This window comes from Gobio gobio (genome assembly GCF_949357685.1).
Source record: "Gobio gobio genome assembly, chromosome: 6".
Taxonomy (NCBI): domain Eukaryota; kingdom Metazoa; phylum Chordata; class Actinopteri; order Cypriniformes; family Gobionidae; genus Gobio; species Gobio gobio.
The window spans coordinates 51711430-51783518 of record NC_137102.1 but is presented as its reverse complement, the minus strand read 5'-3'; the positions used below and the strand labels follow the sequence as shown (position 1 = coordinate 51783518).

The 72089-nt window shown below is 39.4% G+C and overlaps 3 protein-coding genes and 1 long non-coding RNA gene across 4 annotated transcripts; 3 read left to right on the top strand and 1 right to left on the bottom strand.

The window, feature by feature from the left end:
• Nucleotides 1–22604: 22604 nt before the first annotated feature.
• LOC307127687 lies at nt 22605–26458 on the top strand. The gene is made up of 5 exons (XR_013816675.1): nt 22605–22855; nt 23659–23711; nt 24361–24527; nt 25084–25319; nt 25905–26458. It is a non-coding gene; the product is annotated as an uncharacterized lncRNA (long non-coding RNA).
• Nucleotides 26459–29209: 2751 nt separating this feature from the next.
• LOC307128185 (uncharacterized protein) lies at nt 29210–32201 on the top strand. Its single transcript, XM_079819864.1, has 4 exons — nt 29210–29409; nt 30093–30287; nt 30366–30445; nt 30918–32201. The coding sequence occupies exons 1-4, from the start codon at nt 29404–29406 to the stop codon at nt 31885–31887; spliced, it is 1251 nt and encodes a 416-aa protein (XP_079675990.1). The 5' UTR covers nt 29210–29403; the 3' UTR covers nt 31888–32201.
• Nucleotides 32202–32264: 63 nt separating this feature from the next.
• LOC307128186 (putative nuclease HARBI1) lies at nt 32265–34820 on the bottom strand. Its single transcript, XM_079819865.1, has 3 exons — nt 34435–34820; nt 33491–33608; nt 32265–33398 (listed from the first exon to the last, which is right to left on the bottom strand). The coding sequence occupies exons 1-3, from the start codon at nt 34614–34616 to the stop codon at nt 32637–32639; spliced, it is 1062 nt and encodes a 353-aa protein (XP_079675991.1). The 5' UTR covers nt 34617–34820; the 3' UTR covers nt 32265–32636.
• Nucleotides 34821–36496: 1676 nt separating this feature from the next.
• LOC307128263 (macrophage mannose receptor 1-like) lies at nt 36497–51934 on the top strand. The gene is made up of 9 exons (XM_079819988.1): nt 36497–36759; nt 37062–37564; nt 37844–37955; nt 39205–39268; nt 49755–49838; nt 49912–50274; nt 50367–50702; nt 50850–50944; nt 51203–51934. Exons 5-9 carry the CDS (start codon nt 49802–49804, stop codon nt 51338–51340), a joined length of 969 nt encoding a protein of 322 aa, XP_079676114.1. The 5' UTR covers nt 36497–36759; nt 37062–37564; nt 37844–37955; nt 39205–39268; nt 49755–49801; the 3' UTR covers nt 51341–51934.
• Nucleotides 51935–72089: the final 20155 nt, after the last annotated feature.

Below are 72089 nucleotides of genomic sequence, written 5' to 3'. Positions count from 1 at the left end.
ATGGCCAATTTGAAATCAATTCACTATCTAAATAACAAATCATTATTACTATAAATCTTACCAAAAGCAAATTTGGCACATTTTCTACATTGTTGCTCATTTCGCTGTCACATGTATTGTCCTAGATATGCAAAAGTGCAAAGATTAGGAAGATGACATGAAAGAAAAATGTTGTCACTGCTAACAAACTCCATAATTGCAAATGCTTATGGTGTGCAATTTTACTGTGGGGTCTTTGTAGTTCATAATCCTCACTAGGGCTGACAAAGTGGCTGAAAAGCTAAATTGGAAATTATTTCTGAAATATTAGCAAATTTTGAATTATATTCTAATTCTAAAGGCAATACTTCATGTAAGAGGAAAAAGTACTGTATTGTCTCATATGCTCACAAGAGGGTGCAAGCAGGCCCAATAAGCAAATAGAAACCAAATCAAGCATCGCATCTTTTATTGAAATGAAATGACATTCACTTTTTAAAGTGCATACTTTTTCAAACAACTGTTCTTTCATAAATGATAATGTCCTTAATGTGCATGTGTAACCCTAGTACGGGTAAGTACACACTAGGTTAGTTTGAATGAATATACAAAAACAAAAAACTAACTGGGAAACTGTCTGGCCGTCAAACATCCGTCTTCTGTACAGGAGTTCGTTCTTCAACTGGAAACGATCCCACTCCCATAAACATCAACTGGACTGTTAACCTTAATACTGGTGGGCACTCTTTCCTCAGACTCTAAAAGCTTTATAACATGACTAATGATAGGATCCTCTCTTTGTAGATTCTTGAGGTCTGCTTGACTATACTTTTGAAGAACTGACATCCCACACTCAATGTCCTGTTCCTCAAAACTAGCTGGAACCGCTGATGACTGCATTTTTAAGGATTCTACAAAACCAAGGACAGGAAGGTGCTCAATGTTCCGGCTAACAATATGTCTTTGACATGTTGCTTCAACTGTCTCTCTAGAGATATCTCTCAGTTGACTAGAAGATGTTAAGAGATGTGAGGTAAATCACTGGATCCTTTGACTCTCACTTCCAGAAATAGCATCATCCTCTAACACATCATGAGGTCTTCTGGATAATCCGTCCGCATCCAGGTTGTGCTTACCAGCCCTGTACATGATGTTAAAGTCAAAGATGGACAAAGCCGCCAGCCAACGATAACTTGCTGCATCCAACTTGTAGTGTAGTGTGTAAGTAAGTCAGTGGATTATTATCCGTAACTACCGTGAATTGACTCCCATAAAGATAGTCATGGAACTTTTCCAGTATAAAATTCGAGCTTATGGGATGGGTATCTTGATTCACTGCGACTTAGCCCTCTGCTTGCATAAGCAATCACACAGGGTTGACCGTCCTGTTCTTGGTACAATGTCACACCTAAACCAGTAGTGCTAGCATCTGTATGCAGGGTGTGTGACAGTTTTGAGTCAGCAAAACCCAGTACTGGTGCAGAAGTTAACTTGTCAATAAGGGTCTCAAATGCTTCCTGACACTCTTGACTCCAACGCTCTTCGAAAGTCTCCTTGGCATTGAAATACAGACCATTGGTAACCACTTTACTTCCCTTCCACTGAGGCGGGTAACCTACTGTGAGATTAGTCAGTGGTTTGGCTATCTTGGAGTAGTCTTTTATGAAACGCCTGTAATATCCTGAAAATCCAAGGAATGACCTAAGTTCCTTGAGATTCTGGGATCTCGGCCAGGTCTTTAGAGCTCAAACTTTTTCAGGATCTGTTTTCACTCCCTCCCTAGACACAATGTGTCCCAAGTAGCGAACCTCAGTCTGAAAGAATTTACATTTATCAGGAGACAATTTGAGTCCATAGTCTCTAAGGCGTCCTAACACATTGATGAGCCTACTCTCATGCGCTTCCAATGTATCGGAATAAACAATTAAATCATCCAAGAAAACTAAGACTTAAAAAGCAGAATGTCATGATCAGTTTCGTTCCTTAAAGAGACAGGTACTTTGAAGGGACTGCTCCTCAGTAAGGTAATAAGACAATTGTCCACAAACACTCCGCCAGGAAGAACAGATTCCAATGGCTGTTCAAGTACAGCCCATATCTCATCTCCCATGGAAATAGACTGAACCATGTACCCCTCAAGCAAAATCTTTTGCCCTGTGGGAAGGACTTAATTTTTTTTCTCCGAGGCTTCACTAAGCCTAACCTTCCACTCGATACCTGTTTTTGCCTCTTGTTTAGTACTCTCCAGACTTGATCATAACCATGACGAGAAGAATTTCTTTGAACGGGTGGCTGATTTCTACTTTGCTCATAAATGGCATCCAGCGTGTTGGTGGCAATTAACAATGGAACTTCACTGCTGGAACTGACATTCGGCACAACCAAAGCGAGGGTAAGTATCTCAGGTTCTGAATGGATAAAATCTTTTGGAAACTTTATGCGGACCTCTACATACCCCAAATAAGGCACTAGTTGACCGTTGGCTCCCTCCACAGCAAGCAATTGATCAAGAGATTGTATGGGTTGGTCAAAAAGACAATTGTTGTAGAATGACTGTGCAACAGTTGTTACCTGAGTTGTTCCGATGCAGTGAGAGTTTCCTCGAAAGGGAACTGCTCAGGTTATGTATATAACCCATGTTCCCTGAGAAGGGAACGAGCACTGCGTCGGAACGACACTTTGGGGATGCTCCCTTAGCATCAGCGAATCTGAAGTCAGAACTAGGCCAATCCGATTGGCGTGCGTGATGACGTAACTGTGACGGCATACCCGGAAGTATAAAAGGGGAGCCGGAGCGTAATGTCGGCAGTAATTGCTCTGAAGCATGCGCTCCAGGCGTGCCGAGGTGTGGCGACGAGACGCAGTGCTCGTTCCCTTCTCAGGGAACATGGGTTATATACATAACCTGAGCAGTTCCCTTTCGAGGAAACTCTCACTGCGTCGGAACGACACTTTGGGGAACGAGTACCCACTAGGCCACACCGAGGGTAGCGCCTGCCCTAGTGTGAAGCCGGAGACCGGGCACAACTAGGACTGGAGCACCCTAGCACCAGGCGTCGTAGGGAGATCCAGGCTATAAAACCTGATAAAGGTGTGTGGGGTGGCCCCAGAAAGAAGGGCCACCGAAGAGGCCATGCCTCTGGTGGAATGAGCCCTCACGGCCACAGGTGAAGGCAAACTGCGCACCTGGTAGGCCATGGTAATTGCCTGGACAATCCAATTGCTGATTGTCTGAGTAGACGCAGGCAATCCTTTCCTGGGTGAGCCAAAACACACCAAAAGTTATTGAGCTCTAACCGGGAAGAGTAGGTGAAGTCTCCCCTCTTCCGCCGTCACGTGAGGCGGAGGATGGAATGCCTGCAGAACCAATGACCTGACCACCCTTGATGGCACCTTAGGCACGTAGCCCGGCCTAGGGTGTAAGATGGCTTTTACTCCGCCCGGGGCAAACTCCAGGCAGGTTGGCGTTACCGCCAAGGCCTGGAGATCTCCCACTCTCCTAAGAGAGGTAATGGCGAGGAGAAAAGCCACCTTAAAGGGTTAGTTCACCCAAAAATGAAAATTCTGTCATTAATTACTTACCCTCATGGCGTTCGACACCCGTAAGACCTCCGGAACACAAATTAAGATATTTTAGTTGAAATCTGATGGCTCTGAAAGGCCTCCATTGGCACAATGCATGGTTCACTCTCAAGACCCTTAAAAGGTACTAAAGACGTCGTTACAAAGTCCATCTCACTACAGTGGTTCTACAATAACTTTATGAATTGGCGAGAATAGTTTTTGTGCGCAAAAAAACATAGTGATGACGATTTCAAAACATGGAATCATGAAGCTTCGAAGCGTTATGAATCAGTGAGTCGAATCATGCTAGAGGCGGCTGGTGCAGCGCACGTGCGAAAACTCCACAGGGGAGGCGACCTCGATCGCTCCTACCCGGGAGAGGGAGCTGGCCAGCAGGGGCCTCATCTAAGGGAGCAGCTCAACAGGGCCGCAACACTAGGGCAGACACTGCGATTAACAATTGCCTGAAACTGACGTGTCCCGCAGGCCACAAGGCGGCGAGAACGACATCAACTTCAGGAGGGCTCCATCTTAGATGAATATCCATTTCACAAGTTAAACACGCCTGGGTGACAGAATTAAAGTATCTAACTTATCAAAGTTGGATAACATGACACTCAATTCCTCGGAATTAAATGCCATCATAATCACCAAACCCGTGCAACCTGATCTGAATGACAGGCTGAATAAAAAATACATCTAAGTCCTCAAAGTCAGATTATATTTTATTTAATTCCTTAGAATTAAATGTAGCCGTAATCATCAGACGACACTGTTTTATTTGTATTTATACGGACTCTTAAACCCTGCGTTGCCTCAGCAACGTGGTTCAAGTCATAATACAATTGGCTTTCATCCCTCGAGAAAAAAGCCAAACAGTATCACACAATACGGTGAAACATGGTCTGAATGACAGGCTGAATATCTAACTCCTCAGATTCAGATCATATTTCATTTAAATCCTCAGACTTAAATGCAGCCATAATCATCAGACGATACTGTTTTATCGTACTATACGGACTCGAAACCCACACGTTGCCTAAGCAACGTGGCTCAAGCCATTAAGCCAAACAGTATCCCATGCACACCAATCGCGTGTGTTCACTTTAATTGCAGACCCATAACCTGCGCGCTGCCTCTGCAATCGCGAGCTTGAATCTTGCATATATATAGAAGTGCTTATAACTTTGACTGCTTCGATGCTGAGCACGTCTAATTCCTCAGAATCAGACCGCTCAAGCATCGGGTCCTCCGCCCCGGGGGAAGAAGCCGCAGCGCGGGCTTCCACACGGGGAAGGAGAACATCTGAACTGTCAGACAAAGACTGGGAAGATGCCTCAGCAGTCCCAAGTCCCGCTGATAGTCCATCCGTGAGCCCATGACCGGCCTCGCCGCACCGCCTCGGCAGATGCGGGACCGATCCACGGGGCTCACGAGGCTGGCCGGCCTCATCGAACACGGCCAGCCGAGAGCGGAGCAGCCTGAGTGTCAGCTTCTCATAATGCTCACAAGCGGCTCCCTCGAGAGCCGCCCGAGCATGCTGAACACCCAGACACTGCACACACAGCAGGTGTGCATCCGAGCCCGACATGTAACGGGGACACGGATGCACACACTGCTTAAACTCTCTTATCTTTCTTTTCCATCATTCACACACTTTTGCTTTCACTCTGACAGAACAACAGTAAATAGACAGACAATTGTTTTCAACAGAGAGCGCTATGCTGAAGAGCAATAACTGCCGACATTACGCTCCGGCTCCCCTTTTATACTTCCGGGTATGCCGTCACACACTGCATGAAAAGTGGGATTTTCGTCAGTATGTGGCACTGTAGATTGCCGTGGAACTTCAGGTTTACGACTGTGCACGGCAATTTGCAGGCAACACAGAAAACAGCCGTAAATTGACGGAAATTGACGTGGGCCTTGCTTGGCAGTTGTCCCCCCATGACCCCCCCTCCCCTTAATTCTAGGGGAGGCTTTATCATGTAAATGAACATGCTGTGAGCTACACAAATGCAAATCAGAGTAGCAGCAGGGGGAGTTTTATCTAGGTTCTGAATTTTTAACTAAATTTTTAACTAAAACAAGTTTAAAGTTTAAGTTAAAATGTTAACTTAAATTTAAGTTAAAATGTTAACTTAAATTTAAGTTAAATTTACTCGTTTTAGTTCACATTACTACATTTTTAGGGCAACCAGTTTGCTCCAATTTAAGTAGATTCAACTTGTCCGGGCTCACAGTGTAGATTAATTACTCTGTATGTCATTAGCAATAACCAATGTTATGTAAAAAAAATACAGGACAGCAGTTCATGTCTTCAACCTTTAGAGAGGTTATGTGATTCAACAAGACAATGAACCAAAGCACACAAATAAATCAAGTAAAGCATACAGTTTACATACCAAAATTAATTTTTCCACCCTGCACTGTGAATGATTTCTAAATGGCTATTAATCATAAATGTGAAAAGTACAAGTTTGTGTGTTAATAGTTAAGTCAGATTGGGTTTTTCTGTAATTGTCATTTAAATTGAGCTCACACCACATTTTATGAATTATCAATGCAGATTTTCAAGAGGTGGTTTCCTGGACAGGGTTTAAATTATGCCAAGAGTAGGCCTTAATCTAGTTAACATTATATCTAGCAATATCTAGCACATTTTGTATGTCTCCCATATTTGACACACCCACTTCAGGTCTTGCGGTCTCTAATAATGAGCTCATGAGTTGAATCAGGTGTGTTAGATGCAGGGCCGGCTCTGTAAATCTGGGGGCCCTAAGCAGGATAATTTTGGGGCCCTGCCTTGCAGTGAATAATGGAGTATTGCACTGCAAACCAGCAACTGTATACAATCTAACACTTACATATTTCATCTGTATATCTTTTAACATGATTGCCTACAATTATTTTACTGCTTATTAAAGTACACTCACTGAAACAGTAAAAGTAAAGATTATAGATTTGCAAATTTAAGGTCAATTTGTTGTAAACAAATAAATATTAATAATTTAGCAATATATAGTTTAATTAATTATTATTTAATTAACAATATATAGCTAACTTACAACATTAGCCATAGTGGTATGCGGCAGTAGAGTCACCTCCTCCAGCTGTTGAGATTACAATATAATTAATAATAAATACAGTATGCAGAGTAGATAAAACACATTAATTTTAAATTAATATTAAAGTACAATTAGACAACATAGTGAATTATGATTATAAAACTAAATTTTTTATTGGCAAGAGGAAAATCAGCTATGTTGAAGTTGCGCACAAAACTATTCAAAAGAAAGGCAGTGGGAAATATTTACTTGTGTCAGCCTCATGAAATTTTTCTCCACGACCACCAAAATATTTAAGAATGGCTCCTCCTGAGAAAGTGACATTTAGTTTTTTACAATTATGTTAAGGGTAAATTAAAAGAAATCCAATGTTAAATTATATTATTTAATTATTGGATGATTAACTCTTACATACTGTTCATATTTTAAACCTTCACAGCATGGAGTGAGATATTTTTTACCTTTTATGATTACATACAGTAATACATTCACTGTAAAAAAAAAATCAGGTGCCCAATTGAAAATTTTCTAGTGAGCGATCACATCTAAAATTTTCAGTTGGCCAAATTTAATTTCTTGAATTTTAATTGAATTAAAATGCATCAATTCACATTAATTCAATTTGGCCAACTGAAAAATTTAGATGTGATCGCTCACTAGAAAATTTTCAATTGGGGACCTGATTTTTTTTACAGTGTTCTTTACTAAAATTTACCACAAATCCATTTTGCTTTTAGGTGTCTTGTATCGATCATCATTCAATAATGTTTCAGAGAGGACACTGTGTTTTCTTTAGGTTTAAATGGTCTGGGCGATTTAGCTTAACAATATATAAAATATTTCATAATAGTAGGCTATATAGATTAATATTTATTAATAATCTTTAATTGCCTATTCAATTAAGACCATTAGAAAAAGCTTGTATTTAACCGCTTTATTTTAAACTTCATTTTGATTTTGACTGTCAAATGATTGCTCTTTCTCTTCCTATTACTTTCTTTCTCTCGAATGTTCTTAAACTATTTTTTTATTGTAATAAGCGTCTATTGAGACAAAGATTTTTCGTTTTTTTTCTTTCCCAGAACTAGTGTAGGTCATGTAACGTTAACTGTTAAAAAGAAAATACATTCAAAGGAGGTGGGTCTGTCTCTACGCGTTCTGTAGCCCAGAGCTGGGGCCGACGGCTGGACCATAGCGCAAGCAATGTTGATTCAGCATAATCGACGGACAGCTAACGCTATGCTGCGTTCACACCAAACGCAAATAGAGTGTCTGGCGCGAGTGATTTGATTTCAATGTTAAGTCAATGGAAAGGCGCGTTGACGCGCGTCTAGAGGTCCCGCGGCGCGGAAGGCGCTTTTCGCACGGTGCGAATGACGCGAATTGAACGTCTTGCGTGATAAACTGCGGCGACGCTGGCGAGTGAAATCTGTAGTTAGGGGGCCCCCTAGTGGCGGCGGGGCCCTAAGCAGCCGCTTAGTTCGCTTATAGGGAGAGCCGGCTCTGGTTAGATGAGGGAGACATACAAAATGTGCAGTGCTGGGGGTCCTCCAGGACAGGTTTGAAAACCACTGGCCTAGGCTACATCTAAAGGTAAGTCTGCTTTAAAAAAAATATATATATTACACTTCCACATGTACAGAATGTGCGCGTTAAGAAACACGTTCAAATGTGTCTTCTTAACATGTTAAAACTGTGCGTCGACTGTGCGTGTATGCCTGTTACACGACCAGAATGTGCATATGTAATGATACAGAAGCAGAAACTATAGAATGTTGTCTTAACCCTTAATCGTCCCTTGGGGTCCAGCTGACCCCACTGGACTTTTCCTCCATTTTTTAAAAGTGTTCCCTTCATCTCAGGGCCATGAGACTTGGTGACTTTTCCTAAATAATCTATCTAAACATGCACAAAAAATCTGGGCTTGATTTGGTTGTTCTAAAGGTGTGTAAAAAAAAATTTACCGTTTAAGTCCCTCTGGGTCAGATTGACCCCACATTGAAAATGAATGGGAAAGTGTAAAAAATAAAAAAAATTCACTTTCTTTGTCAAATTTTTTTTTTACTAAATCCAGTATAAATCTGAAAATTTTCACATTTATATCAAGGTCTGGTCCTAGAGCATAAACACAAAGTAGAACGAACTTTCTGTCTCATGCACACACACCCGTGTGTGTGACTGCAACAGAGAGCATTTTTATAGAAACTGGCAAATAAAATCAACAAAACTGGCATAAATCTGAAAGATTTTCATACATAAATGAAGTACTAATACTAGAGCACAAATGCAATATGGAACAAGCATGTTCACTCACACGCACACACACACACAAACACAGGTGTCTGGAGCATTTTTTTGTATTTTGGCAATGAATGGGAAAATGTAAAAAATGCTTTTTTTTTTCACTTTGTTTGTAAAAAAAAATCAACTAAATCCAGTACAAATCTGAAAATGTCTACATTTATATCAAAATCTGGTCCTAGAGCATAAACACAAAGTGGAACGAACTTTCTGTCTCATGCACACACACACACATGTGTGTGACTGCAACAGAGAGCATTTTATAGAAACTGGCAAATAAAATCAACAAAACTGGCATAAATCTGAAATAATTCCATAAATAAATGAAGGACAAATACTAGAGCACAAATGCAACATGGAACAATCATGAGAAAGAGAGGGAAAAGGACAAATAAAAGAAAGATGAAAGGCAGATGACCCCCAGGGGATTGGAAGTAGTATTGCTGGGTAAAGTCTTACAGCGTATCTACACATACCGGTACAAAAGAAACACGTAAAAAATTGCTGCGTTGACGCGGACAAACAGTGCGTGTTGACACGGTCATAAGTCACGCGTTTCGTATAAAGAGATTTGGCCCCGGGCGCGTTCCATAGTAGAGCCCTAGTCCAATCACGTGCGAGGTCGAGGTCATGGCCATGACGCGTAGAAGACGAGCTTTAAACTTTTTTTTGTTTTTTTTACATTTCCTATGTTTTTTGCTGCTTTCCTTTTTCGTGATCAACAATGACAGGACGCCGTCTTCAACTCCTCTGCATGGACGCGACCAACTTTTTGGACTCATTTTCAGGAGGCTGTCTTCGTCTTCACAACTCTGAAGCAAACTGCAGGCGCTATGAACCACAGCATGGGTAATGTAACGTTACGATTTAAAGAATATACTTTTATTCAGCTGTATAATGAAATGGATGCGTTAATAGATCCGAGCTTAAAACTGCACATTTTGTTTACACAGACTATCCTCGCCTCATAACGAAGCCGTGAGCTCTTATCTGCTTGGAGCGATTTCCACGAGTCCAGATTTAACCGCTGACCATGACGACATTGTGTGTAAGTATAACTTCCAATGTTTTTCTCATTCCTTGTTTAATTTTACCGTGACTGTTTTTATTAATACCAGTCTCATGTAATTGTTTTCCAGCTGCCTGTAAGATGTATTATGAATCGACACGCCGGAGCTTCAGATACAAACAACCTGAACTTACATAGCAGGCGGAAACTGCGAAGTTTAGCTCGGAGTCGATCAAGAAGAAAAAGGGTAAGATTTATTATATTAGATCCGTTTTTTGTCAATGTGAATATTTTTCAGGTTACTTATTGTCTTTATGGATTGTATTACAGTTGCTGGAAGCGAGACAAAATGTGCTGGCTGCAGGATGAGATGGACTGGAAGTGCGCGACCATTGAACTCATATCTGACGAGGAAGACGGCATTGTTGACGGGGTGTCTGGATGGATTTTGCGGCCACCGCCATATACGCCTGTGTTTCCCGAATGTTTTGGGCGCTTCTTTTTGACGTTTTTGGAGGACAACATAAGAGACATTACTGCTGCACTGTACATATTTGTGTGTTTGACAATAAAGCTCTTTCTTTGAATAAACAGCTGTGTGTTTATAAGCTCTTTCTTTGAATAAACAGCACGGTCCGGGCAAATTTTCCCATATATTCCTTGATGGTATGAATAGTGTAGTTCATAGCACAATAACATTACTATAAAACATAAATTATTACAACATAAATTATATATTTATTATTATTATTGGGGTTTACATTTATAATGAGCCAGGGTGACCAATAATGATTGGTTTGCAGTGATCTGCCAACCAATCACGAGGGATTTTTCTTGTTTAAATGTAGTGGCTTCAGCCAATACTGAGTGAGTAAATTCAAGTCTGGCCATTGACTCTCTGGTTTCGCTGCTATTCATATGCAAATTAGAGGCGTCGCACCTCCGTGCGGTCTCTCAGCGGGGGGCTCTCCACCTACGTCATGGTTCGTTTACGTCAATTTGTGGCACAGACGAACGCGACGTTCGCTGCCTCTAAATTGTCGAAAACTGCCGAAAATTAGGGAGATTTCCGGGAGTCTACAGGCGTTTACGGGGTCGAAAATCCCACTTTTCATGCAGTGTCACCTCCTTAGACTCCTGAATCCTTGCTGAGTCCAGTGATACCAAACATGCCAGGTTTCACCTTATGGTTTGCGAATGTCTTCAAGACAATTAGTCCGATCAAAACAAAACCACAACAGGAAATTCGGAAACATAGGTCAATAGCTAAACAATAATGACCAAAAGCCAACATTTTGGAAGGAAGTGGCAAAAAATCAATGCAGCCTGTATTAATGGAGGGAACTAGTTAGACACAGGTGGAATTGATAAACTAATCAGGGATAAACAAGAACAGGTGAAGACAAGACAAACGTAATTGTAACAATTGTTTAAGTATTATTGTTTAAGAATTCATTTTCCGCCATATTTTGTGGTCTCAGTATGCATTTTAAGTTGACATAGGGTTGACAAAACTCGGTATGGGTCATCACCACGATGCCCTGAGGTAGCCTGAGTAGTTTTGAAACAGCACCACCTAGTGGAGAATTTTTTCCCCAAATGCTTATAACTTTGGGTGTGATTGACTTGTTTTCATAGGAGTACATTTTTTTGTGGTCTCCTGAATCCTTGCCAAGTCCAACGATACCAGACTTGCCAGGTTTCGCTCATGGTTTGCGCAGCGTGGTAACTTAGCGCTAAAAAAACGTTAGCAGATATCTTCAAAACTGCTAGTCTGACCAAGACGAAACCAGCATCAGGAGTTCTGAAACATAGGTCGATAGCCAAGTGTTAATACCCAAATGTCAAAATATTGACAGTAAGGGGTAGTAAAATCCAATCAAAGTCAAGTGTCAGTTATTTTTTACTTGTTTTTTTCATATAAATGTCTACGACTCCAAAATGAATCAAGATATTTTCACCAAAACTGACGCACATGTATGGTCTCACTCCGAGGACACACAAAAAAATGGTAGGATTGTGCCTCTAGGTGGCGCTATAATAGAACAAAAACATGAAATTCATATAGACTACAATGCATTTTTCAGCCTTTTTGCCTAAAATAATTAAAAAATGTGTTTAGTTGCTCATTGCTGCAGTTGATCTGACACCCCCAGCCATTTTGGCATGTCTTGTCTTCTTCTTGGTGCTTGGCCTCGATAATGGCTTCTTGCAGCTATATTTAATTTTTTGCATTGTTTAGGTATTTTATTTCTTTGTTAGGCAATACAATTTTTGGTAACATTTTACAATGAGGTCTCATTTATAAATGTATTAACTAACATAACCTTTGTTAAAGGTCCCATGGCATGGCATTTTTCTATTATTTTATAATGTTTCCTGAGGTGTACTTGTATTGTTAGTATGATTTTTACATCATAAAATGTCATAATTTAGAAATAAAAGGCATTTTTTCTATACTGATGTTTGCCCTGTGGCTGAATGCCCTGTTTCAAGAGGCGTGTCTGCTGTGAGACTTCAGTAAAAACGCCCACTGTTGTGATTGGCTGATATCTTTGCATTTTAAATGAGTATCAGATCTTGTAGCGGAGGGGGCGTGGTTTAACGAGGTCTACCAGGCACGAGCCTGCTGCCAGAGAGACGGATTGACCGGAGTTCACTTCTCATCAGTTCTCAGCACGTCTCAGTTCAGTGAACTGTTGTAGTTACTATATTATACTTCAGGTTATTAGTTTATTTCAAGTCGGAGGGACTATCACTCATGTCAGAAAGTTATTAACTTTAGTAAATTATGGATCAGCGCTGACTGGAGACGTGAACCATTTAGAACGATTCAGTCCGATTTGGTGAACTGATTCGGTTCACTAAAAAGAACCAGTTCAAAAGAATGATTAGTTTGCGAACCGGACATCACTAATGTACCAGAGATGGAGCGATTGCTAACAAAGTTATTTATAGTAACTACAGAGTTGTGAGAGTGCTGTCAGCACAAGTTTATTTTGTTTGTATCTGAGAGTTCTGAATAAACACGAGTCCCAGTCAAAGACAAAGACACACAACAGTGCAGTAATCGAATGTAATCCAGTTTATTGTGGGGCAAGGCTGGCTAGCCCGGATATGCTCACGCTTACCCCCCTTCTGCTTAATCTCACGCCGCGTTTGGTGCCTCCGCTGTGGGCCAGATGCAGTACTGGGGGTCGTGATGTTGAAGGCCGACCGGCCAGTGCAGCCCGAGCTTCGGCGTGCGTGAGGTTTATCTCTAAAGATGTGACTCTGCCGATGTTGAGCAGAAACTCACGACTGGATGCACATTTTAGAACAGATAGAGGCGACGAGGACGTACAAAAACATGGACTCACAAGATAGAAAACACGAAAACATCATTCTGTCGGGAGAGAGAGAGAAGCCGCAGCGTGTGCACGAATAATAAATAATTAGCTATACATCAGAAATCACAGATCACAGATCAGAAGGAACTGAAAAAAGACTTCTGTTTTCATTTGTACATCCAAACACTGAGAAACTGCCAGCATTCACTCGTTCACAAGCCATGATTTCTTGAGGACAAATATAGTGCTTGCATGGGCATGCCAAATTCTCTGGACGGAGGAAAGGGAGGTCACCGGTCCTGTTATGACTTCATAACAGGAAAATTCCAGATCAGCTCGTCTGGGCTTAATACGACGTCATCCTGACATTGAGTAATGAGTATCTACCAGTGTTAAGGCCGGTTATTGTGTCTTGTTGATTGCACGCGAATGTGCTGATTGTGTTTAATAATAACTTGAAATTCGTATAATATACATTGCCACTAGTTTTTGGTTTGAATGCATGCTATTTCAAGTAAATGAACACAATGTTTCTAATTACGTGCTTTCAGTTAAATAACGTCATAACTAGTTTCAGTTTTGAGCGTTTTACCGTTTCTGACCACTAAGTGGCTGTATTGGTTTAGAATTTCATTGCTCTGACTTTCAGCTCCCTCCAAAGATTTTCTATTGGGTTCAGGTCTGGAGACTGGCTAGGCCACTCCAGGACCTTGAGATGCTTCTTACGTAGTCACTCCTTAGTTGCCCTGGCAGTGTGTTTCGGGTCGTTGTCATGCTGGAAGACCCAGCCACGACCCATCTTCAATGCTCCTACTGAGGGAAGAAGGTTGTTGGCCCTCATGATCATTGATGCCCCACGAGGTGTATTCTCCTGTAGACCATCCCAGCCTTGGGCAGGTTTACAATTTTATCCCTGATGTCCTTGCACAGCTCTCTGGTCTTGGCCATTGTTGGAGAGGTTGGAGTCTGTTTGATTGAGTGTGTGGACAGGTGTCTTTTCTACAGGTAACAAGTTCAAACAGGTGCAGTTAATACAGGTAATGAGTGGAGAACAAGAGGGCTTCTTAACCCTTAAATGCATACCTCGGGTCTTTAGCGACCCGAGACGTCATTCACTACCCTCCTCCTCATTCATTTTTTAAAGTTAGACCTTCTTAGTATTCCTCAATCAATCCATTTTAAACAATATAACAAGAAAAATATATATATAATTAAATGCCTGTTTTTACACTAGTTTTTTGTCAAAATTGTATAGGGTCGCTAACGACCCGAGGTGTGTAAGATTATATGCATTTTTTGATCTGCACAATAATAAATAAATCTATAATGACGAAATGAGTGCAATTCACCTTTATTCCACAAGGTGGACATGTCTTATACACAATGATGAAGTGATGTTTCACTCATGTTTTCCTCAGACAGAAAACGAAACAATAATATATATATATTATTACTGCAAAACTTGAAATGGCTCAGCGATTTACTGCAGAGACAGTACTGAACGCAATCAAATATTAGTGTCACTGTCACTTGATGATGGATCTGGTGAAGGAAGCTGTCAGTGATCAAAATATTTATTTTGAAGACGTTGAAAATGAGTTTTGAGGATATGCGTGAGATCGCAAATATGAGGGAAATGCTGAATGTACTGGGAAATGAGTTCTGACGAGGACAGTGATGATGGTATAAAACATCTGCTCAAATTGAACCCTTCCAAGCTCCAAAAGGTAACAAAATATGTTTTATTTTATTCTTCTGTAATTGTTACTCAAATATCAGGAGTTTTATATATTATCGTGACAGGTATAGATCTATCCATGTTAGATATAGATCCAAGTCGCTAAAGACCCGAATATGTAAGAATGTTTGGCAAAACAGTCATGCATTAAAGGGTTAAAGAAAAACTAACAGGTCTGTGAGAGCAAGAATTCTTTACTGGTTGGTAGGTGATCAATGCTTATTGATCAATACATAATCATACTTATGTCATGCAATAAAATGCAAATTAATTATTTAAAAATCATACAGTGTGATTATCTGCATTAAAATTATCTGATTAAATTACACACCTCTACATGCTTTGTAAGTAGGAAAACCTGCAAAATCGGCAGTGTATCAAATACTTGTTCTCCCCACTGTAGGTGGCGCTGTGACCATTTGCATTGGTAGCACTGAAACCTCTGGGCTCTGGTCTGGGGCTGGAGCCCTCTCTGGGCTCTGGTCTGGGGCTGGAGCCCTCTCTGGGCTCTGGTCTGGGGCTGGAGCCCTCTCTGGGTCTCTCTGGGTCTGGGGCTGGAGCCGTCACTGGACACTTGACTTGGACAGAAGCTGTCGCAGGATTCTTGACGGGGACTGGAGACATCACAGGACACTGGCCCTCATTTATCAATCTTGCGTAGAAACGGGTGTATATGTTGGCGTAAGATTATGCTTACAATCCTCTCACCGCCTGATTTATGAAGCTGTGCGCACCTCTGAAATCCATGCGTACGCAAAACCTGCCCTTGATAAATGCCGCGGCTGAAAACGTTCGTCATTAGAATAACACGCCCCTATATATTCAAGTCTCTGCCTCCCCCACGCCCTCATTTTACGCCATGGACATACGGAAGACGGCAAAGAAGCGAAACTTCTCTGACGTGGAGATCGAGACCATCACCAGGGAAGTGGAAAAAAAACAAAATTGTTTTATTTGGGAGTTTAAAGAGTGGGATTAAAGGCGCCCACAAAAATGTGTACGGTGGAAATCCAGTTTAAATAGCTGTTTGGATGCAGTCCGTGCGCAGCTGCCGGGCCTAACCAACGTCCAGTAAAGCGCACAGGCTCGCAACTGGAGGGATACATATGCCTACAAATCAAATGCTTTGGTAAAGTCACACAAATTAAACATTGAAGTCCATGTTGTACAAAAATAAACACTGAAGTTTATAATTACTATATCCCTATTCGCATGGGATTAGTAGCCTATTATCTGGGGACCTCTGGTGATTTGTAATAATTGCAGAGAATGTCTGTGATCTTAATCCCGTGCGAATCGGCCATGTCTGTAATATGTAATGTAAATATTCCCCCGCAAATTACCTACCATATTTCGCCAAACACAGAGGTCCTGTGATAACAGTCCCGTGCGAATCGGCATCTCTGTGATTTGGCCGGGATTAGGCGGATCGTATATAATTTTTGCAAGGTTTTTGTGTCCTGTGCGCATTTCTTCGCATCTTTCATGAAGAATGGATAGGCTGTATATAATGCGCACCGTTATGACTTCCTGTGCGGCCGTGCGGATTATAGCCTACTTTCACTTTAGAATGATCACCAATTTGGGAGTAATTGCTTGAATGGTGTGTTTAATATTATTCTTAATGAAAAACACAAAAACAGAACAGTACAATGACAACTCGCTTAAATGGGCACTTTTTTTTTAAACTGAATCTTCCGTCGTAGCCTAGCTATATTGTTATATTGCTCAGTTACGTTTTTAATTGCGTCTGTTCTCTAACTGAACGAAATTATTTTTATTACTATAAAACAATCAAAATGATATCGATACGACTGTTTATAATTTCATACAGCTATATCTATAACGAAAAAACATTTTCAAGTCTTTACATCATATCCGGGAGATAAGTCAGTAAATTCGAGTAAAATCACAACTTATCCCGTGCGAATGCGCCACGCAAAACTCAGATGTGGGGGAGTAATTTCTAAATCACACGAGGTCCCCAGATAATAGCGTACTTATCCCGTGTGAATAGGGCTTTAGTTGTTGTTGTTGTTGTTGTTGTTGTTGTTTTACAGTGGGTCATAATATAGCATATCTTTGTCAGTGCATTTTGTGGTGTTAGGAATTGTTTTTCTGCATTTTCGCACTAACTCAAAACGTGCGTACACCACCTCCTGAGCTGGTGTAGGATTTGAGCGTGCTGTACGCCAACGTCCATATTGATAGATCTCAAAGTCACTGTAGTTTTGGGTGTATGCCAGGTGTACGCTGGAATTTTGATAAATAAGGGCCACTGGACGGAGACAGGAGACGTCGTAGGACACTCGACAGGGACGGGAGACGGGTCTGTTCAAAAATCAATAAGCCAGTGGTCCTCCAACGGGCTCTGGACAGAGACAAGGGACGTCACTGGGCTCTGGACGGAGACAGGAAATGGTTCTGTCCAGATTTCAATAAGCCAGTTGTCAGGCTCTGGCGTTGATGGAGTCACAGTGGGACTGGTGAGCTTGTCCTCGGCGAGGCTGATGGCGTAAGGGGAATCACAGCTCTCCAGTACCCATGCGACAAACTCTGTAAAATCCCCTCGAGGTCTCACACTGGGCAGGCGTGCCCCTAGTCTTGTCACTCAAGCTGGCTAAGTAAAAGGTGTACAGCGAATGGTCTGGAAAGTTGGTGAGGCACGGCAGGTTGATGAACTCACAGGTGTGAGCCTCGAGGGAAAAAAGTCCCTTGCTCTAAACAGAGCATCTGCACTGCTGCAGCGACGTTTTGTGGTCTGGTCATCTGTCACGGTTGTGTGTAGTAACAGGCAGGGAACTCAGGAGATGCAATCCAAACTTGTTTTAATCAGAAGTAAATAAACTCAAGGCAGTCAGACAGGCAACAGCACAACTTAGTATAACGGTGACCAGACAAAGAGTGAGGAACAGGGAAGAACTTAAGTAGCAAACTGAAATGAGATAATAAACTGAACACAGCTGAAACGAACATAACTAACGAGGGTAACTATGGTAACAAAGGTGTAACGGTGACGGCCCGATAAATAAAATAAAAAAAAATAATTTTACATTTAGATTTTGGTCAATTAATTTGGGTGCCAGACAGGCAATCCTGTCATATTTTAAACAAATAACCCAGATAGCATGAAAGGGCACTCGTTACATAAATCAACATGTCCGTTCATCGTGATCATGGAAACGGGCCGGGTCGCACTGGCAGCAACAACAGCACCACAGTAACGGACGGACACGCTCTCACTGTTGTTTTCTCTGCTTTCAGGTGAGTTTAGTCCCTAAAATCACACACACACATAATATAAAACTGTTCCTGACACGTTTCTTACCTGTAATTGACACGCTTCTGTCGAATATTTACTTTATTGAAATAGTTCAGTATCTTTGAAAAAGTCTGTTAGCATCTCACAACAGGTTTGCTAATAGGCTAACGTTATAACTTACTTAACGTTAACTCTTATGAAAGTTTGCGTTCCTAATCACGTCTTTATGTGCAGAAGAGAGGCTTTGAGAGTTTTGTTAGGTTTTGCTGGCAATCTGTCAATGGGTAACGTTAATTGGATGTGAGCTAATTTATTTAACGTTAAACTAACTTACTGTTAACGGCATCCCTTACAGGAAGCGTGAAAATCAAATGAAACGAAATTATCTTTCATGGTAAATAAATTACATCGATTACATTTAATGTTTAATTATTTAATAACATTACATTCAATAATTTTTTTTTCTGTAATTTCAGGATAAAAATATAATTCTACAACAACGGAGGTAAAGGAGGACCCATGGGCTGCTGACAGAGAAGTAGGAAACTCAGGTGAAGGAGCTCATTAAATAACTTCATTCGTATTGTACATAAGTAACACTTTAATAAGGGGAACAATTCTTAGCTTGCATATTTGCTGTTTATTAGTATTATAAAGCACATATTAATTCCTGACCTGCATGACCTTATTCTGCAACATCCCTAAATCCTACCTGATACCTAAACAACTAATGTTACCTTACTATCTATTAAGCAGTAAATTAAGAATTTGAGGCAAAGTTAAAGGGATAGTTCACCCAAAAATGAATATTCTGTCATTTACTCACCCTCACGTTGTTCCAAACCTGTATGAGTTTCTTTGTTCTGCTGAACACAAAAGAAGATATTTAGAAGAATGTTTGTAATAAGCAGCTAGAGCAACCATTAACTACCATAGTATTTTTTTCCCTACTATGGTAGTCAATATGTTTCCCATACTAAAGTGTTACCCCACAAAATATTTTATCTATTTCACCATGCATGTTATTTTCTTTTACAATTTGCAAGGTTCTGACATCCAAACGTAAGTAACACTGAGCAATGTAAAATGAAGTAAGCCTTAAACAAATTCTGTTAAGAAATGATTCTATGTATACTCTGTATATTCTACTTTTGCTTATCTGCATTTCACCTCTGCTCTAGCTTGTTTCCTTCTAATAAACCTGACATTATATAGGCTCTGTGGTAAATTGTTTATGTTTCTAGATTCTTCCATGCTGATGGGCTGCACTCCGGTCGAAGAAAATCTTCAGATGTCTAGTAAGCAAAACCTCAAACATACACTCCTGTTCAAAAGTTTAATATATTAGTCATTCATATATTTTCTCTAGGTCTGTTTTGAGTTACGTTTCTCAGAAATATTATTCTGCAGTGCTCCACTCAAAGTTATTTATTTGTGTGTATTTTTTTTACTGATAAATTCTTAAATACTTTTTACTAAATACTTTAAATTCTAACTTTTTTCACTTAAATCTGGTCAGCTTACTCACTGCTCATACTCTTAGCCTATAAAATGTTTGAAGTATATCACCAATACAATATCGGTGTAAAGATTTCATTAGAGTTCTTACAGTTATGGCTGTGCTCTTGTTACCAGATGAGATATAATGTCCAGCGTTTGGTGCTGAGATTCTTCAGGACAAGGCATTGATGTCATCTACACTTGGTACATGAAGATGGTGAGTTTCCCAATAGCTGCCACAATCTCAGATCAAAAGACTGAACACAACAGGCTTCAATCTGTATTCATCTATTTTGATAGGTTTAATGTTACATTATTAGCCTGGAAAATACACTCAAAAAACACTATTGAACGAACTTAAATTAAGGAAAACTTTTCCACAAAATGGAATTACATTTTTCCAACAAAATCTTGTTTGAAATGATTTGTTGTAATCTTGTTGTATGAACTAAAAGGGTTAATTCACACAAAAATTAAAATGAACCCATGATTTACTCTCCCTCAAGTCATCCTAGGTGTATATGACATTCTTCTTTCAGACAAATACAATCTGAGTTAAATTAATAAATGTCCTGGCATTAAAATGGCAGTGAAAGGATGTTTCTGTTTTGAAGTCCATAAAAGTGCATCTATCCATCATAAACGTGCATCTATCCATCATAAACGTACTAGTTATTTTAGTCTATAAAGTTTTAAATATGGATATGTATATCCATATTTAAAACTTTATAGACTAAAATAACTAGCTTCCGGCAATCAGCTGTACACGAGTCGACTTGCACAAAAGAGTAACCCATGACGAGATGTACAGGAGCATCTCAAGCTTTGACGCCTCTCGCTGATAGTGCTGGACAACAAAATGAAGCCCCTCTTCTCTTATATAGAAATCCTCCGCCATTTCTCTTTAAAAATTCTCGTTTTAGACTCTAATTCATGACCGGTGTTTTGTTTTGCTCTATCCTCCGCACTTCTGTATTTGTCATTACGCATGCGTCAAGGGTTACTCTTTCGCCGTAACTCGACTTGCTGACCGCCGCAAGCTAGTTATTTTAGTCTATAAAGTTTTAAGTATGGATATGTTTCTTACACAAACGTGCAACTTCACTTCAGAAGGCCTTTATTAACCCTCCAGAGCTGCTTGGAGAACTTTTATGATGGATGGATGCACTTTTATGATGGATGGATGCACTTTTATGATGGATAGATGCACTTTTTATGATGGATAGATGCACTTTTATGATGGATGGATGCACTTTTATGATGGATGGATGGATGGATGGATGCACTTTTTATGATGGATGGATGCACTTTTATGATGGATGGATGCACTTTTATGATGGAAAGATGCACTTTTATGATGATGGATTATAAAGCTTGGACTTTTTTAATATAACTCTGATTGTGTTTGTCTGAAAGAAGAATGTCATACACACCTAGGATGACTTGAGGGAGAGTAAACCATGGGCTAATTTTAATTTGTTGAACCCTTTAAATTCATTTAGTCAAGACTACTAAGCAAATTGTGTCATTCCCACTAGAAAGCCATGCCTAATAAAGAAAATTGTGTCAGATTTAACTGTTTAATTTTGCCATGCCTTCTATATAAAATAATGTAATGTTAACTACATTCCCACACAAACATATTAAATCCATTTTATCATGAAATTCAAACGATAAATGCCATTTTGACGCTCTTTAATGTGGCGTGACAGATCACTGTACAGGAGCGGCCACGCATCGCGCTAGTGAACACGATCATGTCTTCCTAAAGAATAAACATAAATGAATATCTTAAGGTATATTGAGGATACATTAATACTGAAACGTATCATATGTCATAATCAATATTGTGTTTAGAATTGTGGCATCCCTAATATTTATCCAAATGAGGTTTGTAAATGCATGAATTCCTTATATTTTACATTGATCGTTAATTTTGTATAAAAATTACATATAGAAGAAAATGTGACAAGGTCACTGGGCTTCCCACAAAATGCCATTTAGTGCAAGTCAAAACATTTATTAAAGTTTATTTTGTGTAATATTATGCTGCAAATATTGTCTATTGAGCCAAAGTTACATTGAACCTGGAATGATAATTTGTGTTACCAGATACTTTGCAATGAGTATGTATGATGGATTTTGAACTGTACTATTTTTATTACAGGTTCTCTGGGAATGTCCATGCAGTTAAAGGAATGAAGACATCAGATGTTGGCCTGGACAGATGTACCAACAGTCCACCACACTGACCTCTGATTACTGGATCGCTGATTACTATCATGTTCTGTGAGGGCATCATTATAGCAAGACTGAGCACCTGTAACAGTGGGATTTGTATTTGTAAAGAATAGTCACACATCAGTACACTTAAAGTCAGAGAGAAAAGGTATTTTTTAGAAGTTGCAAACTGTTCTCTCTTACAAACAACACAACAGTTAAACCTTTTCAAATTCTTTTCTGGTGGTGCACAAGTCATATTCTACAATTCACAAATTAAGAAATTCATATGCTCACATTTAAGCTGCGGACAAACAACTTTGACACTGTAACAGTCATGATATGACGTCACACTCTGCAGAGTCTTTTTATAAACATTAATTCAACATTTAACAAATAGTATATTCAAAATATATCTACTCGACTTTCCTACAAACGTTTCTCGTCAAAGGAATGTAAAGTGTAGTGTGACCGCACCTTTATTCTGCAGTTGCTGCACACCTGCATCTAAAGTGCACTGTTAGACATTTCTGTAATTTGTACAGTTATTTACTATATATCACCCAGTATAATACTGTAAATTCTCTTTACAGTAAATAACTGTAATTCCCGTTGCATCATGGGTATTTTCTATGACGTCAAACACCAAATACAGTGATTTCCTGTATTTTTAAAAAATAAAGTATAATACTGTATTTACCACAACGGCCTATTTGGCACAATTGGGATCGACAGGATTTGCTTTAGATTTATATTAGGAACCATCAGTGCAGCGTTGAAAGTTTCACCCGAGGAGAGAGCTCACGGTTCCAGAGAACATATGAGCTGTGTCCGGACACCCTGCGAAGATTTTTTCATCCCCCGTGAGAACGGCAAACAAGCAAGGTAAGTGTGATTTGTACTATCCGCGGTTGTCTACACCCCAATTTTAGCTTGTCAGCATTGGTGCTAAAAACTGAGGTAAACCTAACGTTTTATGAATTTATTGAATTAGATTAGGAACCGGTGCAGCGTTGTAAGTTTTGCCCGAGGAGAGAGCTCACAGTCCGGACAACATACTTTACATAACGTTAGGTTATCATTTGCTTAAACTTTGCTGCTAAAAACTGAGGTAAACCTAACGTTTTATTTTTAAAAAATGAGTATATTGAATTAGATTAGGAACCAGTGCAGCCAGCGTCGTGTGTAACTTAACGTTACTGCCCGAGGAGAGAGCTCACGGCCCGGACAACATACTTTATAACGTTAGGTTATCATTTGCTTAAACTTTGCTGCTAAAAACTGAGGTAAACCTAACGTTTTATTTAAAAAAAATTAGTTTATTGAATTAGATTAGGAACCAGTGCAGCCAGCGTCGTGTGTAACTTAACGTTACTGCCCGAGGAGAGAGCTCACGGCCCGGACAACATACTTTACATAACGTTATGTTATCATTTGCTTCAGCTTTGGTACTAAAACTGAGGTAACAATAACATAAACCTAACGTTTTATTTTTAAAAAGACTTAATGTTAGTGAGTTTATTGAATTAACTTTACCAATACAATGAAGATTTTGTTTATCGAGCATATTAAGCGTACATTAGGACGACGTTAGTTAGTAAATTAACGTTGGCCACTAGTTGCAAAAAATAATGTCGTTAACAAGCAAAGTTTACATTTGGATTGACATCATTTATTTAACATTTTAGATAAGAATACCAGGAGCCTGCCTGTGCTGTGCGACACTGGAACTCATACAACGGTAAGTAACGTTACTCCTCTTTGTTTCTCCACATATTACTGATAGTTCAAAGTTTTTCTTGTATGTTTTAGTCGGGTCTGTTTAACTGAATCACAAAATTATTTAGTTTTTCCACCTCTTTTTAGCTGTAACTAGCCATGTACCATGTTTTTTTTCATAAATTATATTATACTAAAATAATCCAAAACTGTGTTTGTCCAGGACTGACAGATTATAATTTTATTTTCTGGAATTTAAGCAGTCCTGGACAATTTTTGGATGATTTTGGCAGATGAAATATAATTTATGAAAAAAACATGGCAAAACCTTAGAATAATGTTGCTCAAGTGCAAACCTGAATACATTTCTGAACACAAAAGAAGATGAAGAATGTTTGTAACCTAACAGATTGAGGCACCATTCACTTCTATAGTAATTTTTTCCTACTATGGAAGTGAATGGTACCTCAAAATTATCTGGTTACAAACATTCTTTAAAAGGTTTAGAACAACAGGGCGAGTAAATGACAGAATTTACTTTTTTTTGTGTGAACTATCCGTTTAATGACAGACCATTATTCTAAAGTGTTACCAAAAACATTTAAAGCAAAGGCACTAAGGGTGATGAAATTTAAAATATCTTTATTCTCTTAATTTTCTCTTGCTTTAAGTTTTTTTCGTGAGGAAAAACCCAGAGGTGGGAACAAGATGCACCACCAAAACCGGAGTGAGTCGGAAGACCGGGGAAGTTGTGAACAGGAAGACAACTGTAATCAACAACAGAGTGTCATCCTTCCTTCGCCACCTAATGGAGTTTGAATGGAAAAACTTGGACTAGGTGAGACACTTTTTTAATAGGATATGTAATGTACACAGACACTTACGCTGCATTCACACAGGGCGTCATGCCGGTTAGAAATTTTGTCTGACCTGACACAGCGCCGACGCCACGTGACAGTGACGTATGGCATCAAAGCACAGTGAGAGCGATTCAAGAGCAGTCGGCTAATACAGCCGGTGCAGTTTCTCCAGAGCGACTGCACAGACTTTGATGAGGACACAGCTGTTCCACGATTGGCCAGATTCTCCGCATGACAGCGATCACATGTGTTTCGTGTTTATTCTAAAACCTTCAGTTCCTCTAATGTGCACAAATCTCTTTTTTATAACAGTTAAACCTCTTTTCATGTAGTTGCGATGTTATATTGTCATGTTTATCAAAATAAAATAGATGAAAAATGTAGACCCCCACTTCATTGATAGTTTAGGCTTGTATGTTAACTTTATTCTTGTACAAACACACGCTGTATTAATCAGTGCATAAAGTATTACATGACAAAAAATGTCTCTGAAACATCTGTGTATTGACAAATATTGCATTTATTTCACTTCAGCTGATAAAGTGTGCAAACACCGCGCGAGCGTCACTGCGGGAAGCAGAAAGTGTCCGACTTCACGTCTGTGTTTGCAGCTCCTCCCCGCCTGCACTCTGCTACTCTCGCCGATTGGTTGCATCCGGCCGCAGCTGATGTCCAACACACCTTTCAACTTCTGCCGCTTGCAACGTGAGTGAAGCGACGCGACGGAGCCCACAATTCAGTTCAGCAACCCATGACGTCAACCATTCAAAGTAAATGAGAAGCGTTAACGCCGGTGCCCCGTGTGAATGTAGCATTAAGTTTGAGGATACCTTACTAAAGCTAATGCAGTATACATGTAATCCATCCTGCAATAAAAGGTTACATTGTTGTTTTTGATTAAATAGTTTGTGAAATCATGTTGAGGTGATTCAGTAATATTACTTTTTTGGAGCATGTAGTTTGTGCTGCTGCTACTATTATGTACTAACAGTTTTCTTTAGTTTTTTACTCAATATCAATTTTGCTAAGCTAAATAACAGACACCTCTCTAATATGCAATCAGGTTCAGCATCACTACAAAGTACATTCTTCAAAATATTCATAACATTGAATCACCAGCTAAAACAAAAACTGAACATTTCATTTCACATCTTCATGAAGGCATTGCAGGACTGGATTAGACTAGACAGCATACGTTTAGCTAGGTGTACCTCAAAGTGTTAACTGTCTATAAAATAGTATTTTACCATTATGATGAATTGTAATGGGATTATTATTTTTTATTAAATTCCAACAGTGTAAAAAGTTTGTGTATACTCAAATTGTATGACTAACTTCATATCATTCTTATCTAGAGGGACTTCTTGCCATAATGGAGCAGAATCCTGGTTCCTGTTTGGAATCATCCAATGTGGAAGATGGCACAGATCGGTACAGACATGAAACTTGTGTTTGTGTTTGTGTTGTGTTGTGTTGTGATAACTTGTTTCAGAATTAATTTGCTCTTTGTTTATATTTTATTCATGTATATGTGTATTTTGCACCAAAGTTACAGTATTCTTCAACCAACTATTTACAGTATTCTACCAACTATTTTCTGCAGAGCTTTTAAAATTGTAGCTCAAACAATAGTGTGTGGTGCTAGCAAGGTCATGGGTTCAATTCCCAGGGAAAGCAAGAACTGACAAAATGTAAAATGTGTATCTTGAATGCAATGCAAGTCATCTGCCAAATGCATAAATGTAAATTTAAATAATAAGTGATATTGAATGCAATCTGATTACTTTTATACATGATTTTCTGAAAATAAGATTTGATTCGAGGATGTTTTAAAGTGAACTTTTTCCACACATTTAAATGTTTAAGTTAAAGCACTTAAAATGTTTTAAATAAAGAATTTTATATTTCATAATAATTGTCTGTTTGGATTACTTCTGTAGGATAGATTAATGTAAGAATTAATGTAATTCAGTAAGTATTAATGATTGAATAGGATTAGGATTAATGCACTGTTAACCAAGGTTTACAGTAACGGTACTGTATTACAAAATTACAGTAACATGTAGTTACTGTAAACTGAAATGCGGTTATTGTACTGTAAATCTCAAATACAGTCAGTAAGTTACTGTAAAATCTCTTATAAATGTCTAACAGTGTGTGAAGTCATGGACAAATTTAATTAATAAAGAGCTCACATAATATATGTTATGATAAGACATATCAGTATGTGACACTCACACACATGCTCTATCCAGTGATAAACATGTTCTTGTCATTATTAACCAATCAGTAATCATTTATTATAAATGCTACTATTTTACAATTAATATTTAAGACTGTTATAGAGGGATATTTTCGTTGTTTTTCATTAAACTTTATTTGAACAATCTAAAAAAATCTCTTATTTTGTGATTTGTAGAATGGGTTTAGTACAAACTGTTGTATTTGTGATAGAGAAAAGAAAACTACAAGTTTACAAATCCTAATACATGTTCTTGTGACTTTACTGAAATATTCTCTACAAACTCCACTGTCACAGGTGCTTAGTTTTGCTACAATAATACAAGATATTATACAGTACATGCATAATTTGAGTGGATATTCTGATTACATTTTTTACAATTTACCAATGCCGAACCACATCTAGCTTATTAACTACTATTAATTTTGTATATAATCAATATATAAACAAGTGATATTTAATTATTAACAAGGGATTGGCTGGACCCTGCTGACCCACTCAGTATTTCTCGTCCAATGGTCATACTTTAAATTTCCAGTTTCTCTAGTATTGCATCCTTCTCATTGGCATTTAATAATGACTGTGTGGGTTAAACCTCTTTTTTGGCCCAGAATATGCATTTTATTTTTAAAGTAATTAAAAATATTTCTCTATGCTATTGAAATTGTGGGTTACATCTTTGTCACCTTTTTCACCCAAGGAGTTTACATTTGCTGATTTGTACACTAGTTGCAAAGGGTAAAATTACTTTATAAACTATCTACTCACCCATATGCATTTATTTTGTGGAACACAAAAGGAGAGTCACTTAGTCTTAGTCACCTTTAGAAACAAACCCGTGATTTGTGACTAAGGCTGTCAGTCTCATTAGGTTCTGCCTTACATCTCCTTTTTGTGATGTGCTCCAATAAAAATAAGAGGTTTGGTACAAAACAACATGATCAGCTGTATTCTTGAGTAAGTATTGCTTTTAATTGTTTAACTTGAGACTGTTGATATTAGTATTTAATTTACTTGTATACCTCTTTGTGTATTTGAATGTAAATGCCTTTTTCTATTCGTCATATTGAAGATTTGTATAGATGGTTTATGCTTTAAACATATATGTATATATATCTATATATACACTGGTAGGCTATCTGTAACTGTGCTTTGTAAATATTAAAACAATGTTAACTGAATGTGATGTGTGATTATTACGTAAACAGGCTAATTTATCTTATTAGTATTAAGTATTTGAGATTTTTAAAACAGAAAATGTGTTAACTGTATACAACTTTAACCAAATCAACGTCGTTTCAGCATAAGGTAAGCAAAACATCTGCGTAGATTTACGTCAGTTTTGAATGGCGTGTCTGACGTTGGTCTTTGATGCCGTGAGTAGCCTAACGTTCTATGCCAGTGCTATCTGGGTGTATCCCGAAAGGTTCAGCCTAAATGAATAAAGGTCCTAGAAAGCCCATGCAGAGCGGCCAGGATTTGCATCGTCCACCAGTGATGCGCGGGTTGATCCAAAATGAGCGGGTGCCCGCGGCCACCCGCGGTTACGAGTCATCCAAAAATATTTTTAATGATATTCGGGTCACGGTCGGTCGGATCGTCAATAAATCCTTATTTACCTTTTGAATGTTGAGCGTTATTAACTTTTGAATAAATGCTGACGCGGGACAAAATGCCCGATTTCCCAAAACGTTGAACTGAGCAATGCCATTGTACCATTTTAATAGGCTACTTTTAAACGCATTTAAAGTCAGTTTTATGTATTTTCTGAGAGGGGGCGGGATTTTTGTTGGGAAAGTCGGGGGAGAGACGCACACTTCGATTAGACTGGATAAACACATGCAGCATCTTAATTGTTAAAGAAAATTAAACGAAATAAATGAATAAATCAAGCCTGTATTACATAACACTAGGCTATATCATACAGCATTCAGAAAAATAACAGTTTGCGCTCCTAAGGGCTTTCACACTTTTCCAAATGTTTTCCAAATGTGGGCTGATGAATTCTTCAAGCCGGGTCGAAACATAAACATCGCGTTCATCAATAATATGCATCTGGAGCTGAAATGGAAAATGATGGGCCGCCTCAAGAACTTCCTGCTCTCGCTGCTGCACCTCTGAGCACACCACGCCAGAGCCTGAAACATTTTCTCAATGGCCCAATGAGCTACGATGAGCATTTACTACTTTTAAAAAATGCGGGTCAGGAAGCGGGTCGGGTACAATATTTTCTTCTTTTTTTTTGCGGTCCGAGTTGCGGGCGGGTTAGTTGAAAACGTCGGTCGGGTGCGGGTTGTTTATACATTGACCCGCGCATCACTGTCGTCCACACATCGGCCGGAGAGCAATCGCGATCAGATGCCGATGTCTCTGCAACATTTTCCCAATGGGCTTCATGCACACTCTCTTCCGCATTCCAAGTCAGCCAGCTAGGTCACTTCCGGTGCGCGTAGCGTCAATAGCAGCTATGGCGTTTTTCACCCGGTCGCTTCAAGATCTACCTAGGATGACGGTCAACGACGTGAGTCGAATAATCCAAACACTGTGTCATACATCGACAACAAAGAAGGAGAAGGGCTTCAAGCTATACGTTTCAAGCTACATTCATAATTATGAAGGTAAGATCTAACGTTAGACGTGTAGTGTTTATATTCCCTTAGCATGCATGCTATGTAACGCTAGCGCAGTAAGTGAAAATTGTATGTGTCTGTCTAATATTGTGTGTCAATCACGTACATTTTCCTAACGCCATTGTCAATCTCAGTTTCAAACAAGGATTCAAACACAGGAGAGGTAACCATTAGGGCTGAGTGCTACCGATCAATGAGGAAAAGCCAAAAGCCTCACAGCTTGAGTGTAAGGGAAAGTTATCCTACAGGTTCAGAGCAGGCTAGTTTATGAGACAGGTTCTGTTCGTCAGATCAAGTTTCTGTGAATCATCGCATGTGATTCTGCTAAAAGCTATTTTAAATACATATTTTGATTCATATACCATCAATAACACTGGTGTGTTAGAATATTTATCAATATTTAAATATGTACGCTAAGCACTGGGATTCACAGAAACTGAGTTCTGTTTTGTTACGTCTTTGACACACGTTCTGTGTCCCTTGTTATTTAAATGAGTAGAGTGAGAATAATAACAATAATAATAAATAATAATTTGGCTACAATTTTTACCTCCCCCAAATTTAGTTGTTTTTTTTATTTTGCTTTGTAAACATTCTCACTGTACTCATCCATTCTCCTTTTAAAAAACTGTACTTTTATTCTATTGTAACATATTTTTGTATTTTCACAGATTGTGTTTAGGGATGCCCGTCCTGTACAGCTAGAAAGCTGCCAGTGTAGCTGTGTGGCAGGTACAGCTTTGTGTAATCATGTTGCAGCTCTGTTGTACCAGACTGCACATTATTGCCAGCTGAGTATCACCTCTGTTCCCCCAACACACAGCTGCACAGAGACTGAACAAAAGTGGCATAAGCCAAGAACCATGGTAACGTTTCTAAAAGAGTACTTTGATTAAATTGATGAAAATGTGTGTTTATTGATATCCTTTTTTGTTTACATGCAGGGTGTTAAACCTGGTCTGGTCAATGACATGGTGATTCTTTCAGCCAGACCCAAGGAACGAAAACTGGTAGAAGGCATCAGGTTAGTACTGTTGATATTATCATAAGTTGGCTTGAACTTCTTCCTACTCATTTTTGAACATGGGAAATAGTTTTTACTGTTATGTACAATAATTTTGGAAGCTTGTACTGAGAAGTCCATGTACTTACTTATTTGTTATTTTAATTGTATTGTATATATGTAGGTTTGTATGCTTTATGTATATTCATTTTTTTTTTCATGTTCAAATAAATAAACTAAACAATAAACAATCATTAAAGACTTTTTCTGTAGTAATCATATCAGTGAGACCTCAGATAAAGTAATCGTGTGATACATTGCATTTCAACATTCATTGTTAGCATTTTATGCTCTCAGTTGTTCAAGCAAGAAAGTCAAAAACATCCCTTCAGACTTTTTAACATAAAAATCATTAATTTATATTAATTTAGTTTGTTGGTACAACTTATGTATAACTAACTTAATGGCTCTTTTTTTTTTGTCTTTTCCATAGGAGCAACTTGTATAAGGGTGTCAGTTCACCTCTGCCTGAACTTTCCACACTCAGGGTGGATGAAGTGTACCGTGATCTTCCAAGTAATGTGGCTCCGCTAATAACAACTATGGCTATGGACATTAATGTTCCTCTGGTTGACTCTGCATTTGGAAAAGTGCAAGAAGGAAGCGTGCTATCTTATCACATGCCAGCAAAGAGAGTGCCGAAAACATGTCCACACACAGATGCTCCTTCTCTCCCACAGCTCCCACTTCATGGTTACAGGCTGGGGCCCTCTACCTGCTCTTTTGTCTGCACTGAACATCAGCAGCACCACATGATGTCCCTGGAAACAACATTAGAGACAGCACACAAAATTGCCTATGGTACAAAAGAGCAGAGTTCCTGCATTGAGTGGCACCAACTAAGGCGGCCCCGCATCACCTCCTCCAAATTCAGAGAGGTCTGTCACACCAGGGCACAGAGCTCTGCTGAAAATCTGGCAAAAAGGCTTCTGAGACCTAGCCATCAGACTGCAGACATGCGGAGGGGGCTTGACATGGAACCTGCAGCAGTAGAGGAATACTGCAGAGCAAGGGAGGTTAACCACTATCCCTGTGGCTTCCTTATCCACCCTGACGCACCCTGGATAGGGTCATCACCTGATGGCATTGTGTATGATCCAAAGGGACAGTCTGTGTTTGGCCTTGTTGAAATTAAATGCCCCAATGTAGCAAGCTATGTTGACTGCCCATATATTAAGATCAGTGAGGGTAGACACACATTGAGAAAATCGCATGCATACTTTTGGCAGATCCAGGGCCAGATGTTGATTTCTGGTTTGGACTGGTGTGACTTTGTTGTCTACGCACAGGAAGACATGTTTATTCAGAGGATTCCCAGAGACATTGAAATGACCAAAACAATGAAAGAAAAAATAGACCATTTCTTTTTTTATTGCTACCTCCATGCTTACCTAGATAATTAGGCTATTAACATCTATCACACTTTAACAACCTTCTGTAAATATTTCTCTTACTGTCAGTTCTAATTATTTCATATATATTTGTACATATGTTTGGTTCAAGTTTTATTGTTCATTTTTAGAAATCTATACACAACTGGAACTGATACATATTTTTGTCCATTCCCGGGTTTGGGTGTTTGTTTTTTACACCTTCAGTTTCTGACACATCAATGAGAGGCATGTAATGTATATTATATTTCATAGTACTGAAAATATTGTAGTGTGTGTATATATTATTAATTCATTAAATTACATGTTCCTTCCTATGAATGTTATTTTGTTGTTGTTTTTTTAGGTAATGGTTCATAACAACATGAAGCAAATTTAACACAAGTCAAATCATTGTAACTATTTATTATGTAAACATTAATCAGTTTATTATACAGATAGCTTGAAAGCACCGATGAACAAAAGTACTTATAAAATACAAATGATTCAGTACTTATATTCAAAGAGTATGTGCAATGTACAGCAGTGCATAAATAACATGAGGTACTATAAAATGCAATTTATAAAAAGTAATATACAAAGGTACATTTAAACAAAGTGGTTATAAAACTTTAATAAATAACCTATGGCCATTTGTATACATTTGCAAAAGTTAACAATAAACTGATTAGATAGATTTCTAGACAAATTGTGGTCAATTTTATACATTTAAAAAAAATAAATAACTATTTACAGACACTGTGTTTCTCACAGAACAAGTGCTATGCTGGTTTCTTTGCCCAAGCCTTTACAAGAGGCCCGTTTTCATAGTTTGTCAGGAGACAAGCAACAGCATACAGCTGATTAATGTTGCCAAAAAGCCGAAGTGGAATCTCTGTGTCAAAGAACTTGTGTTCCTTAACACGGCGTATTAGACGCTCAACATGCACCCTGAGGCGTGCAATTGTTTGAGTCTCCCTGACATCACAGGCAGACATCTGGGACCTTCCAGAGAGAAATGCTGGCCTATAAATCTTGCAAGGGACAAGGTCATCAACAAGGAAACCTCGGTCAACCATAATGGCCATCCCAGGTCTCAAAAGGGAGAGAATTCCAGACTCTCGTGTGATTTGTTTGTCACTGATGGAACCAGCATACAGTGGAGAGATAAATGTGACCGCCCCATGTGGAGCCACTCCGAGCAGCCCTTTCAGCGTACAGTGGGACTTGTATGCAGAGAACAGTTCACTCTGGAGAAGAGGTGATGAAGGGCACTGGCACCTCAGCTCCGTACAGTCCAGGATGACTGTAGTGTCTGCATAGTCCTTGAACTCAGCTGGCAGATGTTCCCTTATTTTCTCCTCTGGTATCCAGATCCTCACAGACCCTAACACAGTGTACAGAAAGTTGCTCCACGTTGTGATGATCCGACTGACTGTGGACTGGTGGACTCCATACCGGTCAGCAAGGTCACGTTGTTTTGAACCCAGCGCAAGGTAGTTGAGAAACAAGAACATCTCATCAATGGGCTGCAGGGAACGAGTCTGTTCAAAAGAAAAAAATTTACATTGAGAGCAATGTTCATTATCCCTGAACTTTAAGTTGTATTGTATGGTCCATGTAAATAAGTACTTACTACAGTGGAACTCGGCTCTGTAAAGGTGCCTCTCTGTGCTTGAGTCACACTGACCATATATGGCAGCGAGGGTTCTATTAAGGCCCAGAATCTCATCAGCAGGTCATAGGATGCAAATCTAAACGAATACAATTTAGATATTAGCATTTATATCTTGTATCATCATTTTATATTTTATCATTTTTAATTTTCAAATAGTTTGTCATATATCGGGACTTAAATAATGTTTATCAGTCATTCTGGGAGACACATCCAAGTGAATAGGGAAATAAATTATACATCAATATTGCTATGAAATATTAGATATTATGAAAATGTCAATTATTACTCCCATTATTCTCTCTCTCTCACACACACCACTACACTATCTCGCGCTCTCTCTCTCTCACACACACACACACACACACACACACACACACACACACACACACACACACACACACACACACACACACACACACACACACACACACACACACACACACACACACACACACACACACACACACACACACACACACACACACACACACACACACACACACACACACACACACACACACACACACACACACACACACACACACACACACACACACACACACACACACACACACACACACACACACACACACACACACACACACACACACACACACACACACACACACACACACACACACACACACACACACACACACACACACACACACACACACACACACACACACACACACACACACACACACACACACACACACACACACACACACACACACACACACACACACACACACACACACACACACACACACACAACCATATCTGTTGCTGCAAAAGTACTACAGAACAATCAGTATGTTTGACAATAACACCGATGCAAGGATACTGACAAAAGTTTAGACAAGTCAAAGTTTAGTTTAGTCCATCTAGTTACATCTTACCTTGTGAAAAAACGTATGTCCTTGTCTGAGGCAGCAAAACGATGAATCCCAAACCGCTGACTCATTGTCAGCTTGTCGACTTGTTCCCTCAGCTTCAGGATCTCCTCTCTGAGAGACATGTTGTCCTCAAGGGCTAAATCAAAAACGGCAGGATCTGGAGCAGAAGCGTAGTCGTGGTCCATGAGGATATCAGCCACCTTGCACGCTGTGTTATCTCGCGACACCGCTGGCGGCGGCCGCTCTCTCCTCTCCCATACCCCCGGTCTTGAAGTGGGAAGGGTGAAATTGTTCCACTCAAACAATGCTGGAACAGCTCCCTTAACTAATAGCCGTCTCCCTGTCTCGGACCCTGGCTCACGAACATCCTCCTTTTTAAAATGCCGGCTACATACTCGGGTATGGGGAGTAACTGTAAAGTTGTCCCTCCGGATAGCGACAAGCCATTTTCACCTTATTTCCGCATCAGATGGAAATGTGTGAAAACTAAGTACTTTGTTGTACTTACTTGAGGCTTGACACAGAGGCACACAACAATGTTCAGCTGTAGTGCTGTCGGTTCGCTGGAATTTAAACGTTTTCTTTGCCATAACGCTATCACTTGGGCCTTGGGGACAAAAAAATCACCTCAGCAGTATGAAAGCGGAAGTAGCTTAGCTGGCGGAGATTTTAGCGGAAGTACGTAATCGCCTGCGTGTGCATATAGCCTATTAGCAAACGCTCTCTGAGCTACATCTTGCCGATGGAACTTTGTGCATCGGGTCCACATCGGCCCAACGTACGTGTGCTATCTGGGTAGGATGTGGTTTTGAAAAGAAGGTTGTATTTCACAGAAGAAGGGAAAATTAACAAACAAGAAAACAACAATATTAACCACAATCCACTCTCAATTCTGGTTGAAAAAAACAAACAAAACAAATTTAATTCAAATCGTTTTCATTTCAAAAGTACCAAAAGTCACAATTTTGGGGCAAAGAAAAGAAAATGGCAAAACAAACTGAAGTCAAAGAAGAAGAAAAAAAGAAATGAAATAAGATGAAAACAAAACAAAAAAATGGAGATGCACTACTCACGTCTTAGTTTGAGTACCGTGTTAATAGGGAGTGTGGAAAGTGCTGCGGTGAATTGTGTTAGTGTGTGTGCGGGGGAAAACCAGTAGTGATAGGCAATCCGGCTCTTTTTCGTGAGCCGGCTCGTTTGACTCAGCTCACTGAAAAGAGCCGGCTCTTTTGGCTCACAAACGGCTCTTTAATTTTTTTAATGTTTTGTCTATGATAGGTGTGAAAACAATTCTAATTAAAAGATTAAATTAAATAATAATACTCACAATGTCTCACAATTTCTTTAAAAATGCATTGATTTATGAAAAAATTATACTATTAAACATTTGCATTTGCAACTGGTCCAGAAGACTGCGTTGCTTTGGGTCGCGGATTAGTGAGTGGATACATCTCCACGTGAGGTGCTGGCTTCAGTCGCTCCTCCAACACCATCACTAGCAGGACCACTAGTTTCTCGAAGCTCCGCTAGCTTCACAGTTGGTGCACAGTTCGCATATGCCAGTGTAGGTTGTGGGTAGAACCGGCTTTATGTGAGATTTTGTTTTGGCAAATTCTACACTGTGCTTTAACATTGTCTACATCATAAAATGATTCCAAATGCTGCTGTGCTTCCGACTCCTTTTCCTGCTTTTGTTTGAACTTTTCACAGCTGTTTTTCCTCTCCTCTCCTCCGAGTTTGACAGTTGACACTGTGTGTGCGACGCGTGTGTGTGTGATGGCTCGGCCCCTCCCTCATGCCGTATAATTGGTTGACACCTTGTGTATGATTGACAGGAACAGAATGTGAGGCTGACCAGACAGTCGAAACGAATGTGTGCGCCTTTAGCCCTATATCATATTTTTTTTTTGTTCTTTGAATTAGTCAATTATTTTAAATAAAATAAAATTCATTATTTAATTATGACAATGATTTAATTTCTATAGGCTATATATTTTTTTAAATAGAGTCGGCTCTTCAGAAATGCGAGCCAGCTCCCGTCGTTCACCTAAAAGAGCCGGCTCTTAGAGCCGACTCATTCGCGAACGACCCATCACTAAAAACCAGCCGGTTTGTAATGCAGTGATGCTTTCCGCAATGGTGAGTCTCTTTGTTTGGGAAACAGCACGGATGATTCCGACGATCGTTACACCAGATTGTTGCAAACGTTCGGCACTGGAAACATCTTGACTCTGGGAGTGTGAGTGTCAGAACTACACTCCCACGTCCACTCCAGCAACGGCCCAGCGTTCAACCAGCGTTCTGAGGAATAACGTCACCGCCACCCAGGTAAGTGGAAATACGTTCACCTTCACCTTTCTTTTACGATTTCGTGAAGTTAACACCACAGCAACAGTTCTTCCATTTAACGCGGAGTTGTTGGCTTCTCAGCGCACATTGATTGAGGCTTTTCGGTTCTCACTTCTCCCGCACTCTGGCACAACCTCGAACAATGCTTTCCACAAAAACTCTCTCTTTTTTTCCATTTTCCATTTAAATTCCTCCTTTTATCTGATTACCTCATTTCCTTTTCCAATTTGGCAACGGAAGTGGGCGGAGATTAAATTTGTTTTTGTTCTTTTGTATTTCAGCTTTGTTACAAAGGACTGGCGGGAAAACTGTGAGAAAGGAACATGTGACAAATCAAAATACACAGAAAAGACCTAAAGAACAGACAAACATATTACAGTCAGGAGATCAGGTTTAGCAAACAAAATATCGTCTAGATAAGCGATTATGACAACACTGGGAAAAATGACTGGGGTTGTAATTGTAACAACAACAAAAAATCTACATTTTCAATAAATAAATCCACGTTTGGTACTTAATATTTTGAGTAGCTTAATTAATATAATGTTGTAGTAAACACATGTTTTTTTTTTACAATTAAATGGTGTGTGTATTATCTTGAGTAATGTTTACCAGGCTTTTTAGATGTGTGCCTTTTCAAGATACTTTTTAAGTAAAATTTATTTAAAAGACTAAACAATTGGATTAGGTTGTTGCAAAAACACAAATGTTCATGACAGACGTCATTTTGATGGGAGACTGGACTGAATTTGCACTGCTGGCAACAGCGGCACACAAAAAAAGGGTAAGAATGACATTAAATATGAACTGTTTAATGGTTTGATGCCTATAGACAGATGCAATGATAAAGCTAAATGTTTGAATTATTGATAAATACTTAAATTTGCTTGAATTATATGGCTTGGCTAACGATTTTTCTCTGACTGGTGCTAAAACGAAATTGTTAAATAAAGTTATTTTTGTTTGTTTTTGCACATAAAGTGTGTTCTCATCGATTCATAAAATTAAGGTTGAACCACTGGTGTCACATGGACTATTTTAACAATATCTTTCCTACCTTTAGGGCCTTGAAAGTGTTAATTAAATTGCTGTCTATGGAGGGGTCAGAGAGCTCTTGGATTTCATCTGAAATATCTTGTGTCTGAAGATGAACGAAGGTTTGGAACGACATGAGGGTAAGGAATTAATAACAGAATTTTCATTTTTGGGCGAACTAACCCTTTAAATTGGTGTTCACTTTTCTCAGTGATACATTTTTATCAGCTGATGTAATAATTATTTGAATTTGATGTTTTAACATTGTTCAAAACACATTTTTAATTAGTTGAGTTAATTATGTTCTCAGTGGGTTAAACAGACCAATGGTCATTGAAAATACGAATATGAAATACTGTTGCTACACTCTTGTAGTACTTACAGTTTTTTTTTGTGTGTGTGTGTGTGTGTGTGTGTGTGTGTGTGTGTGTGTGTGTGTGTGTGTGTGTGTGTGTGTGTGTGTGTGTGTGTGTGTGTGTGTGTGTGTGTGTGTGTGTGTGTGTGTGTGTGTGTGTAAAAGTAAAAACAAAAATAAAGTACTTTGTTTTGCACTGTTGCATTGTAATTTTAAAGTGAATAAATGTTTTGAATTGATATGCTGGTTTACTGTTTCATGGTATACTTTTAAAAAATGCAGAAAAAATTTAATTTATAGAAAATACATTTAAAAAATAAAAGCAGCTTGGAAAAAAGTAACTTAATGTGTGGCTTACAAGGATACATTTGTAAACATTGCTTAAAAGCTTATGTTGGATAAACATAAAACTATAATTTTCTAAATTGATCAAATTGAATTGCCATTACTTAAGAGTCTGAAAACATGCAAAGTCTAATAATAAATAGAAATCAAATGAGCTTAAAATACTCAAAAAGCTTATGCAAATAGTTGCCTCAATTTTATGGAATAAAATAGGCACAGTATTTTTTACAGTGAAGATGTTGTGACCAGTGGCAAAATGCAAAAATGCCTTCAATGAAAATTTGGAATTTGAATAGCAAAACTGCTCATGCCTTGTCTTCAGACAAAAAAATAACATATGATTTTATTATGTTAGACATTTTAGACTTTTGATTTCAGAGAATATAACATATTATGGTGCAGACTAAACCTCCCGATTCTCATTCTGAAGTTTAAATGTTAATAGAAGCATGGCATATTTGCCAAAACATGTAATAAACAAACATGCGAGGTGAAAGTGATTTTTTAGACTAAACAGCTAAAGATCACATTGCAGCTTATTCTGTTCTGGCCAATAACTGCCCACTTAGGCCATTTAGGGGCGTGTTTATGTGAAATTGAAATATGGGGTGACTTATAACATCTTCAGATTAACCAAGAAACAAATACGGGGTGAAATCACTCCTTTACGTGTCCACAATCTTCCTCAGGTGACAGTAGCAGTTGAAGCCTCTGTGTAAAAATACAAGGGATTTTCAGAACAAACATTTTGAGGTAAGAAATTAAAATTTCACATCTAGCCACTTTGGGTTCATGTTAATGGATCTTAAATGACAGATCTAAAAACATTTGAATCAGCATGTTTTCATTTAATGTAAAAACATCCACACAAGGGTTTCAACTATATGCTTTAAAAAAAAAATAATAATAATAAACTATAAAAAATATGATTTCTGAGGAAGCGAGAAGGGATGTAGGATGTTTCAAGCATTTTGGAGAACTGCCACAGTTCTTACTTTGATTTAGATGGTCTCAGTTGCTTCTGTCTCTTCTGAATCAGTGATGGTGAGATCAGATCTCTGAGTCATGCCAACAGTTAGGGTCTCCTTGTTCATAACAAAATCTCACTGTTCACAAAAAAGAATGATTGAAAATCTAAAATTGATATTCTCTACTTGTAATTTAAAAATAAAATGTGCATAGATTTTGCACAGTGCATGCTCGTATTTATTTCCAATTTTATTGTGAATTAAAGTCATATCTTTGCCATTTTTATATGTTTACCATTTTAAATTGAAATGTTTAAAATTAAATTAGGTTTGAGGGTGGTGTTGGGAAGATGATCTCATTTATTGACAGGGGCATAGTACAAGATCCCGGGCCCTATGCATTGGCAGTCCTGATGGGCCACCATGTTCCCAAAATAAAATAGATGTAGATGCTATTTAAAAACTGAAATAGCTTTACTAAGTGAAAATAGATTATATTTACACATAAAAGTAGCAGTTCTTTCCAATATGTGTAATAGTAATAGCATGCAATTTATACTTTTTGATAGATACATACTATTTGCACCTCAGTATTGTTGTACATTAACAGGATTTAATAATAAAAAGTGTAAATGATTATATGTATTAAAATTATTAAATGGATGCAGCCTTAATAAGACAATAAAAGCCCTCCCTACACCTACCTCTAACCCAACCTGTATAGGAGCCTTATTTTGCTTATTTTAACTGACAAATATTCCAAATTATGTGGTGCATTTCAGTCTTTAAGTATTTGTGTTTAGATTGTAAACTTTATATGTGTGTACTAATTATTCTCTCATTTTACATTGAAATATGTTGCATGTTAAAATTGTACACTGGCCCTTTAAGTCATGCGGTGGTGCGTAGCCTACTTTGTAGGAAGCCCTAAAAATCTTGTTGTTTTCTCGTGATCTCAAGATAACAAAAGTTGTTTTCTCGTGATCACAACTTATTCTCTAACTTATTCGCTCTTTTATGTTGTGGATCTTTCAGCAAAATCTTTGCGTCACTTAATAAACATTTTATTTGTGTAATTAACATTAAGAATAATTATCAACAGCTCAAGCGCAGACGGAGTACCTTCAGAAGGATGGCAGATTATTCTGTAACTGCTATTCTAAAAATCGTTTAGAGCTGCTTGGATCCAACCCACTTTATTTTCCGCATTCGTTTGAAATAAAATTGCATTGCATAATTTGTTTATGATAGTATCCTACTTGTTAAGCAGAGCTGACTAGATACCAGTTAAAGACAGAGAATAAACAAGCTTCACACAGGTTGCAGTGAGAACACAAGAATCACTTGTTTATTGGTACAGGTGCAGCTTAAATAGAACATCACATGGCATGGACACATGACAAACACACCTGAAAGGTATCCTCCACAATAATTGGGAGCATACTCATTAAACAATCAATCAATTAACTTGCTCACACATTATTCACAAAGGAAAACAAAAACAAAGAAACATCATGGAAAACAACTGCATTACATCTTGGCTTGGCTATAACCCAAACAAGAACGTGGAAAAGGTAAAGGATTATTTGCCAATGCAATTGTACCTTGGTTGTCTTCATAGATCATAGGTACACCATATTGATAATCATCAAGATGTTCAAGCAATTGTGTCAAGTACAAACACTCTTGTATAGTGGCAGCTAATGCCATGTACTCAGCCTCACATGTTGATAACGCTACAGTTGGCTGCTTTTTGGTCTTCCAAGAAATCAGAGGACCATGCTTACATAGGCTAACACAATAACCAGATGTACTCTGTAGGTCATTTGCATCACCTGCCCAATCTGCATCACTGTAAGTCACCACCCTTAACCCTTCATCACATTTCCTGTAACAGAGCATCTTGTCATTTGTACCTTTCAGATATTTCAGTACATGCTTTACAGATGTCCACTGCTCTTCTGCTGGCTCCCTGAAATACTGGGACAATTTGCTAACAACATAACTCAGATCAGGTCTAGTGCATGAGGTTCGGTAGATTAGGCTACCCACTGCCTCTCTGTATTTCCTGGGATCAATCAACTTTTCATCACCATCGGTGTAATTAGTGCTGTGCGGTATACCGGTTCATACCGAATACCGGTATTTATTTATTTTATAATATGAATTTTGATGATACCGCAATAGACAATGATGTAAATTAATAAATAAACTGACAATTCAAAGAAGAATTGGCCAAAAAGTAACTGCTTTATTCTTTCTGTGTTAAACTGATGTGTGTCATTCGTTCAGAGAGTGCTCTTAAATGTATTGCAAATATCCGCGTTTCTCCCTTGTTTTGGCAGTTTGTTGTAATATAAGGTTAGATTTTTTTAAATGCTTAAGGTGCCCTCCACTCAACTTTTAAAATTCAGGTGTCTGTAAGTATGTCTCTGAGCATGTTGCAGGTCTGTGTTATATTGGTTGTTTTCTCTCCACAGCATCATTTTGTGGGGCTTTGCACACCTGTATTAACTCTAGTGTGGAATTTTTCTACAATATTCACTCATCATGACAGTAAAACAGGGTATTCTTGTCAATCTCCTGCAGTATTTCCTCTCTTAATCAGTAGAAAATGTGATTAACACCCGGTCATTCATAGGGGAAAAAATACCGTCATATACTGTGAAACCGATATAATTTAGAAAAATACCGTGATATACATTTTTGGTCATACCGCCCAGCACTAGGTGTAATTCAGCTTTGGTTCACAAGGTGTCGACCTGGGTTTACAATCTTGCATGTCAAATCTTTCCAGCAGTTTGTCAACATAACTCTGCTGTGACATATTCACACCCCCATCACACTGATCAAAAGTGATACCTAGAAAATTCTTCAGTCTTCCTGTATCTCTTTGACAGTTTTAAAGCTCTCTCATCACTGGCAGCAATAACCAAGTCATTAACCCATATCAATATTTTCACTTTCTCATGTTCTGTTTCTCTCTTGTAAATACAATGATCAGCTGGGTTTTGTACAAATATATTTTCACACAGGTAGTTATGTAACATTTTGTTCCAGTTTCGACCTGATTGCTTTAGCCCGTACAATGGTTTGTCCAGTTTACACACCATTTTTTTTTATTTGTCTGAGATTTTACCAAGGTTATTTTCGTAAATGAAGACTAAAACTATTGGTCAAAAAACATTTTCGTAAACTGAAATAAAATTAAAAAATCATAATAAATGAAAAACTAAAACTAAACGAAACTAACAACTCTTACTGAAAAACGAACTGAAATAAAATAATAATTAGCAAAAATAAATATTGGTTTTCGTATTTAATAAGCTTTCTTTACTGTGGTGGAAAATCTGACCTGTAGCGGTTGAGTGAGTGTGTATATGGAGCTACAGCCCGTGAAGTGAGCTGAGGAGATTAACCGCTATCCTCTGATGCGGCGCGTGCAGTGAATACACATCGCTAGTCTTGTTCAACAGCTGTTCACAAAGAATGCGTTCGTGGCAGTGAAATGGGAAATGACACAAGGTAATGAGATGCACGTTAAACTTGAGTTCACTACTTTTAGAGTGCCGTTACATACGCGACGCGAGATGCAGGTGCAACAGAAACTATGGTAGCAAGTACTGTGTGTTTAAGATTTCATGTTCGCATAATATTGACAGGCTCAAAGGTGTTATCATTGTTTTTACAAATCATTTACTACTAATAATATTATCATCCGTGTGGAGACATTTCCCCACAAAGTAGGGAATACCAGGAAACACATGCATACACACACACACGTCATTATTTAATCGCACTTCAGTCTTCAATCTTCACAACAGTTTGCGTTGGCTGTAGTCAGATGACTTTAGCTGTGGTCACACTGCTAGCCTACATTGTACTACTGAAGAAATAATCTTTAAATAAATAAGCTTTTAATTGTTTAACAATATTTCATCTTTAATATGAATGAGTTTGTCTGGAATTTATAATTTTTACTTTCATATTTTTACGTTGCATTTATTTGGTTCTTTGTTCAATCTCAGACCATTTTTTGTTATATAGGTCATAGTTTGACTCAAGCTTTTTTGCTTAAAGGTCCCATGGCCTGGTCCCAAGTTCCCCTAGCCTGAATATTGTCCCCAAGTGCATAGAAATGTTGATCGGTGTAAACCCGAGTTCTGGCTGTCTCTCTCTGCCTTTGAGAAAATGACAGGCCAGACTAGCCAATCCTGAAGTCTCCTGGTTTGACGTCCAAGCAGGAACGGTTACCTCCCTTTCCTCCGCCCAGAGAATCTGTCACGCCCATGCAAGCGCTCCAGAGATCATTGCTTGTGAAAGAGTGAATGCTGGCAGTTTCTCAGTGTTTGGATGTACAAATGAAAACAGAAGTCTTTTTTCAGTTCCTTCTGATCTGTGATCAGTGATTTCTTATGTGTAGCTAATTATTTATTATTCGTGCACACACAGCGGCTTCTCTCTCTCCCGACAGAACAGTGTTTTCGTGTTTTCTATCTTGTGAGTCAGTGTTTTTGTACGTCCTCGTCGCGTCTATCTGTTCTACAATGTGCATACAGTCGTTTCTGCTCAACATCAGCAGAGTCACATCTTTAGAGATAAACCTCACACACGCCGAAGCTCGGGCTGCACTGGCCGGTGGCCTTCAACATCCCCGACCCCCAGTACTGCATCTGGCCCACAGCGGAGGCACCAAACGCGGCGTGAGATTAAGCAGAAGGGGGGTAAGCGTGAGCATATTCGGGCTAGCCAGCTATCCCCACAATAAACTGGATTACATTCGATTACTGCTGTTGTGTCTTTGTTTGCGCTGTGTACTCAACGCGCGTCACTGACGCTTTTATTTTATTTTAAAAATAATGCTAATATCAACACTTACTTTTAACTCGTTCATCTCGACAGCTGTAATGGTACTTTGCATGTGTTACAAAGTTGGTAATAATGATGAAGACGGACTCGGTGTGACTGGGACTCGTGTTTATTCAGAACTCTCAGATACAAACACAATAAACTCGCGCTGAAAGACAGTGCTCTCATAACTCAGTAGTTACTATAAATAACTTTGTTAGCAATCGCTGAGCTCAGTCTCTGGTAACATTAGTGATGTCCGGTTCGCGAACGATCTTTCTTTTGAACCGGTTCTTTTTAGTTAACCGAATCAGTTCACCAAATCGGACTGAATCGTTCTAAACGGTTCACGTCTCCAGTCAGCGCTGATCCATAATTTACTAAAGTTACTAACTTTCTGACATGAGTGACAGTCCCTCCGACTAGAAATTGACTAATAACCTGAAGTATATGCTGTAACTACAACAGTTCAGACATGCTGAGAACTGATGTGAAGTGAACTCCGGTCCATCCGTCTCTCTGGCAGCAGCTCGTGCGTCGTAGACCTTGTTAAACCACGCCCCCTCCGCTCATTTAAAATGCAAAGATGTCAGCCAATCACAACAGTGGGCGTTTTTACTGAAGTCTCACAGCAGACACGCCTTGTGAAGCAGGGCATTCAGCCACAGGGCAAACAGCAGTATAGAAAAATGCCTTTTATTTCTAAATTATGACATTTTATGATGTAAAAGTCATACTAACAATATAAGTACACCTCAGGAAACATTATAAAATAATAGAAAAATGCCATGCCATGGGACCTTTAAGCATTGTCTGTGAAACCGGGGGTAAAATTACTAAAACTAAAACTGAAACGAAATATATAAAAACTAAATAGAAATGTGTTTACAAAATAAAAACTAAAACTAGCAAAATAATTTATAAAACTAACTAAAACTAAACTGAAATTTGCAAAATCGAAAACGATAATAAAATATTATCTATATTAAATATTATATATTAGTTTTAAACTCAGTTTCAATCAAAGTGTGTGTGTGTGTGTGTGTGTGTGTGTGTGTGTGTGTGTGGTGTGTGTGTGTGTGTGTGTGTGTGTGTGTGTGTGTGTGTGTGTGTGTGTGTGTGTGTGTGTGTGTGTGTGTGTGTGTGTGTGTGTGTGTGTGTGTGTGTGTTGTGTTCTCTTATCTGCTTTCAGGGAGTGATAACATATTAAGGATACTGAATTCGCTCCAGAAAATCAGGATGTCGTGACATCAGTCAGGCACTGTTGGCTCGCCGTACACTCGTCCAAGGTTGACTCGAAAAGTAACTTATGCATCAACAGGAACAAAAAAAAACAACCTGCATAATGCAGAGAACTCATCACTCATTCACATTCACTTAATCTGATAACAGATATAAAATCACATGCAATTTCAGATGAAATTACAGAAATATTTTTTTTCTCTCTTTAACTGCATATTAACTTAAATTATTTTACAAAGCACACTATCACAAAATGGCCCCGTTTGCATAAACTTAATGCACATCAATCGGTCTGTGACGCAGTTGATTTTAACATCACATTTGGATTAACTCTGTAAACTTCCATCCATTTAGCCCAAAAACCAGATGCTAATGGCTTGGTCAAAAGGAATTCTGCGTGTAAGCATTTTCAGCCTTTCGGTGAAGTTCTCTTAATTTATTGACATCTCATTTTAAATCTGACTCCATTAATAATTTTATCTGACTCCAATTCTAAGTGACTCCATAAAGTGTGCTACATTTAGAGTTTATCAGCTGATTTTAAGATTAGTTGCGATTTAATTTAGATCGTTGATTTTCTTTGTATCTTCCTAGTTTTCATATTCGTTCATCGAGAGACCCAATATCGCAGAGAAACAGACGCTTCCGGACGCGCGTTCATGGGCACAAAATGTTACTTCTGTAATTAGTCAGAGGATACAGAGTGAATATTTTACCTTTAAGTGGTTGCACATGCTCACTCAACAAAAAGTGTAATTTTAGTAATATTCACGAACTGCAACTTGCCAATCCAGCGATAGTCAGAAATCGGAATATCGCGCACGCTGCGCCCCATGCTTCAGTCGTGCCGTCATCGGTGTGATCTATCATAACCCTAGATTTTGCGGTAATAAAGGAGTATATATCGATCCATACTAGAATAATGATTTCAGAATAATACAAGATAAATCAAGATTAACATTTATTTTGGCCAGACAGGAAAAGTAAATAAGTAAACAAGAATCCATGGTACACAACTGATCAGCGTAAAAACATAAAACACAATTGCAAAGCAATATGAAAATAATTTAAAAGAGTCATCATGTCTGGCACACTACATGCAGTTTGGGTCAGTGTCTCAAAGACACTGACCCAGCACCACATGGGGGTTCTGACTACAAAATGTTCCCCCCGGAGAGTTAGGTTACCCAGCCTTAAATACTCCAAGTAGAACAAAAGGTTTGTTTGTAAATATTTGCAACACAACCACCTGGTTTTGGGGGAGTGGATCAGATATCTTTGAAGAGACTCCTCAAAAGGAGGACTGAATTCTCATTAGTTTTCAATCTTTCTAATACTACTAGTGACTGCAGTGAAACTGAGACCATTTTACCATTCGCACCGAGACCTTTAAAAAGACATCAAACATGAAAGGGATAAAACAATAGATTTACAAGATACATCATCACTGGTATATCTGCATTTGGTGACTTGAAAACAGGGCAAGGAGAGGGCAAAATGGGGAGGGGGGAGAAATGTTTGTCAGGGTGGTGTCACACAGTTTCTGTGAGATCTTCTCTCAAGATTAGTGACTTTTATTGTTCAGTTGCTGGGGTGTGTATCTCAGCTTTTGTCTTATCACCAAAACCGATCCTTACAACTCTGATTGGTTTTATGACAAAACAATCTTTAGATTCTTCATAACAACATGTATATTTCAATATTCATTCATCATCTGTTGGTTATCAATCATATTTCTTACAATAAATCATTAATCGAACACATATGCGCGATTACAGAGCAACAACTGAGGAACAACACTCACCGGAGTTTCTTGAAATAAAAGTATGAAAGATCCTCTGGATTTCACTGGAAATTAACTTTTTTCACTCTATTTAAACACTTTTAAAGTAGTTATGCTTTATGATCTTTCTCCACTCTCATTTGTAAAAAAAAATGGCTGCTTGCTTCCTTTGTATATTATACACTAGTCATGGAGAAAACGCCCTCTAGTGGAGAATAATAGGTACTACATTTTTTCTATTTCAAATTAAGAGTCCATTAACCATCTTCATGTACAAGGGCATGTACGTAATTAATCACAGCCCTTGATTGATACTTTCTTGAAGCACCTTTGGTACCAATTACAGCCTCAAGTCTTTTTGAGTATGATGCTACAAGCTTGGCACATCTATTTTTGGGCAGTTTCTCCCATTCTTCTTTGCAGGACCTCTCAAACGCCATCAGGTTGGATGGGGAGCGTCAGTGCAAAGCCAGATCTATCCAGAGATGTTCAATCGGGTTCAAGTCTGGGACATTCTCAAGGACATTCCATAGCCATTCCTTTGTTATCTTGGCTGTGTGCTTAGGGTCGTTGTCCTGTTGGAAGATGAACCTTCGGCCCAGTATGAGGTCCAGAGTTGTCTGGAGCAGGTTTTCATCAAGGATGTTTATCTTTCCCTCGATCCTGACTTGTCTCCCAGTTCCTGCCACTGAAAAACATCCCCACAGCATGATGCTGCCACCACCATGCTTCACTGTAGGGACTGTATTGGCCAGGTGATGAGCAGTGCCTGGTTTCCTCCAGAGTTCCATCTTTGTTTCATCAGACCAGAGAATTTTGTTTCTCGTGGTCTGAGAGTCTTTTGGAAAACTCCAGACGGCAATTTACTGAGGAGTGGCTTCTGTCTGGCCACTCTACGATACAGGCCTGATTGGTGGATTGCTGCAGAGATGGTTGTTCTTCTGGTAGGTTATCCTCTCTCCACAGAGAAATGCTGGAGCTCTGTCAGAGTAACCATCTGGTTCTTGGTCACCTCTCATACTAAGGGCCTTCTCCCCCGATCGCTGAGTTTGGCTGGGCGGCCAGCAATAGGAAGAGTCGTGGTGGTTCCAAACTTCTTCCATTTATTGATGATGGAGGCCACTGTGCTCATTGCGACCTTCAGAAATGTTTCTGTACCCTTCCCCAGATCTGTGCCTCGATACAATCCTGTCTCATGGGGTCTAAAGACAATTCCTTGGATTTCATGGCTTGTTTGTGCTCTGACATGCACTGTTAACTGTGGGACCTTATATAGACAGGTGTGTGCCTTTCCAAATCATGTCCAATCAACTGAATTTACCACAGGTGGACTTCAATCAAGTTGTAGAAACATCTCAAGGATGATCAGTGGAAACAGGATGCACTTGAGCTAAATTTTGAGTGTCATGACATTATGGGGAATTGTTTGTAGAATTGAGGGGGGGGAACCTAATTTAATTCATTTTGGAATAAGGCTGTAACATAACAAAATGTGGAAAAAGTGAAGTGCTGTGAATACTTTCCAGGTGCACTGTATTTAGCTGTAGGGATGACATATTTTTGTAGGCCAAAGCAAAGAACCAAAGTAGAATTTTAGCACTTCTGGTTCCATTGTCCCAAAATACATTTTTGAAGGAATCTTTTTTTCAATGGCTAAAATGACATCTGTGGTGAACACAAGCTCAAGATATTTTCATATTTTATTCTACTACATCACTTTCAGGGATAATGCTTTTTAAATAAATACTGAAAGAGTTTTCAAAAGCTTGGTGGTGGTGACGTTGAAGTCAAGCGACCGTGGTGTAGATCATTTATAGCCTAAAGTTAGCTTTTTATTTCTAGACTTCAAAATTCATTTAGGTTGTGTTTGTAAAAAACATGTATGTATCATACACTTTTGTTGATCACAGAGCTTATTTTTTTTGCAATAATTCAAAAGTCCATAGAAAAATCATTCAAGAAATTAATTAAAGGCAGAAAGCAAAAATATATCAGCACTCTGATATATCAGCACAAAATATAGCACTCTATTGCCAGCTGTTGTACAGACCTGTTCTGGCCGGTAGGTGGAAGAATGGTCAGTTGGCAGGTTTCAACATCACGATTCAGGTAATAAAATAAAAAGAATCTTTAGTGAAATTGAGAACTTATGACTGACTTTTATTTTTAATTAATTAATAACAGCTGTTTAACTTTTGAGGGAAATTAAATGCAATGCATTAACTCACAGGTGTCATTCTGATATCATTTTATCCAAAATGATTTTATCATTTCATGCATTCCCTGGGAATAAAACCCATGACCTTGACGTAGCTGGTGTTTCTCAGTGTGATTGCTTTAACACACTCTATGAAACAGAAAATGGATGATTTGTTTTATATCTCTTCTTAAAATACAGCAGCACGTGTTGGTGATAAACAGCAGAGAGGATCTGTGTGAGCGGTCATGGACCGGAGTCTGTTTGTTCTGCTGCTGCTGTCAGGTTGGTGTGGTCATTTGTAATCTGTATTTATGATGATGTGTACACATATTGTTTAACATGTTGATTTTAACAGGGCTCTCCTGGAGCAGTTCTGCTCTTTACAGAGAGTACTATTATATAAATGAGGGAATGTCGTGGCCAGAGGCTCAGAGTTACTGCAGAGAGTGGTTCACTGACCTGGCTACTGTAGACACCATGGATGATGTGAACAGGCTGGTGAATATAGTGGATGTTGGATACAGTGGATCAGTGTGGATTGGATTGAAGAGAGGGACACAGAATCGCTGGGCTTGGTCTAATGGAGAAAACATATCCTCTCAGTACTATAACTGGGCTTCAGGAGAGCCAAATGAGAATGCATCTTGTGCAATTTTTTATCCCAGCTTCTGGGGTGATGCGCCATGTCATCTTACCCTATATTTTATGTGCTACAAGGGTGAGTTCCCCGTTCTTTTAAATGTATCACTGAGTAATTTAACTGGGAAAGAAGAGCTATGAACTGATTTTTACTTTTGCATCTCTCAATAGAAAATAATGGATACATCTTGGTACAACTGAATAAGAACTGGAGTGATGCTCAGAGCTACTGCAGACAGTATTACACAGATCTGGCCACCATTCACAACTCTGGGGAAAATAATCAGATAAATACGATGATTCAATCTGATTGGTGGGTCTGGTTTGGTCTGTTCCTGGACTCTTGGGAATGGTCTGACAAATGGAGTCTCTCCTTTAGAAACTGGGTAGCAGGTCAACCATCCCCGATTTCAGGATCCGATGACTGTGTCGGCATGTCAAGAACCAATTCTGGGAAATGGGTACATGAAAGCTGTGATCTACAGCATCCTTTTATCTGCTATGGAGGTGAGTTTCCCCAGTTAACAAAATCAAGTGAATCAAACAAGAGATTTGTAGATCATGGTTGAAAAACAAATTACAGCTCTGATATGTTTTCATTTACTGATGTATCTTTTATGTTCGTTAAAAGACTTTAAATCTGTATTTCTCTAGATGAAAAGAGAAAGCAGATTGTCAGACTGAAATTGTCCTGTAATGGAGAATGCGCACTGAATGATCCTTCAGTACAGACTGCCATTCTGAATGAGGTTTGTCTCTGCCTTGAACATTGTTCAGTTTCATGGTCTTATTCTGGTGCAACAACACAATTTGCCAAGTATGTACTGGGTAAAACGACTAAGGATGAACATATTAAAAAACATTACCTTATTCCCAAACAGCACCGCTCATTATCATAATTGTATTGCCGTTTTATTTTGTTATTAAGGGCTATAGATTATATGAAGTCTATAAGTGTTACGTGGTTTTTCATGTTTTATTTGTATTCTTTCTTGCTGGTCTTTCAGATTCATGAAAAGCTGAAGAGTGTGGGATTGAAAAGTGACAGCAAAATAAGCTGGAGAAAGGGGAAAGGTGAAGAGGTGTTTCATGAGGAGATTAATCATGTGGTGAATTCAAATAATACATGTAGGAGATATAATTAGTGTACTTTTAAAAAAAAGTAAACTCAGCGCAGATTGTTGGATGGACTGCATTTATATAGCGCCTTTTTAACAGACCTACGGCCATCCAAAGCACTTTTTGTTTTCTTAAATTAGGTAAAATGTTATCATGTTGTTTTGAGGAACTGAAAAATATTAGTTGTAGAATACAATATATACTGCATTAATTACATTAATACTTAATCGAGACTAACTTTATTATATACTGCATTCTTACAAGACTTTGCCTTTAATTAAGTTACTTGAATGAATTTCCTTTAATTTATTATTTAAATCACCACTTAACTCTTTCATTTTTAAATGTCATAATTTTTTAGTAAAGTTAACATTATTTTGGTTTTAAAAAGTTCAAGGGTATATGCAGAGAGGAATTATGGGAACATATAATTTTGTGAATATGGCTTTTGAGATGTACTGTATGTGTATGACCTTATTTCATATGTAAAATATCATGACATAATAAACTCAACTGGAATCATATTGTGCATATTATTCCCATTTTCATATGATACCTGTCTAAATATGAAATGTATAATATACAGTAGGCTAAACAGTAAAAAATGTTATGTGCTATTTACTTGGTTTTGGATTGGTTTCTTTAATGGAATCTACCTGAATTAATCATGTAAAATCTCCTAAATTATTTAGTCTATGAAACAATCAATTTAATACTTTTAGTGAAATGTGCTTATTTATTTTTTAGTTGACTTTAAAAAAAGGGTATAAATTAGAGTGAATGGATAATACCTGTTTATATTTGTCTTGTGATATACAATGAATAGACTGCATGCTACTAGCACAGCACAAGCAAAAACAAACTTGTTACTTCACTGGCATTAGCAAAGTCATTGCTCATTGAACAAAGCAACACGCTTTATAATATTAGTATACATGCAGTTATCCACAACCTAACCATAAGATCTACTCTTCTGCTCAATGGTAACGGTCAAAACTTCAACATAAAGAAACTCTTTCAATTATCAAACATAACTGATCATTAAACCAGATGTTTCCCTTCACTCAAAAATACATAATATAATGTAACGGTGGTGGCAGCCCTTAACTCAACTAACAAATTTAACAAAACTGCGGGTGCCAGACAACTGCCAAAATTCAAATAACCCAGGATAGCAAATTTAAAACTGTATTCCTGATATAATCACATTACTTCACAGGGAAATCCTTTGTTTCAGGTAAGAAAACACATAAAACAAAGAAAAACAAAACAAAATATCAAAGGTGACAGGTCGATCAGTCCGTGTTATTCACATTATCTGAAATCCCCACTGATACTGGAAACATCACACTGAAAGTCTGCATCAGCAGATTCGCACCTCCACCTTCTTGCCAAACTTTATACACAATAAAAAGAAGAAAAAGAGAAAGCACTTTAAATAAATACTTAGGCGTTGAGACTAGGGATGAAACGGTATGGAAATTTAGCATCACGATTATAGTGACCCAAATTATCACGGTTATCAATATTATCACGGTTTTGTTCAAATGAGATGAAAGTGTTCAAAAAGAACAGATGCACACACTTAAAACATTTAAACAAGTTTTATATTTGAAAATCAACAAACAACAAATAAGTCAAGCAGCTCTATGCACTTTTTTAAGCTAGATTCTATTCTGTGGGATTTCCTTCCTTATAATGGCCGTCGTCAATAGCAACGCATAATGCATAAATAATAATAATTTGTCGTAAATATAATCTCTAATATTATCTCTGTAAATATATTCAAGCAATATTCTCATCAGTGTTCAGCAATGATGCATTTTAATCTAGCATATTTTGTGTAAGAGCCCAAACAGTATCCTTGTGAAATAATGCATAGCCTATCCATATTTCCATATGATTTGACAGTTTATTTTATTAAATATCAAAAGGTGTGTATCATACCTGACACCTAAATGATCACTTTACAGTCAGTTTTATGACTGTCATTCTCTTCAAATGCTATTGAAGTTAGAGACGTGTATAATGTTGCCAATGTTGTATCTTTAGAGACGGTCCCTAAATTCGCCCTGCGTTATGCCAGTCATATCAGATGCGCTGTGGTTCTGCTGTGTTTGTTTGAAACTATTCTCGCTGCTGAAATAGAACGGAAACAGTTCGATCACTGTATAATGAATAAATCTCCAGCGTACATCGCACGTTTATCTCTGATCTGAGTGCAGATTTCAGTGAGAGCGGCGCGCGCTCTGAACATAACTCCGCTAATCTGAACGCCTCTGATTATGAGACGACATCGCTTTCATAAACTCAATAGAAACACGTGTAAGTGGTTATAATGCGCAACGCGATTATAACAGATGGCTTTTGAGAAGACTAATAAGTTCAACAGCCAGAGTGGCTAGTGTGCAGCCGAAATAACGCTACACTCGCAAATGGTGGTTGTTAATGTCAAGCCCTGATTATTAGGCCTACCCCTTAAATGTCACCCAGTCTAGACTGAATTTGTTCGTTCGCTTCACGTTATTATTTCCCAGACGTAGTTCTGGTATTGAGGTCAAAGTCCAATTGCCTTGCGTTCGTAGTTTTGAAGTGTTCCCTCTATTACAGCGACTTTCTTCTGGCATGTTCTGCAGACTGGGTGACCATCTTCGATTAAGTTTCCCTCAGGACTTTTGTAAAAGCCAAAATATGACCACACCTCAGATTTGGTCCTTTCAGAAGTCTAAAAACGGCGCTGTCACTGCCTTCTGCCATTTCTTCTTATTCAAAAGACAGCGGTGCGGTGCGCCAGACTGACGCTGACTGGACAAGATTTACCATGAGTTTTCACAATCGTGATAATCACACGCGGTTTTAATGATAATTAAATTTTATACGATATTACTAACCGTCACTAAATTTTATCGTGGTTTATCGTGAAACCGGTAATCGTTTCATCCCTAGTTGAGACACGACCGCAGTGCTTCCCTGAAGTGTCTGCAGAGATTGTCAAATCTCCCCTGTGAAGGCCTCATCAACACTCGGGCGGAATATTCTGAATGTTCCGATCCAATCGGACTACTGACCTGTAATGCTGCCTGAATCATAATCATACACTGTTCATTCATTGGCCAGAGGAAAACTGCCCCCCCCCCCCCCCCGACTGAGCCTGGTCTCTCCCAAGGTTTTTTTCTCCATTCTGGTTTTGGTTCCTGTCACTTTTGGCTTTTGGCTTTTGGCTTGCTTAGTTGGGAACACTAAATATTCAGCTATATTATTGATCTGCCTGCATTGACACCATTGTATGAGAAATTAAAGCTTTAGCGTAAGTTCTGTCAGGAAGATTCAATGTTATGTCACTCATCACATTCAGGCCTAACCAATCACGTCCTGATTCACAGAGTATAAAATATGGTCACTTACTCATGTCTGAGTTTGCAGATGCTGACGCCGACATTCACCTCTAGCCTCCCCACCACCACCAGGATGGTCCCTGCCTATACCTCCCGGGGGTCGGCTGCGCCCCTGCCTTCATCTTCAGGCAGGAAATGCTGAGTCTGTTGCCCTCGTAACGAAAAGCTAAGGACGGGGCCTACGCCAAAGAACCTCTAATTATCATACTTGCTGGGCTATCAATAAACTTGTTATTTTTTGCACTTCATCTGGTTTCCGAATCTTTCTGGTAGAACTGAGCTGGACTGCACTCTTTTTTCAAAAGTGGATGTACAGCTGAAACAACTTTATATTATAGTATATTTATATATAGTATATAGTATATTTTTTTAAGCAAAATCATTTAGTCATCTGATTCTTCTTATCCTTCTTATTGCTTGTATTCACTGTAACTTCTCTCTGACTAGATACTTTACTGACATTTCGGTCGACTGATCTTGAGAGCATAGCAGTAAAAAGTTATAAAAAATGCAGTATCAAAATGAGGACAAGAAATAAGACTGTGGCTGCATCTGAAATCGCAATATACTTAATATATAAGTAGGCAGTACCCGGATGACCTATGTCTGGTGACATTCTGAAATGTGCATGCAATGGACTATCCCAATTAATGCAGTGAAGCGACGTTTTATTTTACAGATGTTTTTTATCCAGAGTGACTGGATAAAATAAAAGCAATAAAGATCCTAGTTCTGTAAAGCATGAATCTGCATGACTAAGTGGTATATGAAACAAAAATTTTAAAACATAAAAGGGCTCTAAACAAGAACTGATTCTCGATTCCCAATCCATTCGCTGTCGCTCGTGTTTTAAAACCTGATGCATTTTGAGAAAAGTGTTCAAATACATGAGTTAAATGAAAAATGCATGATCCAAGTTCCAAGTTTTATTTGATTCTTTCTTGCTGGTCTTCCAGATCAGTGAAAAGCAGAAGAGCATGGGGCTGGAAAGTGACAGCAAAATAAACAGGAGAAAAGGGAGGAAACAAAACTGAAATGAGCACTATTTATTTATTTGCTTATTTTGTGAAGGCAGAATTGCTATTTCTTTTAAGTGTGCTGATTCACTCCCATGTTTGACTTGAAAAGCAGATACTATTTTGTTTACAAAACTCTGTGAAGGACTTTGTGACCTATTCAAAACCACCTGTGAGGATCCTGACACTCCCTGTAGTCACTGAACTCACACAAACACCGTATTAAATTCGTTTTTCTTTAGTTTGAGCGTAACAGCGCTGGTTTGAGATGGGGGACCTTGCTTGTGCTGCAGGATTTTAATCCATGACGGTGTAGTGTGTTACTAATGGTTTTCTTTGAGACTGTGGTCCCAGCTCTCTTCAGGTCATTGACCAGGTCCTGCCGTGTAGTTCTGGGCTGATCCCTCACCTTCCTCATGATCATTGATGCCCCATGAGGTGAGATCTTGCATGGTGCCCCAGACCGAGGAAGATTGACGTCATCTTGAACTTCTTACATTTTCTAATAATTGCAATCTAATAATTGCAGTTGTTGCCCTCTCACCAAGCTGCTTGCCTACTGTCCTGTAGCCCATCCCAGCCTTGTGCAGGTCAGTGGCGGTTCTACATTTAATTGCACCCTGGCCAAGACCTCCTTCTAGCAACCCCCCCAGACCTAAAAAATGTTTTGCTTGCATATTAGTATATCGGCTGTTGATTGTTGCAAATATTAACGGCTTATTCTGCATGACCGTATGGATGTATTGTACATCCCTTATCATACCCAGGAATGTAGCCAGGTTTCTAATCACTGAGATCCCAAATGTGAGGTTAGGGGGGTTGGGGGGCATGCTCCCCCGATAACATTTTTATTTCTATGATCTACATATGTGCATTTAAAGATGTTCTGAAGGCCAAAAAATTTTTATAACAATAGCTTGAAAACCATGTCAGTGGGCAGACATTTTCATCAGTGAAGAAAGTAGTAAACATGGTTAACTGATATTTATATGTTTTATTAATCATTTTCGTAGACATGTTAATTTACTGAAGGCTACCAGGAAAGCTAGGAAACTAAGTTTAATAAATGAATTCACAATATGCACACATTCATTACTAATCTTAAGCCCAATACAGGCTGAAAAAACCGGAGCTTTTTATTAACTGAATGCTACAAATGGAATTATATTAATTTACAATGTACACACTCTTTAATCTTGCCTGATCTAGCTTTGTTAGTATTTCTTTGTTTGTTAATTACATTATGACTCACATTACATAGGCCTATTTTCAATTAAAAATGGCGAAATTAGACATAAGTTTATTAATTTGACAGAATATTTTTGTGATTTGTTCAACATTTCTGACTTGAATAAGGAGATCAAATGTGTCGAGACGCGCTGCTAAAATTCGCGCCTCATCAGCTTCTGTGTGAACATAAAGCACGCCTACTCTGATTTGATTGGTTTTCTCAAATATTTTGACATTGACGAGTGGTGACAGACCAATGAGGCTCAGATGAACACACACACCTCTGCTTCTGGGAGAGACCCAGTGAACTGATCCCCGCACCCACTCCCCCCTTCTCACACACACAACCAAAGTGCACGGCAGCTTCTCAGTAAGCAGGTGCACCTGCAGTCTGTGCAGAGGGCGTCAATTGACCAATTCCCCACTCAGTGAAACGATACATATAAAACCGCTTCGCGGCGCAGAGGATTTTTTTTTTTTTAACTGCTCGTGCTGCCCCCCATGTGTCATGAAAAAATGCCGCCCCGGGCGACTGCCCGGTTCGCCCGTGCCCAAAACCGCTACTGGTGCAGGTCTACAATTTTGTCCCTGATGTCCTTACACAGCTCTCTGGTCTTGGCCATTGTGGAGAGGTTGGAGTCTGTTTGATTGAGTGTGTGGACAGGTGTCTTTTTTGTATGATTTATTTAAAAGTCATTGTATGATTTTTAAATAATTAATTTGCATTTTATTGCATGACATAAGTATTTGATCACCTACCAACCGGTAAGAATTCCGGCTCTCACAGACTTGTTAGTTTTTCTTTAAGAAGCCCTCCTGTTCTCCACTCATTACCTGTATTAACTGCACCTGTTTGAACTCGTTACCTTTATAAAAGACACCTGTCCACACACTCAATCAAACAGACTCCAACCTCTCCACAATGCCCAAGACCAGAGAGCTGTGTAAGGACATCAGGGATAACATTTTAGACCTGCACAAGGCTGGGATGGGCTACAGGACAATAGGCAAGCAGCTTGATGAGAAGGCAACAACTGTTGGTGCAATTATTAGAAAATGGAAGAAGTTAAAATCAAGATGACGGTCAATCTCTCTTGATCTGGGGCACCATGCAAGATCTCACCTCATCAATGACCATGAGGAAGGTGAGGGATCAGCCAAGATCTTGGCCAACAACCTCCTTCCCTCAGTAAGAGCATTGAAGATGGGTCATGGCTGGGTCTTCCAGCATGACAACGACCCGAAACACACAGCCAGGGCAACTAAGGAGTGGATCCGTAAGAAGCATCTCCAGGTCCTGGAGTGGCCTAGCCAGTCTCCAGACCTGAACCCAATAGAAAATCTTTGGAGGAAGTTGAATGTCTGTATTGCCCAGCGACAGCCCTGAAACCTGAAGGATCTGGAGAAGGTCTGGATGGAGGAGTGGGCCAAAATCCCTGCTGCAGTGTGTGCAAACCTGGTCAAGAACTACAGGAAACGTATGATCTCTGTAATTGCAAACAAAGGTTTCTGTACCAAATATTAAGTTCTGCTTTTCTGATGTATCAAATACTTATGTCATGCAACAAAATGCAAATGAATTACTTAAAAAACATACCATGTGATTTTCTGGATTTTAGATTCCACCACTCACAGTTGAAGAGTACCTATGATAAAAATTACAGACTTCTATATGCTTTGTAAGTGGGCAAACCTGCAAAATCGGTAGTATATCAAATACTTGTTCTCCCCATATATCTAACAAACTTCACAGAGGACCAAAAAACACCAAGACAAGTCACTTATTCAAACAAGCTTGCTTATTTGTCTAGCAGATTTGGTAACACTTGAGTAGGTTACTCTTAGTTGTTAGTACTGTTAAAAAGTACTGTTAGTACTGTTAAAAAAAAAAATTCTATTCTGTGCTAGATTAACTGAGACTTGTTACAGCACTTGCATATTGTTGCCCTTGACTGCTCTAGTTGCTTCTATTGCCCTCATTTGTAAGTCGCTTTGGATAAAAGCGTCTGCTAAATGACTAAATGTAAATGTAAATGTAAATGTAGTTGTAAAGTATAGATGTAAAGTCTAGATGTAAAGTAGTTCAAAGTCACAAAAACAGGCAATTCATGAAGAGAGGGGCATAGAAACGCTGGGCTTGGTCTAATGAAGAAAATGTTACAAAAAAAAACGATTCTTGGAAATGGGCTCAATATATCTGTGATCTACAGCATATTTTTTTCACCAGAACCGGGAACCCTTCCTATAACACCCGATGTACTTGTTTACATTGTAAGAAGAATGGCATCAACTAAGGGTGTACTCACACTTGGCGATCTGAACCGGGTGTGATTGACCCCCAAAGTCTGGTTCTAGTTGGGCTTGGGCGCAGTACGCATGTAGTGTGATCGCTAACCGCGGCGGAGCACAGAACAGCTGTGCACTACTGTCATCATTACAACAGCAAACACCAAACTATTACTACTTGGATACACTTTTCGATTAAATCAAGTATGTTTAGGTTTATAACGGTCCTGGTTCTCACCTTATTGATGAATTGTAGTATGTGAGTAAAGCTGCAAATTCCTCCATCAAAGTCAGCTGCCTCCGTAATAATCTTCTGATTACCGTGCAAGGCAATCAAGTGAAAATCGTTACGCGACATATATGATAAATATATTAGGCAGTCTATTAGCGAAGGCACTTTTCTTCCGGTCTTCTTCAAAACAAAAAGTTGGATCATGAATGACGTAAGCGTGCTCCGGCCTGGTACTTTAAGTGCAATGTGAGTGCAGGTCAGCGTGGAGTGGGGACAGCATGGAGTGGGGAGGGGGTACAAGGCAACCGTGCCTAGTATGAGTATACCCTAATATTAGCCTCTGTTTATCCAGAGGTTTACTGTGGTCAGCAGTATCCAGATCACATGGTGGACCTGTGCCTAGACACAACCGCAGTGCTTCCCTGAAGTGTCTACAGAGATTGTCAAATCTCCCCTGTGAAGGCCTCATCAACACTCGGGTGGAATATTCTGAATGTTCCAATCCAATCGGACTACTGACCTGTAATGCTGCCTGAATCATAATCATACACTGTTCATTCATTGGCCAGAAGAGAACTGCCGTCCGACTGAGCCTGGTCTCTCCCAAGGTTTTTTTTCTCCATTCTGGTTTTGGTTCCTGTCGCTTTTGGCTTTTGGCTTGCTTAGTTGGGAACACTAAATATTCAGCTATATTACTGATCTGCCTGCATTGACACCATTGTATGAGAAATGAAAGCTTTAGCGTAAGTTCTGCCAGGAAGATTCAATGGTATGTCACTCATCACATTCAGGCCTAACCAATCACGTCCTGATTCACAGAGTATAAAATATGGTCACTCACTCATGTCTGAGTTTGCAGATGCTGACGCCGACATTCACCTCTAGCCTCCCCACCACCACCAGGATGGTCCCTGCCTATACCTCCCGGGGGTCGGCTGCGCCCCTGCCTTCATCTTCAGGCAGGAAATGCTGAGTCTGTTGCCCTCGTAACGAAAAGCTAAGGACGGGGCCTACGCCAAAGAACCTCTAATTATCATACTTGCTGGGCTATCAATAAACTTGTTATTTTTTGCACTTCATCTGGTTTCCGAATCTTTCTGGTAGAACTGAGCTGGACTGCACTCTTTTTTCAAGAGTGGCTGTACAGCTGAAACAACTTTATATTATAGTATATTAATATATAGTATATAGTATATTTTTTTAAGCAAAGTCATTTAGTCATCTGATTCTTCTTATCCTTCTTATTGCTTATATTCACTGTAACTTCTCTCTGACTAGATATTTTACTGACATTTCGGTCGACTGATCTTGAGAGCATAGCAGTAAAAAGTTATAAACAATGCAGTATCAAAATGAGGACAAGAAATAAGACTGTGGCTGCATCTGAAATCGCATATTTCCCTATATAGTAAAACGAATAGGCAAAAAACAATTTGTGACAAAAGTAGTATATCCAAATTCACAATACTGATATATAAGTAGGCAGTACCCGGATGACCTACTATGTCTGGTGACATTCTGAAATGTGCATGCAATGGACTATCCCAATTAATGCAGTGAAGCAACGTTTTATTTTGCAGATGTTTTTATCCAGAGTGACTGGATAAAATAAAAGCAATAAAGATCCTAGTTCTGTAAAGCATGAATCTGCATGACTAAGTGGTATATGAAACAAAATCTTTAAAACATAAAAGGGCTCTAAACAAGAACTGATTCTCGATTCCCAATCCATTCGCTGTCGCTCGTGTTTTAAAACCTGATGCATTTTGAGAAAAGTGTTCAAATACATGAGTTAAATGAAAAATGCATGATCCAAGTTCCAAGTTTTATTTGATTCTTTCTTGCTGGTCTTCCAGATCAGTGAAAAGCAGAAGAGCATGGGGCTGGAAAGTGACAGCAAAATAAACAGGAGAAAAGGGAGGAAACAAAACTGAAATGAGCACTATTTATTTATTTGCTTATTTTGTGAAGGCAGAATTGCTATTTCTTTTAAGTGTCCTGATTCACTCCCATGTTTGACTTGAAAAGCAGATACTATTTTGTTTACAAAACTCTGTGAAGGACTTTGTGACCTATTCAAAACCACCTGTGAGGATCCTGACACTCCCTGTAGTCACTGAACTCACACAAACACCGTATTAAATTAGTTTTTCTTTAGTTTGAGCGTAACCGCTGGTTTGAGATGGGGGACCTTGCTTGCGCCACAGGTTTTTAATCCATGACGGTGTAGTGTGTTACTAATGGTTTTCTTTGAGACTGTGGTCCCAGCTCTCTTCAGGTCATTGACCAGGTCCTGCCGTGTAGTTCTGGGCCATCACCTTCCTCATGATCATTGATGCCCCATGAGGTGAGATCTTGCATGGTGCCCCAGACCAAGGGAGATTGACCGTCATCTTGAACTTCTTACATTTTCTAATAATTGAGCCAACAGTTGTTGCCTTCTCACCAAGCTGCTTGCCTACTGTCCTGTAGCCCATCCCAGCCTTGTGCAGGTCAGTGGCGGTTCTACGTTTACTTGCACCCTGGCCAAGACCTCCTTCTAAGTTTAATAAATGAATTCACAATATGCACACATTCATTACTAATCTTAAGCCCAATACAGGCTGAAAAAAACGGAGCTTTTTATTAACTGAATGCTACAAATGGAATTATATTAATTTACAATGTACACACTCTTTAATCTTGCCTGATCTAGCTTTGTTAGTATTTGTTAGTTTGTTAATATTTCTTTGTTTGTTAATTACATTATGACTCACATTACATAGGCCTATTTTCAATTAAAAATGGCAAAATTAGACATAAGTTTATTAATTTGCCAGAATATTTTTGTAATTTGTTCAACATTTCTGACTTGAATAAGGAGATCAAATGTGTCGAGACGCGCTGCTAAAATTCGCGCCTCATCAGCTTCTGTGTGAACATAAAGCACGCCTACTCTGATTTGATTGGTTTTCTCAAATATTTTGACATTGACGAGTGGTGACAGACCAATGAGGCTCAGATGAACACACACACCTCTGCTTCTGGGAGAGACCCAGTGAACTGTTCCCCGCACCCACTCCCCCCTTCTCACACACACAACCAAAGTGCACGGCAGCTTCTCAGCAAGCAGGTGCACCTGCAGTCTGTGCAGAGGGTGTCAATTGACCAATTCCCCACTCAGTGAAACGATAGATATAAAACCGCTTTTATATATATAGGATTTTTTTTTTTTTAACTGCTCGTGCCGCCCCCCATGTGTCATAAAAAAATGCCGCCCCGGGCGACTGCCCGGTTCGCCCGTGCCCAAAACCGCTACTGGTGCAGGTCTACAATTTTATCCCTGATGTCCTTACACAGCTCTCTGGTCTTGGCCATTGTGGAGAGGTTGGAGTCTGTTTGATTGAGTGTGTGGACAGGTGTCTTTTTTGTATGATTTATTTAAAAGTCATTGTATGATTTTTAAATAATTAATTTGCATTTTATTGCATGACATAAGTATTTGATCACCTACCAACCAGTAAGAATTCCGGCTCTCACAGACTTGAGTTTTTCTTTAAGAAGCCCTCCTGTTCTCCACTCATTACCTGTATTAACTGCACCTGTTTGAACTCGTTACCTTTATAAAAGACACCTGTCCACACACTCAATCAAACAGACTCCAACCTCTCCACAATGCCCAAGACCAGAGAGCTGTGTAAGGACATCTGGGATAACATTTTAGACCTGCACAAGGCTGGGATGGGCTACAGGACAATAGGCAAGCAGCTTGATGAGAAGGCAACAACTGTTGGTGCAATTATTAGAAAATGGAAGAAGTTAAAATCAAGATGACGGTCAATCTCTCTTGATCTGGGGCACCATGCAAGATCTCACCTCGTGGGGCATCAATGATCATGAGGAAGGTGAGGGATCAGCCAAGATCTTGGCCAACAACCTCCTTCCCTCAGTAAGAGCATTGAAGATGGGTCGTGGCTGGGTCTTCCAGCATGACAACGACCCGAAACACACAGCCAGGGCAACTAAGGAGTGGATCCGTAAGAAGCATCTCCAGGTCCTGGAGTGGCCTAGCCAGTCTCCAGACCTGAACCCAATAGAAAATCTTTGGAGGGAGTTGAAAGTCTGTATTGCCCAGCGACAGCCCTGAAACCTGAAGGATCTGGAGAAGGTCTGGATGGAGGAGTGGGCCAAAATCCCTGCTGCAGTGTGTGCAAACCTGGTCAAGAACTACAGGAAACGTATGATCTCTGTAATTGCAAACAAAGGTTTCTGTACCAAATATTAAGTTCTGATTTTCTGATGTATCAAATACTTATGTCATGCAATAAAATGCAAAAGAATTACTTAAAAATCATACCATGTGATTTTCTGGATTTTAGATTCCGTCACTCACAGTTGAAGAGTACCTATGATAAAAAATTACAGACTTCTATATGCTTTGTAAGTGGGCAAACCTGTAAAATCGGTAGTATATCAAATACTTGTTCTCCCCATATATCTAACAAACTTCACAGAGGACCAAAAAACACCAAGACAAGTCACTTATTCAAACAAGCTTGCTTATTTGTCTAGCAGATTTGGTAACACTTGAGTAGGCTACTGTTAGTTGGAAAGTCTAGATGTAAAGTAGTTCAAAGTCACAAAAACAGGCAATTCATGAAGAGAGGGGCATAGAAACGCTGGGCTTGGTCTAATGAAGAAAATGTAAATAAAAAAAACATTCTTGGAAATGGGCTCAATATAGCTGTGATCTACAGCATATTTTTTTCACCAGAACCAGAACCGGGAACACTTCCTATAACACCCGATGTACTTGTTTACATTGTAAGAAGAATGACATACACTAAAGGCCCGGGTATACTTTGGCCGTCCGCGTTCGTGCACCGCCCGCATGACGTAATTTTCGTCATGCGGAGGGCTCTCGGCCGGCCGCACACCCCGTCCGCGCGCAGCCCAAATTTTGAGACCGCGCGGACGGTCCGCGTGCAACAGCGCATGCGTCAACAGTATAGAAGAGTCCACTAGGTGGCAATACGCACAGTATTGAGCACAGTGTTCAGCCGTCGAAGAAGAGTGTGCAAAGACCGGTTTAAAAACAACACGCTTGAAAAAAAAGAGAATTTTTGATTCTTCAGTGTTTCTTCCAAACTATGTTGCAATGGTGGATGCACTACAGTTCTTCTCCGATCATGCCCAGCGAATGTCCCGTTGATGACAGGACTCAGTGCTGCCCTCCGATGTCTGGTGGAGCATAGACACTTTTTTGCTGCGCATGTGTCGAACGCGATCATCCGCGCGCATCCGTTGTGTAGTATACTTTGAAAGACGCGCGGACAGGGCTGCGCGCGTGACGCGTCCGGGCACGGTAAGTGAAGTATACCCGGGGCTTAAGGGTGTACTCACACTTGGCGATCTGAACCGGGTGTGATTGACCCCCAAAGTCTGGTTCTAGTTGGGCTTGGGCGCAGTACGCATGTAGTGTGATCGCTAACCGCGGCGGAGCACAGAACAGCTGTGCACTACTGTCATCATTACAACAGCAAACACCAAACTATTACTACTTGGATACACTTTTCGATTAAATCAAGTATGTTTAGGTTTATAACGGTCCTGGTTCTCACCTTATTGATGAATTGTAGTATGTGAGTAAAGCTGCAAATTCCTCCATCAAAGTCAGCTGCCTCCGTAATAATCTTCTGATTACCATGAAGTGCAATCAAGTGAAAATCGTTACGCGACATATATGATAAATATATTAGGCAGTCTATTAGCGAAGGCACTTTTCTTCCGGTCTTCTACACGACCGCAGTGCTTCCCTGAAGTGTCTGCAGAGATTGTCAAATCTCCCCCGTGAAGGCCTCATCAACACTCGGGCGGAATATTCTGAATGTTCCGATCCAATCGGACTACTGACCTGTAATGCTGCCTGATTCATAATCATACACTGTTCATTGGCCAGAGGAGAACTGGCCCCCCGACTGAGCCTGGTCTCACCCAAGGTTTTTTTCTCCATTTTGGTTTTGGTTCCTGTGTCACGGTGTGACTTTTCCTGGGGCGGGACCATAGTGGCAGAGATTGGTTCCGCCCGGATCAAACACCACTACTTCCGGGTTCCCGTTCCAGCGCCAAAATCAGAGATAATCGGCGGCAGGTGCTCCAATGAACAGCGCGATCTCCGGATTGGATGAAGGGTAAGTCGGAGGAGTATAAAGAGGGCTTCCAGAATTTAGTTGGGGGTCAGTCGTTGCAGCGGTCATACACAGCCGCAGCTGTTAGTTCCGGGTCGGGCTCAAGCTGAGCGTGGTGGTAACCGCTTCCAGCCGTTGCGGCGAGAGGATCTGGGCATCTGGGCAAACACAAAGGATAACACGAGGTGGATATTGTGGACTAAGCGATCAAAGATCCGGAGAACTACAAAGAGAAGAAAAGAGACGGGGCTGAGTATAATACAGACCGAGTTTTGCATTGTGATTCAAGTGTCAAGTGTGTGTCCGATTCTGAGAAGTTACATGCAGGACAGTTGCCGGAAGTGCTGATGAACAGATCCCTTCGGGAGAGAGAGCACAGCAGCCAGGACGCGAGCCAGACACTGAAGGAGAGAATAAGACAAGCACACGGGTTGATCAATGTGTGAGTACCCTGAGAAACGTATACAGTAACAAATTCATCGGAAGTGTATCATCTGTGAGCCTTGTGACGTTGAAACTATGAACACGAGTGGCCCCACCGCGGAGAGTGAGCGTTGGAGAGCCAGAGACAGCGGACAGTGAAAGCCGCCGGGGTGGTGTAGCAGCGACGTCCCTCTCGTTGGTTCTTCGCTATACCAGCGCTTCAGCGACCCCCCCTCCCGCCCCCCGCTATATAGTATAAAATATGGTCACTTACTCATGTCTGAGTTTGCAGATGCTGACGCCGACATTCACCTCTAGCCTCCCCACCACCACCAGGATGGTCCCTGCCTATACCTCCCGGGGGTCGGCTGCGCCCCTGCCTTCATCTTCAGGCAGGAAATGCAGAGTCTGTTGCCCTCGTAACGAAAGCTAAGGACGGGGCCTACGCCAAAGAACCTCTAATTATCATACTTGCGGGGCTATCAATAAACTTGTTATTTTTTGCTCTTCATCTGGCTTCCAAATCTTTCTGGTAGAACTGAGCTGGACTGCACTTTTTTTTCAAGAGTGGCTGTACAGCTGAAACAACTTTATATTATAGTATATTTATATGTAGTATATAGTATATTTTTTTAAGCAAAATCATTTAGTCATCTGATTCTTCTTATCCTTCTTATTGCTTATATTCACTGTAACTTCTCTCTGACTAGATATTTTACTGACATTTCGGTCGACTGATCTTGAGAGCATAGCAGTAAAAAGTTATAAACAATGCAGTATCAAAATGAGGACAAGAAATAAGACTGTGGCTGCATCTGAAATCGCATATTTCCCTATATAGTAAAACGAATAGGCAAAAAACAATTTGTGACAAAAGTAGTATATCCAAATTCACAATACTGATATATAAGTAGGCAGTACCCGGATGACCTACTATGTCTGGTGACATTCTGAAATGTGCATGCAATGGACTATCCCAATTAATGCAGTGAAGCAACGTTTTATTTTGCAGATGTTTTTATCCAGAGTGACTGGATAAAATAAAAGCAATAAAGATCCTAGTTCTGTAAAGCATGAATCTGCATGACTAAGTGGTATATGAAACAAAATCTTTAAAACATAAAAGGGCTCTAAACAAGAACTGATTCTCGATTCCCAATCCATTCGCTGTCGCTCGTGTTTTAAAACCTGATGCATTTTGAGAAAAGTGTTCAATGAGTTAAATGAAGAAATGTGTGATCTTCCAAGTTTTAGTTGATTCTTTCTTGCTGGTCTTCCAGATCAGTGAAAAGCAGAAGAGCATGGGGCTGGAAAGTGACAGCAAAATAAACAGGAGAAAAGGGAGGAAACAAAACTGAAATGAGCACTATTTATTTATTTGCTTATTTTGTGAAGGCAGAATTGCTATTTCTTTTAAGTGTCCTGATTCACTCCCATGTTTGACTTGAAAAGCAGATACTATTTTGTTTACAAAACTCTGTGAAGGACTTTGTGACATATTCAAAACCACCTGTGAGGATCCTGACACTCCCTGTAGTCACTGAACTCACACAAACACCTTCTTGTAGAATGTATTAAATTAGCAATTTTTGTTTATTAAAGCTTGTTTAGCAAAACAAGAGATTTAAATTCAACTGGATAAGTCTTGAGTGCATACAGACAAATATACAGCTCCCCTTGTGTGGGGTTCCTGCTCCATTTTTTCAAAATATAGAGGACTATTCGTACAACAGCCAACAAAGATAGATAGATAGATAGATAGATAGATAGATAGATAGATAGATAGATAGATAGATAGATAGATAGATAGATAGATAGATAGATAGATAGATAGATAGATAGATAGATAGATAGATAGATAGATAGATAGATAGATAGATAGATAGATAGATAGATAGATAGCAGAGGTGGACAGTAGCAAAGTACATTTACTTGAGTACTGTACTTAAGTACACTTTTTGAGTATCTGTACTTTACTGAAATATTTTTTAGGGAAACTTTTACTTTAACTTCACTACATTTGAAAGACAAATATTGTACTTTTTACTCCACTACATTTCTATCAAGGTCCTCGAAGTCAAAAGTCATTTCTGTAGCAGCTTTGTAAGTCAGTGGATGATTTTTTTTTCTTCTTTAAAAGTTTTTTTTTTTTTTGCAAAATGTAAATGTCTGGGTGTAATGTATGAATGAATCTGAAAAAGCATGATGAAAGAGCTCAGCTCAGTCTGTTTTTTTTTGTGCCTCTGAGATGCCAGAGCACGAGTACTGAAAAGAGCTTTCTTTTGTGTGTTTTTCGCACGTAAACAGACCAATACAATGTTAACAAACGATACTGTTCCTCGGTGACTGTCAGAGAGCGTGTATGTACGCCAGATGTGGAACTTATATCAGTATCGTTGCGTCCTTTTTATCTACCCCGCGAGTTTCCCCAAGTGTTCATAACGACAGTGTACATTCATCCGAAGGCAGACTCTGTGTCTGCTTCTAATACCATCTCTGAGGTTGTGCAGAGGCTGCAGTCAATCTCACCGGATGCACCTAATTTTATTCTGGGTGACTTTAACCATGTCTCTCTCAAAAAGACACTCAAGACATTCCATCAATATGTCACCTGTCCAACCAGACGGGGTAAGACATTAGATCTCTGTTATGGGTCAGTAAAAGACGCTTATAAATCTCTTCCGCTTCCCCCTTTGGGTTCTGCTGATCATAACTGCGTTCATCTACTGCCCATATATAAGACTGTTTTAAAGAGAGAGAAAACAAAGATCAAGGACATAAGAGTATGGTCAGATGAATTTGTGTCCTGTTTGCAGGAATGTTACAGCTGTACTGATTGGGACATTTTTACACAGTCTTGTGGTGATGATTTGGATTCATTGGTTGATGTAACATGCTCATATGTTGCCTTCTGCAGGGACATGATCATCCCCTGTAAACGTGTTAAAGGTGGGGTAGGTAAGTCTGATCTAAAACACTTTTGTCCAAATTTGTTTAAACTGTCTTTATATGTCAATACATAATTAAAATTTAAGTACTCTGAAAAAGAGAGTATAAAAATCGAGTGACTCTAGACTTTTTAATCTGCAATAAACACCGCTCACTATTTTCGTTCGGGCCGAATTAAGTGATTGGCTGGGGCGACTGTCACTCTCTCTCGCTACCATGGCTACCGCCGCTTTTGCTCCAGGATCTGCCCACATGCGCGTGCCCCACTGTTGCCAAGTCGGGCTACTTCAAACACTTGCCGCGGGCTGTTTTTCATGTCCGCGGGTTGAAGCGACCCCAATTATGTGATGTTTTGCCCCGTGATTTAAGAATTTTAGCAGGCAGCCCTACCAAAAAGACATATATTTTACCCCCCAAACGCGATTTTTACCGGAGAAACACGATTGGGCTTGTTTTGGCCTAGTTTTGAGTAGCAATTGGGCGGATGTTGTTGTGAAAACCTGGCAACCCTGGCGCACCCGTTTGAGTACAAGAGGCTGTATTTCTGCTGGACAGGTAATCTTTCGTTTTGATTATACATTTTTTTGGTTTATGTTTTCATGAAGCATGTCTCACTAGCACACGTAGCTGCCTAATATAGCTAACATAACATTACTTAGCATAAAGTTACAATGTTATACACTTAGGGAACCATTAGTAGAGATGATAAATACTCAATATGCTTAGCTCAAGTTGATCGCTGTCGTATTGAATTTCGCAAAATGTAACTTTAGATAACAAAATGCATGTGTAAAAGCTAGTACACCGCATCCAGGAACTTTTTTTTAGAACTAAGTTAGCTTTAGCTACAACCCTCTGTCTAAACTCTTCTACCATGTTCACCGGGAACTTTACCTGCACGTTTATTTCGGCCCTTGGTTTGTTTTTATATACTCTACCTACGTTTTTATCTTGTATCTGTGTGTGTCGTAGACACTGTGTTGTGTGTGTATTTTGAACTTTACCAGTATCGTTATTCTAGCTTGAGAGTGAGTACTAAAAGACATCTTATTTGTTTATATTCATAATGATAAAGTTAGATTTTTTTATTACATGTGATTCTGACATGATGTCACTATATGCACTCCACTCCTTCTTCTCCGCTCGTCTCAGGTAAATAATGCGTCTTCCTCCAGCTGAGCTGAGCGGTCGGCGTGGCGCGTTCATGTGTTTTGGGGGCGTGGCTTTGGAAAGAGCCCAGAAGGGAGAAGGTGGAGTGAATGGAAATAATGAGCTGTCTTTAAAACAGTCGTGAGAGGTCTACAGGCACTCAATTTTCATACTTTCTTTTTCAGAGTATATGAATATATATGTGTATTGATATATAAAGAAAGTTTAAACAACTTTGGAAAAAAAGTTTTTTAACCAAATCCTACCTACCCTACCTTTAAAGTATATCCTAATAACAAACCATGGGTTACCAAATCTGTTAAGTCCTGCTTACAAAGGAAAAAGATTGTCTTTAAACAGGGAGCAGCCTCTGATTTGCACATGGTTACAAAAGAGTTGAAGACTGAAATTTTAAAAGCTAAACACAATTATAAAGTAGAATTGGAGAACAAGATGGCTGCAAACAATTCAAGGTCAGCTTGGGCTAGCATGAAAAGTATAGTAGGCCTTAAAGGTCCCATGGCATGAAATTTTCATTTTATGAGGTTTTTCAACATTAATATGAGTTCCCCTAGCCTGAATATTGTGCCCAAGTGGATAGAAATGTTGATCAGTGTAAACTTGTGTTCTGGCTGTCTTTCTCTGCCTTTGAGAAAATGACAGGCCAGACTAGCCAATCCTGAAGTCTCGTGGTTTGACGTCCAAGCAGGAACGGTTACCTCCCTTTCCTCCACCCAGAGAATCTGGCACACCCATGCAAACGCTCGAGAGATCATAGCTTGTGAACGAGTGAACGCTGGCAGTTTCTCAGTGTTTGGATGTACAAATGAAAACATAAGTCTTTTTTCAGTTCCTTCTGATCTGTGATCAGTGATTTCTGATGTGTAGCTAATTATTTATTATTCGTGCACACAATGCGGCTTCTCTCTCTCCCGACAGAACGGTGCTTTCGTGTTTTCTATCTTGTGAGTCAGTGTTTTTGTACGTCCTCGTCGCGTCTATCTGTTCTAAAATGTGCATACAGTCGTTTCTGCTCAACATCAGCAGAGTAACATCTTTAGAGATAAACCTCACACACGCCGAGGCTCGGGCTGCACTGGCCGGTCGGCCTTCAACATCACCGACCCCCAGTACTGCATCTGGCCCACAGCGGAGGCGCCTTACGCGGCGCGAGATTAAGCAGAATGGGGGTAAGCGTGAGCATATCCGGGCTAGCCAGCTATCCCCACAATAAACTGGATTACATTCGATTAATGCTGTTGTGTCTTTGTTTGCGCTGTGTACTCAATGGGCGTCACTGACGCTTTTCATATGATAGGAACATATCTAAAAATAATGCTATTATCAACACTTACTCGTAACTCGTTCATCTCGACAGCTGTAATGGTACTTTGCATGTGTTACAAAGTTGGTAATAATGATGAAGACAGACTCGGTGTGACTGGGACTCGTGTTTATTCAGAACTCTCAGATACAAACACAATAAACTCGCGCTGACAGACAGCGCTCTCATAACTCAGTAGTTACTATAAATAACTTTGTTAGCAATCGCTGAGCTCAGTCTCTGGTACATTAGTGATGTCCGGTTCGTGAACAATGTTTCTTTTGAACCGGTTATTTTTAGTGAACCGAATCAGTTCACCAAATCGGACTGAATCGTTCTAAACGGTTCGCGTCTCCAGTCAGCGCTGATCCATAATTTACTAAAGTTACTAACTTTCTGACATGAGTGACAGTCCCTCCGACTAGAAATAGACTAATAACCTGTAGTATATGCTGTAACTAACAGTTCACTGAACTGAGACTGACAGAACTGATGTGAAGTGAACTCCGGTCCATCCGTCTCTCTGGCAGCAGCTCGTGCCTCGTAGACCTCGTTAAACCACGCCCCCTCCGCTCATTTCAAATGCAAAGATGTCAGCCAATCA

Bases quoted from the DNA above. Each gene is read 5' to 3' on its own strand.
- LOC307128186 (XM_079819865.1), bottom strand. From the start codon at position 34,616: ATGGACCACGACTACGCTTCTGCTCCAGATCCTGCCGTTTTTGATTTA. The intron at 33,609-34,434 runs GTAAGATGTAAC...GTATTCGTTTAG, and splicing joins GACATACGTTTTTTCACAAG to ATTTGCATCCTATGACCTGC. The intron at 33,399-33,490 runs GTAAGTACTTAT...TCTTTTGAACAG, and splicing joins CAGAGCCGAGTTCCACTGTA to ACTCGTTCCCTGCAGCCCAT.
- LOC307128185 (XM_079819864.1), top strand. The intron at 30,288-30,365 runs GTAACGTTTCTA...GTTTACATGCAG, and splicing joins GGCATAAGCCAAGAACCATG to GGTGTTAAACCTGGTCTGGT. The intron at 30,446-30,917 runs GTTAGTACTGTT...TCTTTTCCATAG, and splicing joins AAACTGGTAGAAGGCATCAG to GAGCAACTTGTATAAGGGTG.
- LOC307128263 (XM_079819988.1), top strand. From the start codon at position 49,802: ATGGACCGGAGTCTGTTTGTTCTGCTGCTGCTGTCAG. The intron at 49,839-49,911 runs GTTGGTGTGGTC...TGATTTTAACAG, and splicing joins TGTTCTGCTGCTGCTGTCAG to GGCTCTCCTGGAGCAGTTCT. The intron at 50,703-50,849 runs GTGAGTTTCCCC...GTATTTCTCTAG, and splicing joins TCCTTTTATCTGCTATGGAG to ATGAAAAGAGAAAGCAGATT.